The following is a 72,089-nucleotide window of genomic DNA, read 5'->3' on the forward strand; positions in this document are numbered from 1 at the left end:
CTCGGCCTTGTAGGATCGTCGATTCAATTCGGCTTCACCTACTTGCTGCTATTGGGTTAGAGGCTTAGTCCCCACATGGAACGAGAATGCGATCCACCCTACTTACATCTTTTTCCATTTCAGCATTATTGCTTCTCGGCCTTTTGACCATGATCAAGTGTCACATCGACTTTAGCCCTTAGGGGTGTCCCTCTTTCCCAGCTGGGACGTTGATAGGCATTTTGATCTACCCAAGCCACTTGGTCCCTGTGGGGTACCCTCTGCTCGGCCTTGTAGGATCGTCGATTCAATTCGGCTTCACCTACTTGCTGCTATTGGGTTAGAGGCTTAGGCCGCGTACACACGGGCGGACTGTTCGCCCAACCTTGTCCGCTGAACAGTGTTTGGGCGGACAGTCCGCTCGTGTGTGGGCTTTCAGCGGACAGTTTCAGCGGACAGTTTGACGAACAAGGTTTTTCGGAATTTCCGAAAAACTGTCCGCTGAAACCTTGTTTGAGCGAACAGTCCGCCCGTGTGTAGACTTGTTCGACAAACAAAGTTGCGCGCATGCTCAGAAAGGCTTAACACGCCGAAAGTTATAATGCAGTGTATAGGACGTCGTATTTTCGTCCCGTCGTACGTGCCGTTCACGTCATCGCGCACGGTTTCAGCAAACTGTTCGTTCGTCGTGTGTGGCCATGTCCGTCCATGCTAATTTTGAGCGGACTGTTTGCCGAAACTGTTTGACGAACAAAGTTGGGCGAACAGTCCGCCCGTGTGTACGCGGCCTAAGTCCCCATATGGAACGAGAATGCGATCCACCCTACTTACATCTTTTTCCATTTCAGCATTATTGCTTCTCGGCCTTTTGACCATGATCAAGTGTCACATCGACTTTAGCCCTGAGGGGTGTCCCTGTTTCCCAGCTGGGACGTTGATAGGCATTTTGATCTACCCAAGTCACTTGGTCCCTGTGGGGTACCCTCTGCTCGGCCTTGTAGGATCGTCGATTCAATTCGGCTTCACCTACTTGCTGCTATTGGGTTAGAGGCTTAGTCCCCACATGGAACGAGAATGCGATCCACCCTACTTAAATCTTTTTCCATTTCAGCATTATTGCTTCTCGGCCTTTTGACCATGATCAAGTGTCACATCGACTTTAGCCCTTAGGGGTGTCCCTGTTTCCCAGCTAGGACGTTGATAGACATTTTAATCTACCCAAGTCACTTGGTCCCTGTGGGGTACCCTCTGCTCGGCCTTGTAGGATCGTCGATTCAATTCGGCTTCACCTACTTGCTGCTATTGGGTTAGAGGCTTAGTCCCCACATGGAACGAGAATGCGATCCACCCTACTTACATATTTTTCCATTTCAGCATTATTGCTTCTCGGCCTTTTGACCATGATCAAGTGTCACATCGACTTTAGCCCTTAGGGGTGTCCCTGTTTCCCAGCTGGGACGTTGATAGGCATTTTGATCTACCCAAGTCACTTGGTCCCTGTGGGGTACCCTCTGTTCGGCCTTGTAGGATCGTCGATTCAATTCGGCTTCACCTACTTGCTGCTATTGGGTTAGAGGCTTAGTCCCCACATGGAACGAGAATGCGATCCACCCTACTTAAATCTTTTTCCATTTCAGCATTATTGCTTCTCGGCCTTTTGACCATGATCAAGTGTCACATCGACTTTAGCCCTTAGGGGTGTCCCTGTTTCCCAGCTGGGACGTTGATAGGCATTTTGATCTACCTAAGTCACTTGGTCCCTGTGGGGTACCCTCTGCTCGGCCTTGTAGGATCGTTGATTCAATTCGGCTTCACCTACTTGCTGCTATTGGGTTAGAGGCTTAGTCCCCACATGGAACGAGAATGCGATCCACCCTACTTAAATCTTTTTCCATTTCAGCATTATTGCTTCTCGGCCTTTTGACCATGATCAAGTGTCACATCGACTTTAGCCCTTAGGGGTGTCCCTGTTTCCCAGCTGGGACGTTGATAGGCATTTTGATCTACCCAAGCCACTTGGTCCCTGTGGGGTACCCTCTGCTCGGCCTTGTAGGATCGTCGATTCAATTCGGCTTCACCTACTTGCTGCTATTGGGTTAGAGGCTTAGTCCCCATATGGAACGAGAATGCGATCCACCCTACTTAAATCTTTTTCCATTTCAGCATTATTGCTTCTCGGCCTTTTGACCATGATCAAGTGTCACATCGACTTTAGCCCTTAGGGGTGTCCCTGTTTCCCAGCTGGGACGTTGATAGGCATTTTGATCTACCCAAGTCACTTGGTCCCTGTGGGGTACCCTCTGCTCGGCCTTGTAGGATCGTCGATTCAATTCGGCTTCACCTACTTGCTGCTATTGGGTTAGAGGCTTAGTCCCCATATGGAACGAGAATGCGATCCACCCTTCTTAAATCTTTTTCCATTTCAGCATTATTGCTTCTCGGCCTTTTGACCATGATCAAGTGTCACATCGACTTTAGCCCTTAGGGGTGTCCCTATTTCCCAGCTGGGACGTTGATAGGCATTTTGATCTACCCAAGTCACTTGGTCCCTGTGGGGTACCCTCTGCTCGGCCTTGTAGGATCGTCGATTCAATTCGGCTTCACCTACTTGCTGCTATTGGGTTAGAGGCTTAGTCCCCATATGGAACGAGAATGCAATCCACCCTACTTAAATCTTTTTCCATTTCAGCATTATTGCTTCTCGGCCTTTTGACCATGATCAAGTGTCACATCGACTTTAGCCCTTAGGGGTGTCCCTGTTTCCCAGCTGGGACGTTAATAGGCATTTTGATCTACCCAAGCCACTTGGTCCCTGTGGGGTACCCTCTGCTCGGCCTTGTAGGATTGTCGATTCAATTCGGCTTCACCTACTTGCTGCTATTGGGTTAGAGGCTTAGTCCCCATATGGAACGAGAATGCGATCCACCCTACTTAAATCTTTTTCCATTTCAGCATTATTGCTTCTCGGCCTTTTGACCATGATCAAGTGTCACATCGACTTTAGCCCTTAGGGGTGTCCCTGTTTCCCAGCTGGGACGTTGATAGGCATTTTGATCTACCCAAGCCACTTGGTCCCTGTGGGGTACCCTCTGCTCGGCCTTGTAGGATTGTCGATTCAATTCGGCTTCACCTACTTGCTGCTATTGGGTTAGAGGCTTAGTCCCCATATGGAACGAGAATGCGATCCACCCTACTTAAATCTTTTTCCATTTCAGCATTATTGCTTCTCGGCCTTTTGACCATGATCAAGTGTCACATCGACTTTAGCCCTTAGGGGTGTCCCTGTTTCCCAGCTGGGACGTTGATAGGCATTTTGATCTACCCAAGCCACTTGGTCCCTGTGGGGTACCCTCTGCTCGGCCTTGTAGGATCGTCGATTCAATTCGGCTTCACCTACTTGCTGCTATTGGGTTAGAGGCTTAGTCCCCACATGGAACGAGAATGCGATCCACCCTACTTAAATCTTTTTCCATTTCAGCATTATTGCTTCTCGGCCTTTTGACCATGATCAAGTGTCACATCGACTTTAGCCCTTAGGGGTGTCCCTGTTTCCCAGCTAGGACGTTGATAGACATTTTGATCTACCCAAGTCACTTGGTCCCTGTGGGGTAACCTCTGCTCGGCCTTGTAGGATCGTCGATTCAATTCGGCTTCACCTACTTGCTGCTATTGGGTTAGAGGCTTAGTCCCCACATGGAACGAGAATGCGATCCACCCTACTTACATATTTTTCCATTTCAGCATTATTGCTTCTCGGCCTTTTGACCATGATCAAGTGTCACATCGACTTTAGCCCTTAGGGGTGTCCCTGTTTCCCAGCTGGGACGTTGATAGGCATTTTGATCTACCCAAGTCACTTGGTCCCTTTGGGGTACCCTCTGCTCGGCCTTGTAGGATCGTCGATTCAATTCGGCTTCACCTACTTGCTGCTATTGGGTTAGAGGCTTAGTCCCCACATGGAACGAGAATGCGATCCACCCTACTTAAATCTTTTTCCATTTCAGCATTATTGCTTCTCGGCCTTTTGACCATGATCAAGTGTCACATCGACTTTAGCCCTTAGGGGTGTCCCTGTTTCCCAGCTGGGACGTTGATAGGCATTTTGATCTACCCAAGTCACTTGGTCCCTTTGGGGTACCCTCTGCTCGGCCTTGTAGGATCGTCGATTCAATTCGGCTTCACCTACTTGCTGCTATTGGGTTAGAGGCTTAGTCCCCACATGGAACGAGAATGCGATCCACCCTACTTACATCTTTTTCCATTTCAGCATTATTGCTTCTCGGCCTTTTGACCATGATCAAGTGTCACATCGACTTTAACCCTTAGGGGTGTCCCTGTTTCCCAGCTGGGACGTTGATAGGCATTTTGATCTACCCAAGTCACTTGGTCCCTGTGGGGTACCCTCTGCTCGGCCTTGTAGGATCATCGATTCAATTCGGCTTCACCTACTTGCTGCTATTGGGTTAGAGGCTTAGTCCCCATATGGAACGAGAATGCGATCCACCCTACTTAAATCTTTTTCCATTTCAGCATTATTGCTTCTCGGCCTTTTGACCATGATCAAGTGTCACATCGACTTTAGCCCTTAGGGGTGTCCCTGTTTCCCTGCTGGGACGTTGATAGGCATTTTGATCTACCCAAGCCACTTGGTCCCTGTGGGGTACCCTCTGCTCGGCCTTGTAGGATCGTCGATTCAATTCGGCTTCACCTACTTGCTGCTATTGGGTTAGAGGCTTAGTCCCCATATGGAACGAGAATGCGATCCACCCTACTTACATCTTTTTCCATTTCAGCATTATTGCTTCTCGGCCTTTTGACCATGATCAAGTGTCACATCGACTTTAGCCCTTAGGGGTGTCCCTGTTTCCCAGCTGGGACGTTGATAGGCATTTTGATCTACCCAAGTCACTTGGTCCCTGTGGGGTACCCTCTGCTCGGCCTTGTAGGATCGTCGATTCAATTCGGCTTCACCTACTTGCTGCTATTGGGTTAGAGGCTTAGTCCCCACATGGAACGAGAATGCGATCCACCCTACTTACATCTTTTTCCATTTCAGCATTATTGCTTCTCGGCCTTTTGACCATGATCAAGTGTCACATCGACTTTAGCCCTTAGGGGTGTCCCTCTTTCCCAGCTGGGACGTTGATAGGCATTTTGATCTACCCAAGCCACTTGGTCCCTGTGGGGTACCCTCTGCTCGGCCTTGTAGGATCGTCGATTCAATTCGGCTTCACCTACTTGCTGCTATTGGGTTAGAGGCTTAGTCCCCACATGGAACGAGAATGCGATCCACCCTACTTACATCTTTTTCCATTTCAGCATTATTGCTTCTCGGCCTTTTGACCATGATCAAGTGTCACATCGACTTTAGCCCTTAGGGGTGTCCCTCTTTCCCAGCTGGGACGTTGATAGGCATTTTGATCTACCCAAGCCACTTGGTCCCTGTGGGGTACCCTCTGCTCGGCCTTGTAGGATCGTCGATTCAATTCGGCTTCACCTACTTGCTGCTATTGGGTTAGAGGCTTAGTCCCCATATGGAACAAGAATGCAATCCACCCTACTTAAATCTTTTTCCATTTCAGCATTATTGCTTCTCTGCCTTTTGACCATGATCAAGTGTCACATCGACTTTAGCCCTTAGGGGTGTCCCTGTTTCCCAGCTGGGACGTTGATAGGCATTTTGATCTACCCAAGCCACTTGGTCCCTGTGGGGTACCCTCTGCTCGGCCATGTAGGATTGTCGATTCAATTCGGCTTCACCTACTTGCTGCTATTGGGTTAGAGGCTTAGTCCCCATATGGAACGAGAATGCGATCCACCCTACTTAAATCTTTTTCCATTTCAGCATTATTGCTTCTCGGCCTTTTGACCATGATCAAGTGTCACATCGACTTTAGCCCTTAGGGGTGTCCCTATTTCCCAGCTGGGACGTTGATAGGCATTTTGATCTCACAAGCCACTTGGTCCCTGTGGGGTACCCTCTGCTCGGCCTTGTAGGATCATCGATTCAATTCGGCTTCACCTACTTGCTGCTATTGGGTTAGAGGCTTAGTCCCCACATGGAACGAGAATGCGATCCACCCTACTTACATCTTTTTCCATTTCAGCATTATTGCTTCTCGGCCTTTTGACCATGATCAAGTGTCACATCGACTTTAGCCCTTAGGGGTGTCCCTGTTTCCCAGCTGGGACGTTGATAGGCATTTTGATCTACCCAAGTCACTTGGTCCCTGTGGGGTACCCTCTGCTCAGCCTTGTAGGATTGTCGATTCAATTCGGCTTCACCTACTTGCTGCTATTGGGTTAGAGGCTTAGTCCCCATATGGAACGAGAATGCGATCCACCCTACTTAAATCTTTTTCCATTTCAGCATTATTGCTTCTCGGCCTTTTGACCATGATCAAGTATCACATCGACTTTAGCCCTTCGGGGGTGTCCCTGTTTCCCAGCTGGGACGTTGATAGGCATTTTGATCTACCCAAGCCACTTGGTCCCTGTGGGGTACCCTCTGCTCGGCCTTGTAGGATCGTCGATTCAATTCGGCTTCACCTACTTGCTGCTATTGGGTTAGAGGCTTAGTCCCCATATGGAACGAGAATGCGATCCACCCTTCTTAAATCTTTTTCCATTTCAGCATTATTGCTTCTCGGCCTTTTGACCATGATCAAGTGTCACATCGACTTTAGCCCTTAGGGGTGTCCCTATTTCCCAGCTGGGACGTTGATAGGCATTTTGATCTACCCAAGTCACTTGGTCCCTGTGGGGTACCCTCTGCTCGGCCTTGTAGGATCGTCGATTCAATTTGGCTTCACCTACTTGCTGCTATTGGGTTAGAGGCTTAGTCCCCACATGGAATGAGAATGCGATCCACCCTACTTACATCTTTTTCCATTTCAGCATTATTGCTTCTCGGCCTTTTGACCATGATCAAGTGTCACATTGACTTTAGCCCTTAGGGGTGTCCCTGTTTCCCAGCTGGGACGTTGATAGGCATTTTGATCTACCCAAGTCACTTGGTCCCTGTGGGGTACCCTCTGCTCGGCCTTGTAGGATCGTCGATTCAATTCGGCTTCACCTACTTGCTGCTATTGGGTTAGAGGCTTAGTCCCCACATGGAACGAGAATGCGATCCACCCTACTTACATCTATTTCCATTTCAGCATTATTGCTTCTCGGCCTTTTGACCATGATCAAGTGTCACATCGACTTTAGCCCTTAGGGGTGTCCCTGTTTCTTGGCCTTTTGACCATGATCAAGTGTCACATCGACTTTAGCCCTTAGGGGTGTCCCTGTTTCCCAGCTGGGACGTTGATAGGCATTTTGATCTACCCAAGTCACTTGGTCCCTGTGGGGTACCCTCTGCTCGGCCTTGTAGGATCGTCAATTCAATTCGGCTTCACCTACTTGCTGCTATTGGGTTAGAGGCTTAGTCCCCACATGGAACGAGAATGCGATCCACCCTACTTACATCTTTTTCCATTTCAGCATTATTGCTTCTCGGCCTTTTGACCATGATCAAGTGTCACATCGACTTTAGCCCTTAGGGGTGTCCCTGTTTCCCAGCTGGGACGTTGATAGGCATTTTGATCTACCCAAGTCACTTGGTCCCTGTGGGGTACCCTCTGCTCGGCCTTGTAGGATCGTCGATTCAATACGGCTTCACCTACTTGCTGCTATTGGGTTAGAGGCTTAGTCCCCATATGGAACGAGAATGCGATCCACCCTACTTAAATCTTTTTCCATTTCAGCATTATTGCTTCTCGGCCTTTTGACCATGATCAAGTGTCACATCGACTTTAGCCCTTAGGGGTGTCCCTGTTTCCCAGCTGGGACGTTGATAGGCATTTTGATCTACCCAAGCCACTTGGTCCCTGTTGGGTACGCTCTGCTCGGCCTTGTAGGATCGTCGATTCAATTCGGCTTCACCTACTTGCTGCTATTGGGTTAGAGGCTTAGTCCCCACATGGAACGAGAATGCGATCCACCCTACTTACATCTTTTTCCATTTCAGCATTATTGCTTCTCGGCCTTTTGACCATGATCAAGTGTCACATCGACTTTAGCCCTTAGGGGTGTCCCTGTTTCCCAGCTGGGACGTTGATAGGCATTTTGATCTACCCAAGCCACTTGGTCCCTGTGGGGTACCCTCTGCTCGGCCTTGTAGGATTGTCGATTCAATTCGGCTTCACCTACTTGCTGCTATTGGGTTAGAGGCTTAGTCCCCATAGGGAACGAGAATGCGATCCACCCTACTTACATCTTTTTCCATTTCAGCATTATTGCTTCTCGGCCTTTTGACCATGATCAAGTGTCACATCGACTTTAGCCCTTAGGGGTGTCCCTGTTTCCCAGCTGGGACGTTGATAGGCATTTTGATCTACCCAAGCCACTTGGTCCCTGTGGGGTACCCTCTGCTCGGCCTTGTAGGATCGTCGATTCAATTCGACTTCACCTACTTGCTGCTATTGGGTTAGAGGCTTAGTCCCCATATGGAACGAGAATGCGATCCACCCTTCTTAAATCTTTTTCCATTTCAGCATTATTGCTTCTCGGCCTTTTGACCATGATCAAGTGTCACATCGACTTTAGCCCTTAGGGGTGTCCCTGTTTCCCATCTGTGACGTTGATAGGCATTTTGATCTACCCAAGTCACTTGGTCCCTGTGGGGTACCCTCTGCTCGGCCTTGTAGGATCGTCGATTCAATTCGGCTTCACCTACTTGCTGCTATTGGGTTAGAGGCTTAGTCCCCACATGGAACGAGGATGCGATCCACCCTACTTACATCTTTTTCCATTTCAGCATTATTGCTTCTCGGCCTTTTGACCATGATCAAGTGTCACATCGACTTTAGCCCTTAGGGGTGTCCCTCTTTCCCAGCTGGGACGTTGATAGGCATTTTGATCTACCCAAGCCACTTGGTCCCTGTGGGGTACCCTCTGCTCGGCCTTGTAGGATCGTCGATTCAATTCGGCTTCACCTACTTGCTGCTATTGGGTTAGAGGCTTAGTCCCCATATGGAACGAGAATGCAATCCACCCTACTTAAATCTTTTTCCATTTCAGCATTATTGCTTCTCGGCCTTTTGACCATGATCAAGTGTCACATCGACTTTAGCCCTTAGGGGTGTCCCTGTTTCCCAGCTAGGACGTTGATAGACATTTTGATCTACCCAAGTCACTTGGTCCCTGTGGGGTACCCTCTGCTCGGCCTTGTAGGATCGTCGATTCAATTCGGCTTCACCTACTTGCTGCTATTGGGTTAGAGGCTTAGTCCCCACATGGAACGAGAATGCGATCCACCCTACTTACATCTTTTTCCATTTCAGCATTATTGCTTCTCGGCCTTTTGACCATGATCAAGTGTCACATCGACTTTAGCCCTTAGGGGTGTCCCTATTTCCCAGCTGGGACGTTGATAGGCATTTTGATCTACCCAAGTCACTTGGTCCCTGTGGGGTACCCTCTGCTCGGCCTTGTAGGATCGTCGATTCAATTCGGCTTCACCTACTTGCTGCTATTGGGTTAGAGGCTTAGTCCCCTCATGGAACGAGAATGCGATCCACCCTACTTACATCTTTTTCCATTTCAGCATTATTGCTTCTCGGCCTTTTGACCATGATCAAGTGTCACATCGACTTTAGCCCTTAGGGGTGTCCCTGTTTCCCAGCTGGGATGTTGATAGGCATTTTGATCTACCCAAGCCACTTGGTCCCTGTGGGGTTCCCTCTGCTCGGCCTTGTAGGATCGTCGATTCAATTCGGCTTCACCTACTTGCTGCTATTGGGTTAGAGGCTTAGTCCCCATATGGAACGAGAATGCGATCCACCCTACTTAAATCTTTTTCCATTTCAGCATTATTGCTTCTCGGCCTTTTGACCATGATCAAGTGTCACATCGACTTTAGCCCTTAGGGGTGTCCCTATTTCCCAGCTGGGACGTTGATAGGCATTTTGATCTACCCAATTCACTTGGTCCCTGTGGGGTACCCTCTGCTCGGCCTTGTAGGATCGTCGATTCAATTCGGCTTCACCTACTTGCTGCTATTGGGTTAGAGGCTTAGTCCCCATATGGAACGAGAATGCGATCCACCCTACTTAAATCTTTTTCCATTTCAGCATTATTGCTTCTCGGCCTTTTGACCATGATCAAGTGTCACATCGACTTTAGCCCTTAGGGGTGTCCCTATTTCCCAGCTGGGACGTTGATAGGCATTTTGATCTACCCAAGTCACTTGGTCCCTGTGGGGTACCCTCTGCTCGGCCTTGTAGGATCGTCGATTCAATTCGGCTTCACCTACTTGCTGCTATTGGGTTAGAGGCTTAGTCCCCACATGGAACGAGAATGCAATCCACCCTACTTACATCTTTTTCCATTTCAGCATTATTGCTTCTCGGCCTTTTGACCATGATCAAGTGTCACATCGACTTTAGCCCTTAGGGGTGTCCCTGTTTCCCAGCTGGGACGTTGATAGGCATTTTGATCTACCCAAGTCACTTGGTCCCTGTGGGGTACCCTCTGCTCGACCTTGTAGGATCGTCGATTCAATTCGGCTTCACCTACTTGCTGCTATTGGGTTAGAGGCTTAGTCCCCACATGGAACGAGAATGCGATCCACCCTACTTACATCTTTTTCCATTTCAGCATTATTGCTTCTCGGCCTTTTGACCATGATCAAGTGTCACATCGACTTTAGCCCTGAGGGGTGTCCCTGTTTCCCAGCTGGGACGTTGATAGGCATTTTGATCTACCTAAGTCACTTGGTCCCTGTGGGGTACCCTCTGCTCGACCTTGTAGGATCGTTGATTCAATTCGGCTTCACCTACTTGCTGCTATTGGGTTAGAGGCTTAGTCCCCACATGGAACGAGAATGCGATCCACCCTACTTACATCTTTTTCCATTTCAGCATTATTGCTTCTCGGCCTTTTGACCATGATCAAGTGTCACATCGACTTTAGCCCTTAGGGGTGTCCCTGTTTCCCAGCTAGGACGTTGATAGACATTTTGATCTACCCAAGTCACTTGGTCCCTGTGGGGTACCCTCTGCTCGGCCTTGTAGGATCGTCGATTCAATTCGGCTTCACCTACTTGCTGCTATTGGGTTAGAGGCTTAGTCCCCACATGGAACGAGAATGCGATCCACCCTACTTACATCTTTTTCCATTTCAGCATTATTGCTTCTCGGCCTTTTGACCATGATCAAGTGTCACATCGACTTTAGCCCTTAGGGGTGTCCCTGTTTCCCAGCTGGGACGTTGATAGGCATTTTGATCTACCCAAGTCACTTGGTCCCTGTGGGGTACCCTCTGCTCGGCCTTGTAGGATCGTCGATTCAATTCGGCTTCACCTACTTGCTGCTATTGGGTTAGAGGCTTAGTCCCCACATGGAACGAGAATGCGATCCACCCTACTTACATCTTTTTCCATTTCAGCATTATTGCTTCTCGGCCTTTTGACCATGATCAAGTGTCACATCGACTTTAGCCCTGAGGGGTGTCCCTGTTTCCCAGCTGGGACGTTGATAGGCATTTTGATCTACCTAAGTCACTTGGTCCCTGTGGGGTACCCTCTGCTCGACCTTGTAGGATCGTCGATTCAATTCGGCTTCACCTACTTGCTGCTATTGGGTTAGAGGCTTAGTCCCCACATGGAACGAGAATGCGATCCACCCTACTTACATCTTTTTCCATTTCAGCATTATTGCTTCTCGGCCTTTTGACCATGATCAAGTGTCACATCGACTTTAGCCCTTAGGGGTGTCCCTCTTTCCCATCTGGGACGTTGATAGGCATTTTGATCTACCCAAGCCACTTGGTCCCTGTGGGGTACCCTCTGCTCGGCCTTGTAGGATCGTCGATTCATTTCGGCTTCACCTACTTGCTGCTATTGGGTTAGAGGCTTAGTCCCCACATGGAACGAGAATGCGATCCACCCTACTTAAATCTTTTTCCATTTCAGCATTATTGCTTCTCGGCCTTTTGACCATGATCAAGTGTCACATCGACTTTAGCCCTTAGGGGTGTCCCTGTTTCCCAGCTGGGACGTTGATAGGCATTTTGATCTACCCAAGCCACTTGGTCCCTGTGGGGTACCCTCTGCTCGGCCTTGTAGGATCGTCGATTCAATTCGGCTTCACCTACTTGCTGCTATTGGGTTAGAGGCTTAGTCCCCATATGGAACGAGAATGCGATCCACCCTACTTAAATCTTTTTCCATTTCAGCATTATTGCTTCTCGGCCTTTTGACCATGATCAAGTGTCACATCGACTTTAGCCCTTAGGGGTGTCCCTATTTCCCAGCTGGGACGTTGATAGGCATTTTGATCTACCCAAGTCACTTGGTCCCTGTGGGGTACCCTCTGCTCGGCCTTGTAGGATCGTTGATTCAATTCGGCTTCACCTACTTGCTGCTATTGGGTTAGAGGCTTAGTCCCCACATGGAACGAGAATGCGATCCACCCTACTTACATCTTTTTCCATTTCAGCATTATTGCTTCTCGGCCTTTTGACCATGATCAAGTGTCACATCGACTTTAGCCCTTAGGGGTGTCCCTGTTTCCCAGCTAGGACGTTGATAGACATTTTGATCTACCCAAGTCACTTGGTCCCTGTGGGGTACCCTCTGCTCGGCCTTGTAGGATCGTCGATTCAATTCGGCTTCACCTACTTGCTGCTATTGGGTTAGAGGCTTAGTCCCCACATGGAACGAGAATGCGATCCACCCTACTTACATCTTTTTCCATTTCAGCATTATTGCTTCTCGGCCTTTTGACCATGATCAAGTGTCACATCGACTTTAGCCCTTAGGGGTGTCCCTATTTCCCAGCTGGGACGTTGATAGGCATTTTGATCTACCCAAGTCACTTGGTCCCTGTGGGGTACCCTCTGCTCGGCCTTGTAGGATCGTCGATTCAATTCGGCTTCACCTACTTGCTGCTATTGGGTTAGAGGCTTAGTCCCCTCATGGAACGAGAATGCGATCCACCCTACTTACATCTTTTTCCATTTCAGCATTATTGCTTCTCGGCCTTTTGACCATGATCAAGTGTCACATCGACTTTAGCCCTTAGGGGTGTCCCTGTTTCCCAGCTGGGATGTTGATAGGCATTTTGATCTACCCAAGCCACTTGGTCCCTGTGGGGTTCCCTCTGCTCGGCCTTGTAGGATCGTCGATTCAATTCGGCTTCACCTACTTGCTGCTATTGGGTTAGAGGCTTAGTCCCCATATGGAACGAGAATGCGATCCACCCTACTTAAATCTTTTTCCATTTCAGCATTATTGCTTCTCGGCCTTTTGACCATGATCAAGTGTCACATCGACTTTAGCCCTTAGGGGTGTCCCTATTTCCCAGCTGGGACGTTGATAGGCATTTTGATCTACCCAATTCACTTGGTCCCTGTGGGGTACCCTCTGCTCGGCCTTGTAGGATCGTCGATTCAATTCGGCTTCACCTACTTGCTGCTATTGGGTTAGAGGCTTAGTCCCCATATGGAACGAGAATGCGATCCACCCTACTTAAATCTTTTTCCATTTCAGCATTATTGCTTCTCGGCCTTTTGACCATGATCAAGTGTCACATCGACTTTAGCCCTTAGGGGTGTCCCTATTTCCCAGCTGGGACGTTGATAGGCATTTTGATCTACCCAAGTCACTTGGTCCCTGTGGGGTACCCTCTGCTCGGCCTTGTAGGATCGTCGATTCAATTCGGCTTCACCTACTTGCTGCTATTGGGTTAGAGGCTTAGTCCCCACATGGAACGAGAATGCAATCCACCCTACTTACATCTTTTTCCATTTCAGCATTATTGCTTCTCGGCCTTTTGACCATGATCAAGTGTCACATCGACTTTAGCCCTTAGGGGTGTCCCTGTTTCCCAGCTGGGACGTTGATAGGCATTTTGATCTACCCAAGTCACTTGGTCCCTGTGGGGTACCCTCTGCTCGACCTTGTAGGATCGTCGATTCAATTCGGCTTCACCTACTTGCTGCTATTGGGTTAGAGGCTTAGTCCCCACATGGAACGAGAATGCGATCCACCCTACTTACATCTTTTTCCATTTCAGCATTATTGCTTCTCGGCCTTTTGACCATGATCAAGTGTCACATCGACTTTAGCCCTGAGGGGTGTCCCTGTTTCCCAGCTGGGACGTTGATAGGCATTTTGATCTACCTAAGTCACTTGGTCCCTGTGGGGTACCCTCTGCTCGACCTTGTAGGATCGTTGATTCAATTCGGCTTCACCTACTTGCTGCTATTGGGTTAGAGGCTTAGTCCCCACATGGAACGAGAATGCGATCCACCCTACTTACATCTTTTTCCATTTCAGCATTATTGCTTCTCGGCCTTTCGACCATGATCAAGTGTCACATCGACTTTAGCCCTTAGGGGTGTCCCTGTTTCCCAGCTAGGACGTTGATAGACATTTTGATCTACCCAAGTCACTTGGTCCCTGTGGGGTACCCTCTGCTCGGCCTTGTAGGATCGTCGATTCAATTCGGCTTCACCTACTTGCTGCTATTGGGTTAGAGGCTTAGTCCCCACATGGAACGAGAATGCGATCCACCCTACTTACATCTTTTTCCATTTCAGCATTATTGCTTCTCGGCCTTTTGACCATGATCAAGTGTCACATCGACTTTAGCCCTTAGGGGTGTCCCTGTTTCCCAGCTGGGACGTTGATAGGCATTTTGATCTACCCAAGTCACTTGGTCCCTGTGGGGTACCCTCTGCTCGGCCTTGTAGGATCGTCGATTCAATTCGGCTTCACCTACTTGCTGCTATTGGGTTAGAGGCTTAGTCCCCACATGGAACGAGAATGCGATCCACCCTACTTACATCTTTTTCCATTTCAGCATTATTGCTTCTCGGCCTTTTGACCATGATCAAGTGTCACATCGACTTTAGCCCTGAGGGGTGTCCCTGTTTCCCAGCTGGGACGTTGATAGGCATTTTGATCTACCTAAGTCACTTGGTCCCTGTGGGGTACCCTCTGCTCGACCTTGTAGGATCGTCGATTCAATTCGGCTTCACCTACTTGCTGCTATTGGGTTAGAGGCTTAGTCCCCACATGGAACGAGAATGCGATCCACCCTACTTACATCTTTTTCCATTTCAGCATTATTGCTTCTCGGCCTTTTGACCATGATCAAGTGTCACATCGACTTTAGCCCTTAGGGGTGTCCCTCTTTCCCATCTGGGACGTTGATAGGCATTTTGATCTACCCAAGCCACTTGGTCCCTGTGGGGTACCCTCTGCTCGGCCTTGTAGGATCGTCGATTCATTTCGGCTTCACCTACTTGCTGCTATTGGGTTAGAGGCTTAGTCCCCACATGGAACGAGAATGCGATCCACCCTACTTAAATCTTTTTCCATTTCAGCATTATTGCTTCTCGGCCTTTTGACCATGATCAAGTGTCACATCGACTTTAGCCCTTAGGGGTGTCCCTGTTTCCCAGCTGGGACGTTGATAGGCATTTTGATCTACCCAAGCCACTTGGTCCCTGTGGGGTACCCTCTGCTCGGCCTTGTAGGATCGTCGATTCAATTCGGCTTCACCTACTTGCTGCTATTGGGTTAGAGGCTTAGTCCCCATATGGAACGAGAATGCGATCCACCCTACTTAAATCTTTTTCCATTTCAGCATTATTGCTTCTCGGCCTTTTGACCATGATCAAGTGTCACATCGACTTTAGCCCTTAGGGGTGTCCCTATTTCCCAGCTGGGACGTTGATAGGCATTTTGATCTACCCAAGTCACTTGGTCCCTGTGGGGTACCCTCTGCTCGGCCTTGTAGGATCGTTGATTCAATTCGGCTTCACCTACTTGCTGCTATTGGGTTAGAGGCTTAGTCCCCACATGGAACGAGAATGCGATCCACCCTACTTACATCTTTTTCCATTTCAGCATTATTGCTTCTCGGCCTTTTGACCATGATCAAGTGTCACATTGACTTAAGCCCTTAGGGGTGTCCCTGTTTCCCAGCTGGGACGTTGATAGGCATTTTGATCTACCCAAGCCACTTGGTCCCTGTGGGGTACCCTCTGCTCGGCCTTGTAGGATCGTCGATTCAATTCGGCTTCACCTACTTGCTGCTATTGGGTTAGAGGCTTAGTCCCCACATGGAACGAGAATGCGATCCACCCTACTTACATCTTTTTCCATTTCAGCATTATTGCTTCTCGGCCTTTTGACCATGATCAAGTGTCACATCGACTTTAGCCCTTAGGGGTGTCCCTCTTTCCCATCTGGGACGTTGATAGGCATTTTGATCTACCCAAGCCACTTGGTCCCTGTGGGGTACCCTCTGCTCGGCCTTGTAGGATCGTCGATTCATTTCGGCTTCACCTACTTGCTGCTATTGGGTTAGAGGCTTAGTCCCCACATGGAACGAGAATGCGATCCACCCTACTTAAATCTTTTTCCATTTCAGCATTATTGCTTCTCGGCCTTTTGACCATGATCAAGTGTCACATCGACTTTAGCCCTTAGGGGTGTCCCTGTTTCCCAGCTGGGACGTTGATAGGCATTTTGATCTACCCAAGCCACTTGGTCCCTGTGGGGTACCCTCTGCTCGGCCTTGTAGGATCGTCGATTCAATTCGGCTTCACCTACTTGCTGCTATTGGGTTAGAGGCTTAGTCCCCATATGGAACGAGAATGCGATCCACCCTACTTAAATCTTTTTCCATTTCAGCATTATTGCTTCTCGGCCTTTTGACCATGATCAAGTGTCACATCGACTTTAGCCCTTAGGGGTGTCCCTATTTCCCAGCTGGGACGTTGATAGGCATTTTGATCTACCCAAGTCACTTGGTCCCTCTGGGGTACCCTCTGCTCGGCCTTGTAGGATCGTTGATTCAATTCGGCTTCACCTACTTGCTGCTATTGGGTTAGAGGCTTAGTCCCCACATGGAACGAGAATGCGATCCACCCTACTTACATCTTTTTCCATTTCAGCATTATTGCTTCTCGGCCTTTTGACCATGATCAAGTGTCACATTGACTTAAGCCCTTAGGGGTGTCCCTGTTTCCCAGCTGGGACGTTGATAGGCATTTTGATCTACCCAAGCCACTTGGTCCCTGTGGGGTACCCTCTGCTCGGCCTTGTAGGATCGTCGATTCAATTCGGCTTCACCTACTTGCTGCTATTGGGTTAGAGGCTTAGTCCCCACATGGAACGAGAATGCGATCCACCCTACTTACATCTTTTTCCATTTCAGCATTATTGCTTCTCGGCCTTTTGACCATGATCAATTCTCACATCGACTTTAGCCCTTAGGGGTGTCCCTCTTTCCCATCTGGGACGTTGATAGGCATTTTGATCTACCCAAGCCACTTGGTCCCTGTGGGGTACCCTCTGCTCGGCCTTGTAGGATCGTCGATTCAATTCGGCTTCACCTACTTGCTGCCATATGGTTAGAGGCTTAGTCCCCACATGGAACGAGAATGCGATCCACCCTACTTACATCTTTTTCCATTTCAGCATTATTGCTTCTCGGCCTTTTGACCATGATCAAGTGTCACATCGACTTTAGCCCTTAGGGGTGTTCCTGTTTCCCAGCTGGGACGTTGATAGGCATTTTGATCTACCCAAGTCACTTGGTCCCTGTGGGGTACCCTCTGCTCGGCCTTGTAGGATCGTCGATTCAATTCGGCTTCACCTACTTGCTGCTATTGGGTTAGAGGCTTAGTCCCCACATGGAACGAGAATGCGATCCACCCTACTTAAATCTTTTTCCATTTCAGCATTATTGCTTCTCGGCCTTTTGACCATGATCAAGTGTCACATCGACTTTAGCCCTTAGGGGTGTCCCTGTTTCCCAGCTGGGACGTTGATAGGCATTTTGATCTACCCAAGTCACTTGGTCCCTGTGGGGTACCCTCTGCTCGGCCTTGTAGGATCGTCGATTCAATTCGGCTTCACCTACTTGCTGCTATTGGGTTAGAGGCTTAGTCCCCACATGGAACGAAAATGCGATCCACCCTACTTACATCTTTTTCCATTTCAGCATTATTGCTTCTCGGCCTTTTGACCATGATCAAGTGTCACATCGACTTTAGCCCTTAGGGGTGTCCCTGTTTCCCAGCTGGGACGTTGATAGGCATTTTGATCTACCCAAGTCACTTGGTCCCTGTGGGGTACCCTCTGCTCGGCCTTGTAGGATCGTCGATTCAATTCGGCTTCACCTACTTGCTGCTATTGGGTTAGAGGCTTAGTCCCCATATGGAACGAGAATGCGATCCACCCTACTTAAATCTTTTTCCATTTCAGCATTATTGCTTCTCGGCCTTTTGACCATGATCAAGTGTCACATCGACTTTAGCCCTTAGGGGTGTCCCTGTTTCCCAGCTGGGACGTTGAAAGGCATTTTGATCTACCCAAGCCACTTGGTCCCTGTGGGGTACCCTCTGCTCGGCCTTGTAGGATCGTCGATTCAATTCGGCTTCACCTACTTGCTGCTATTGGGTTAGAGGCTTAGTCCCCATATGGAACGAGAATGCGATCCACCCTACTTAAATCTTTTTCCATTTCAGCATTATTGCTTCTCGGCCTTTTGACCATGATCAAGTGTCACATCGACTTTAGCCCTTAGGGGTGTCCTTATTTCCCAGCTGGGACGTTGATAGGCATTTTAATCTACCCAAGTCACTTGGTCCTTGTGGGGTACCCTCTGCTCGGCCTTGTAGGATCGTCGATTCAATTCGGCTTCACCTACTTGCTGCTATTGGGTTAGAGGCTTAGTCCCCACATGGAACGAGAATGCGATCCACCCTACTTACATCTTTTTCCATTTCAGCATTATTGCTTCTCGGCCTTTTGACCATGATCAAGTGTCACATCGACTTTAGCCCTTAGGGGTGTCCCTGTTTCCCAGCTGGGACGTTGATAGGCATTTTGATCTACCCAAGCCACTTGGTCCCTATGGGGTACCCTCTGCTCGGCCTTGTAGGATCGTCGATTCAATTCGGCTTCACCTACTTGCTGCTATTGGGTTAGAGGCTTAGTCCCCATATGGAACGAGAATGCGATCCACCCTACTTAAATCTTTTTCCATTTCAGCATTATTGCTTCTCGGCCTTTTGACCATGATCAAGTGTCACATCGACTTTAGCCCTTAGGGGTGTCCCTATTTCCCAGCTGGGACGTTGATAGGCATTTTGATCTACCCAAGTCACTTGGTCCTTGTGGGGTACCCTCTGCTCGGCCTTGTAGGATCGTCGATTCAATTCGGCTTCACCTACTTGCTGCTATTGGGTTAGAGGCTTAGTCCCCACATGGAACGAGAATGCGATCCACCCTACTTACATCTTTTTCCATTTCAGCATTATTGCTTCTCGGCCTTTTGACCATGATCAAGTGTCACATCGACTTTAGCCCTTAGGGGTGTCCCTATTTCCCAGCTGGGACGTTGATAGGCATTTTGATCTACCCAAGCCACTTGGTCCCTGTGGGGTACCCTCTGCTCGGCCTTGTAGGATCGTCGATTCAATTCGGCTTCACCTACTTGCTGCTATTGGGTTAGAGGCTTAGTCCCCTCATGGAACGAGAATGCGATCCACCCTACTTACATCTTTTTCCATTTCAGCATTATTGCTTCTCGGCCTTTTGACCATGATCAAGTGTCACATCGACTTTAGCCCTTAGGGGTGTCCCTCTTTCCCATCTGGGACGTTGATAGGCATTTTGATCTACCCAAGCCACTTGGTCCCTGTGGGGTACCCTCTGCTCGGCCTTGTAGGATCGTCGATTCAATTCGGCTTAACCTACTTGCTGCTATTGGGTTAGAGGCTTAGTCCCCATATGGAACGAGAATGCAATCCACCCTACTTAAATCTTTTTCCATTTCAGCATTATTGCTTCTCGGCCTTTTGACCATGATCAAGTGTCACATCGACTTTAGCCCTTAGGGGTGTCCCTGTTTCCCAGCTGGGACGTTGATAGGCATTTTGATCTACCCAAGCCACTTGGTCCCTGTGGGGTACCCTCTGCTCGGCCTTGTAGGATCGTCGATTCAATTCGGCTTCACCTACTTGCTGCTATTGGGTTAGAGGCTTAGTCCCCACATGGAACGAGAATGCGATCCACCCTACTTAAATCTTTTTCCATTTCAGCATTATTGCTTCTCGGCCTTTTGACCATGATCAAGTGTCACATCGACTTTAGCCCTTAGGGGTGTCCCTGTTTCCCAGCTGGGACGTTGATAGGCATTTTGATCTACCCAAGCCACTTGGTCCCTGTGGGGTACCCTCTGCTCGGCCTTGTAGGATCGTCGATTCAATTCGGCTTCACCTACTTGCTGCTATTGGGTTAGAGGCTTAGTCCCCATATGGAACGAGAATGCGATCCACCCTACTTAAATCTTTTTCCATTTCAGCATTATTGCTTCTCGGCCTTTTGACCATGATCAAGTGTCACATCGACTTTAGCCCTTAGGGGTGTCCCTATTTCCCAGCTGGGACGTTGATAGGCATTTTGATCTACCCAAGTCACTTGGTCCCTGTGGGGTACCCTCTGCTCGGCCTTGTAGGATCGTCGATTCAATTCGGCTTCACCTACTTACTGCTATTGGGTTAGAGGCTTAGTCCCCACATGGAACGAGAATGCGATCCACCCTACTTACATCTTTTTCCATTTCACCATTATTGCTTCTCGGCCTTTTGACCATGATCAAGTGTCACATCGACTTTAGCCCTTAGGGGTGTCCCTGTTTCCCAGCTGGGACGTTGATAGGCATTTTGATCTACCCAAGCCACTTGGTCCCTGTTGGGTACCCTCTGCTCGGCCTTGTAGGATCGTCGATTCAATTCGGCTTCACCTACTTGCTGCTATTGGGTTAGAGGCTTAGTCCCCTCATGGAACGAGAATGCGATCCACCCTACTTACATCTTTTTCCATTTCAGCATTATTGCTTCTCGGCCTTTTGACCATGATCAAGTGTCACATCGACTTTAGCCCTTAGGGGTGTCCCTCTTTCCCATCTGGGACGTTGATAGGCATTTTGATCTACCCAAGCCACTTGGTCCCTGTGGGGTACCCTCTGCTCGGCCTTGTAGGATCGTCGATTCAATTCGGCTTCACCTACTTGCTGCTATTGGGTTAGAGCAGTGTTTCTCAAATCCAGTCCTCAGGCCCCCCCAACAGGTCATGTTTTCAGGATTTCCCTCAGATGAAACGGCTGTGGTAATTGCTAAGGCAGTGAAACTGATCAAATCACCTGTGAAAAGTAATGGAAAACCTGAAAACATGACCTGTTGGGGGGGCCTGAGGACTGGATTTGAGAAACACTGGGTTAGAGGCTTAGTCCCCATATGGAACGAGAATGCAATCCACCCTACTTAAATCTTTTTCCATTTCAGCATTATTGCTTCTCGGCCTTTTGACCATGATCAAGTGTCACATCGACTTTAGCCCTTAGGGGTGTCCCTGTTTCCCAGCTGGGACGTTGATAGGCATTTTGATCTACCCAAGCCACTTGGTCCCTGTGGGGTACCCTCTGCTCGGCCTTGTAGGATCGTCGATTCAATTCGGCTTCACCTACTTGCTGCTATTGGGTTAGAGGCTTAGTCCCCACATGGAACGAGAATGCGATCCCCCCTACTTAAATCTTTTTCCATTTCAGCATTATTGCTTCTCGGCCTTTTGACCATGATCAAGTGTCACATCGACTTTAGCCCTTAGGGGTGTCCCTGTTTCCCAGCTGGGACGTTGATAGGCATTTTGATCTACCCAAGTCACTTGGTCCCTGTGGGGTACCCTCTGCTCGGCCTTGTAGGATTGTCGATTCAATTCGGCTTCACCTACTTGCTGCTATTGGGTTAGAGGCTTAGTCCCCATATGGAACGAGAATGCGATCCACCATACTTAAATCTTTTTCCATTTCAGCATTATTGCTTCTCGGCCTTTTGACCATGATCAAGTGTCACATCGACTTTAGCCCTTAGGGGTGTCCCTGTTTCCCAGCTGGGACGTTGATAGGCATTTTGATCTACCCAAGCCACTTGGTCCCTGTGGGGTACCCTCTGCTCGGCCTTGTAGGATCGTCGATTCAATTCGGCTTCACCTACTTGCTGCTATTGGGTTAGAGGCTTAGTCCCCACATGGAACGAGAATGCGATCCACCCTACTTACATCTTTTTCCATTTCAGCATTATTGCTTCTCGGCCTTTTGACCATGATCAAGTGTCACATCGACTTTAGCCCTTAGGGGTGTCCCTCTTTCCCATCTGGGACGTTGATAGGCATTTTGATCTACCCAAGCCACTTGGTCCCTGTGGGGTACCCTCTGCTCGGCCTTGTAGGATCGTCGATTCAATTCGGCTTCACCTACTTGCTGCTATTGGGGTAGAGGCTTAGTCCCCATATGGAACGAGAATGCAATCCACCCTACTTAAATCTTTTTCCATTTCAGCATTATTGCTTCTCGGCCTTTTGACCATGATCAAGTGTCACATCGACTTTAGCCCTTAGGGGTGTCCCTGTTTCCCAGCTGGGACGTTGATAGGCATTTTGATCTACCCAAGTCACTTGGTCCCTGTGGGGTACCCTCTGCTCGGCCTTGTAGGATTGTCGATTCAATTCGGCTTCACCTACTTGCTGCTATTGGGTTAGAGGCTTAGTCCCCATATGGAACGAGAATGCGATCCACCCTACTTAAATCTTTTTCCATTTCAGCATTATTGCTTCTCGGCCTTTTGACCATGATCAAGTGTCACATCGACTTTAGCCCTTAGGGGTGTCCCTGTTTCCCAGCTGGGACGTTGATAGGCATTTTGATCTACCCAAGCCACTTGGTCCCTGTGGGGTACCCTCTGCTCGGCCTTGTAGGATCGTTGATTCAATTCGGCTTCACCTACTTGCTGCTATTGGGTTAGAGGCTTAGTCCCCATATGGAACGAGAATGCGATCCACCCTACTTAAATCTTTTTCCATTTCAGCATTATTGCTTCTCGGCCTTTTGACCATGATCAAGTGTCACATCGACTTTAGCCCTTAGGGGTGTCCCTATTTCCCAGCTGGGACGTTGATAGGCATTTTGATCTACCCAAGTCACTTGGTCCCTGTGGGGTACCCTCTGCTCGGCCTTGTAGGATCGTCGATTCAATTCGGCTTCACCTACTTGCTAATATTGGGTTAGAGGCTTAGTCCCCATATGGAACGAGAATGCGATCCACCCTACTTAAATCTTTTTCCATTTCAGCATTATTGCTTCTCGGCCTTTTGACCATGATCAAGTGTCACATCGACTTAAGCCCTTAGGGGTGTCCCTATTTCCCAGCTGGGACGTTGATAGGCATTTTGATCTACCCAAGTCACTTGGTCCCTGTGGGGTACCCTCTGCTCGGCCTTGTAGAATCGTCGATTCAATTCGGCTTCACCTACTTGCTGCTATTGGGTTAGAGGCTTAGTCCCCACATGGAACGAGAATGCGATCCACCCTACTTACATCTTTTTCCATTTCAGCATTATTGCTTCTCGGCCTTTTGACCATGATCAAGTGTCACATCGACTTTAGCCCTTAGGGTTGTCCCTGTTTCCCAGCTGGGACGTTGATAGGCATTTTGATCTACCCAAGTCACTTGGTCCCTCTGGGGTACCCTCTGCTCGGCCTTGTAGGATCGTCGATTCAATTCGGCTTCACCTACTTGCTGCTATTGGGTTAGAGGCTTAGTCCCCACATGGAACGAGAATGCGATCCACCCTACTTACATCTTTTTCCATTTCAGCATTATTGCTTCTCGGCCTTTTGACCATGATCAAGTGTCACATCGACTTTAGCCCTGAGGGGTGTCCCTGTTTCCCAGCTGGGACGTTGATAGGCATTTTGATCTACGCAAGTCACTTGGTCCCTGTGGGGTACCCTCTGCTCAGCCTTGTAGGATCGTCGATTCAATTCGGCTTAACCTACTTGCTGTTATTGGGTTAGAGGCTTAGTCCCCACATGGAACGAGAATGCGATCCACCCTACTTAAATCTTTTTCCATTTCAGCATTATTGCTTCTCGGCCTTTTGACCATGATCAAGTGTCACATCGACTTTAGCCCTTAGGGGTTTCCTTGTTTCCCAGCTAGGACGTTGATAGACATTTTGATCTACCCAAGTCACTTGGTCCCTGTGGGGTACCCTCTGCTCGGCCTTGTAGGATCGTCGATTCAATTCGGCTTAACCTACTTGCTGCTATTGGGTTAGAGGCTTAGTCCCCACATGGAACGAGAATGCGATCCACCCTACTTACATCTTTTTCCATTTCAGCATTATTGCTTCTCGGCCTTTTGACCATGATCAAGTGTCACATCGACTTTAGCCCTTAGGGGTGTCCCTCTTTCCCAGCTGGGACGTTGATAGGCATTTTGATCTACCCAAGCCACTTGGTCCCTGTGGGGTACCCTCTGCTCGGCCTTGTAGGATCGTCGATTCATTTCGGCTTCACCTACTTGCTGCTATTGGGTTAGAGGCTTAGTCCCCACATGGAACGAGAATGCGATCCACCCTACTTAAATCTTTTTCCATTTCAGCATTATTGCTTCTCGGCCTTTTGACCATGATCAAGTGTCACATCGACTTTAGCCCTTAGGGGTGTCCCTATTTCCCAGCTGGGACGTTGATAGGCATTTTGATCTACCCAAGTCACTTGGTCCCTGTGGGGTACCCTCTGCTCGGCCTTGTAGGATCGTCGATTCAATTCGGCTTCACCTACTTGCTGCTATTGGGTTAGAGGCTTAGTCCCCACATGGAACGAGAATGCGATCCACCCTACTTACATCTTTTTCCATTTCAGCATTATTGCTTCTCGGCCTTTTGACCATGATCAAGTGTCACATCGACTTAAGCCCTTAGGGGTGTCCCTGTTTCCCAGCTGGGAAGTTGATAGGCATTTTGATCTACCCAAGCCACTTGGTCCCTGTGGGGTACCCTCTGCTCGGCCTTGTAGGATCGTCGATTCAATTCGGCTTCACCTACTTGCTGCTATTGGGTTAGAGGCTTAGTCCCCACATGGAACGAGAATGCGATCCACCCTACTTAAATCTTTTTCCATTTCAGCATTATTGCTTCTCGGCCTTTTGACAATGATCAAGTGTCACATCGACTTTAGCCCTTAGGGGTGTCCCTGTTTCCCAGCTGGGACGTTGATAGGCATTTTGATCTACCCAAGTCACTTGGTCCCTGTGGGGTACCCTCTGCTCGGCCTTGTAGGATCGTCGATTCAATTCGGCTTCACCTACTTGCTGCTATTGGGTTAGAGGCTTAGTCCCCACATGGAACGAGAATGCGATCCACCCTACTTACATCTTTTTCCATTTCAGCATTATTGCTTCTCGGCCTTTTGACCATGATCAAGTGTCACATCGACTTTAGCCCTTAGGGTTGTCCCTGTTTCCCAGCTGGGACGTTGATAGGCATTTTGATCTACCCAAGTCACTTGGTCCCTCTGGGGTACCCTCTGCTCGGCCTTGTAGGATCGTCGATTCAATTCGGCTTCACCTACTTGCTGCTATTGGGTTAGAGGCTTAGTCCCCACATGGAACGAGAATGCGATCCCCCCTACTTACATCTTTTTCCATTTCAGCATTATTGCTTCTCGGCCTTTTGACCATGATCAAGTGTCACATCGACTTTAGCCCTGAGGGGTGTCCCTGTTTCCCAGCTGGGACGTTGATAGGCATTTTGATCTACGCAAGTCACTTGGTCCCTGTGGGGTACCCTCTGCTCAGCCTTGTAGGATCGTCGATTCAATTCGGCTTAACCTACTTGCTGTTATTGGGTTAGAGGCTTAGTCCCCACATGGAACGAGAATGCGATCCACCCTACTTAAATCTTTTTCCATTTCAGCATTATTGCTTCTCGGCCTTTTGACCATGATCAAGTGTCACATCGACTTTAGCCCTTAGGGGTTTCCTTGTTTCCCAGCTAGGACGTTGATAGACATTTTGATCTACCCAAGTCACTTGGTCCCTGTGGGGTACCCTCTGCTCGGCCTTGTAGGATCGTCGATTCAATTCGGCTTAACCTACTTGCTGCTATTGGGTTAGAGGCTTAGTCCCCACATGGAACGAGAATGCGATCCACCCTACTTACATCTTTTTCCATTTCAGCATTATTGCTTCTCGGCCTTTTGACCATGATCAAGTGTCACATCGACTTTAGCCCTTAGGGGTGTCCCTCTTTCCCAGCTGGGACGTTGATAGGCATTTTGATCTACCCAAGCCACTTGGTCCCTGTGGGGTACCCTCTGCTCGGCCTTGTAGGATCGTCGATTCATTTCGGCTTCACCTACTTGCTGCTATTGGGTTAGAGGCTTAGTCCCCACATGGAACGAGAATGCGATCCACCCTACTTAAATCTTTTTCCATTTCAGCATTATTGCTTCTCGGCCTTTTGACCATGATCAAGTGTCACATCGACTTTAGCCCTTAGGGGTGTCCCTATTTCCCAGCTGGGACGTTGATAGGCATTTTGATCTACCCAAGTCACTTGGTCCCTGTGGGGTACCCTCTGCTCGGCCTTGTAGGATCGTCGATTCAATTCGGCTTCACCTACTTGCTGCTATTGGGTTAGAGGCTTAGTCCCCACATGGAACGAGAATGCGATCCACCCTACTTACATCTTTTTCCATTTCAGCATTATTGCTTCTCGGCCTTTTGACCATGATCAAGTGTCACATCGACTTAAGCCCTTAGGGGTGTCCCTGTTTCCCAGCTGGGAAGTTGATAGGCATTTTGATCTACCCAAGCCACTTGGTCCCTGTGGGGTACCCTCTGCTCGGCCTTGTAGGATCGTCGATTCAATTCGGCTTCACCTACTTGCTGCTATTGGGTTAGAGGCTTAGTCCCCATATGGAACGAGAATGCAATCCACCCTACTTAAATCTTTTTCCATTTCAGAATTATTGCTTCTCGGCCTTTTGACCATGATCAAGTGTCACATCGACTTTAGCCCTTAGGGGTGTCCCTATTTCCCAGCTGGGACGTTGATAGGCATTTTGATCTACCCAAGTCACTTGGTCCCTGTGGGGTACCCTCTGCTCGGCCTTGTAGGATCGTCGATTCAATTCGGCTTCACCTACTTGCTGCTATTGGGTTAGAGGCTTAGTCCCCATATGGAACGAGAATGCAATCCACCCTACTTAAATCTTTTTCCATTTCAGAATTATTGCTTCTCGGCCTTTTGACCATGATCAAGTGTCACATCGACTTTAGCCCTTAGGGGTGTCCCTATTTCCCAGCTGGGACGTTGATAGGCATTTTGATCTACCCAAGTCACTTGGTCCCTGTGGGGTACCCTCTGCTCGGCCTTGTAGGATCGTCGATTCAATTCGGCTTCACCTACTTACTGCTATTGGGTTAGAGGCTTAGTCCCCACATGGAACGAGAATGCGATCCACCCTACTTACATCTTTTTCCATTTCAGCATTATTGCTTCTCGGCCTTTTGACCATGATCAAGTGTCACATCGACTTTAGCCCTTAGGGGTGTCCCTGTGTCCCAGCTGGGACGTTGATAGGCATTTTGATCTACCCAAGCCACTTGGTCCCTGTGGGGTACCCTCTGCTCGGCCTTGTAGGATCGTTGATTCAATTCGGCTTCACCTACTTGCTGCTATTGGGTTAGAGGCTTAGTCCCCATATGGAACGAGAATGCGATCCACCCTACTTAAATCTTTTTCCATTTCAGCATTATTGCTTCTCGGCCTTTTGACCATGATCAAGTGTCACATCGACTTTAGCCCTTAGGGGTGTCCCTATTTCCCAGCTGGGACGTTGATAGGCATTTTGATCTACCCAAGTCACTTGGTCCCTGTGGGGTACCCTCTGCTCGGCCTTGTAGGATCGTCGATTCAATTCGGCTTCACCTACTTGCTGCTATTGGGTTAGAGGCTTAGTCCCCATATGGAACGAGAATGCAATCCACCCTACTTAAATCTTTTTCCATTTCAGAATTATTGCTTCTCGGCCTTTTGACCATGATCAAGTGTCACATCGACTTTAGCCCTTAGGGGTGTCCCTATTTCCCAGCTGGGACGTTGATAGGCATTTTGATCTACCCAAGTCACTTGGTCCCTGTGGGGTACCCTCTGCTCGGCCTTGTAGGATCGTCGATTCAATTCGGCTTCACCTACTTACTGCTATTGGGTTAGAGGCTTAGTCCCCACATGGAACGAGAATGCGATCCACCCTACTTACATCTTTTTCCATTTCAGCATTATTGCTTCTCGGCCTTTTGACCATGATCAAGTGTCACATCGACTTTAGCCCTTAGGGTTGTCCCTGTTTCCCAGCTGGGACGTTGATAGGCATTTTGATCTACCCAAGTCACTTGGTCCCTCTGGGGTACCCTCTGCTCGGCCTTGTAGGATCGTCGATTCAATTCGGCTTCACCTACTTGCTGCTATTGGGTTAGAGGCTTAGTCCCCATATGGAACGAGAATGCAATCCACCCTACTTAAATCTTTTTCCATTTCAGAATTATTGCTTCTCAGCCTTTTGACCATGATCAAGTGTCACATCGACTTTAGCCCTTAGGGGTGTCCCTATTTCCCAGCTGGGACGTTGATAGGCATTTTGATCTACCCAAGTCACTTGGTCCCTGTGGGGTACCCTCTGCTCTGCCTTGTAGGATCGTCGATTCAATTCGGCTTAACCTACTTGCTGCTATTGGGTTAGAGGCTTAGTCCCCACATGGAACGAGAATGCGATCCACCCTACTTAAATCTTTTTCCATTTCAGCATTATTGCTTCTTGGCCTTTTGACCATGATCAAGTGTCACATCGACTTTAGCCCTTAGGGGTGTCCTTGTTTCCCAGCTAGGACGTTGATAGACATTTTGATCTACCCAAGTCACTTGGTCCCTGTGGGGTACCCTCTGCTCGGCCTTGTAGGATCGTCGATTCAATTCGGCTTAACCTACTTGCTGCTATTGGGTTAGAGGCTTAGTCCCCACATGGAACGAGAATGCGATCCACCCTACTTACATCTTTTTCCATTTCAGCATTATTGCTTCTCGGCCTTTTGACCATGATCAAGTGTCACATCGACTTTAGCCCTTAGGGGTGTCCCTCTTTCCCATCTGGGACGTTGATAGGCATTTTGATCTACCCAAGCCACTTGGTCCCTGTGGGGTACCCTCAGCTCGGCCTTGTAGGATCGTCGATTCAATTCGGCTTCACCTACTTGCTGCTATTGGGTTAGAGGCTTAGTCCCCATATGGAACGAGAATGCAATCCACCCTACTTAAATCTTTTTCCATTTCAGCATTATTGCTTCTCGGCCTTTTGACCATGATCAAGTGTCACATCGACTTTAGCCCTTAGGGGTGTCCCTGTTTCCCAGCTGGGACGTTGATAGGCATTTTGATCTACCCAAGCCACTTGGTCCCTGTGGGGTACCCTCTGCTCGGCCTTGTAGGATCGTCGATTCAATTCGGCTTCACCTACTTGCTGCTATTGGGTTAGAGGCTTAGTCCCCACATGGAACGAGAATGCGATCCACCCTACTTAAATCTTTTTCCATTTCAGCATTATTGCTTCTCGGCCTTTTGACCATAATCAAGTGTCACATCGACTTTAGCCCTTAGGGGTGTCCTTGTTTCCCAGCTGGGACGTTGATAGGCATTTTGATCTACCCAAGTCACTTGGTCCCTGTGGGGTACCCTCTGCTCGGCCTTGTAGGATTGTCGATTCAATTCGGCTTCACCTACTTGCTGCTATTGGGTTAGAGGCTTAGTCCCCATATGGAACGAGAATGCGATCCACCCTACTTAAATCTTTTTCCATTTCAGCATTATTGCTTCTCGGCCTTTTGACCATGATCAAGTGTCACATCGACTTTAGCCCTTAGGGGTGTCCCTATTTCCCAGCTGGGACGTTGATAGGCATTTTGATCTACCCAAGTCACTTGGTCCCTGTGGGGTACCCTCTGCTCGGCCTTGTAGGATCGTCGATTCAATTCGGCTTCACCTACTTGCTGCTATTGGGTTAGAGGCTAAGTCCCTATATGGAACGAGAATGCGATCCACCCTACTTAAATCTTTTTCCATTTCAGCATTATTGCTTCTCGGCCTTTTGACCATGATCAAGTGTCACATCGACTTTAGCCCTTAGGGGTGTCCCTATTTCCCAGCTGGGACGTTGATAGGCATTTTGATCTACCCAAGTCACTTGGTCCCTGTGGGGTACCCTCTGCTCGGCCTTGTAGGATCGTCGATTCAATTTGGCTTCACCTACTTGCTGCTATTGGGTTAGAGGCTTAGTCCCCACATGGAACGAGAATGCGATCCACCCTACTTACATCTTTTTCCATTTCAGCATTATTGCTTCTCGGCCTTTTGACCATGATCAAGTGTCACATCGACTTTAGCCCTTAGGGTTGTCCCTGTTTCCCAGCTGGGACGTTGATAGGCATTTTGATCTACCCAAGTCACTTGGTCCCTCTGGGGTACCCTCTGCTCGGCCTTGTAGGATCGTCGATTCAATTCGGCTTCACCTACTTGCTGCTATTGGGTTAGAGGCTTAGTCCCCACATGGAACGAGAATGCGATCCACCCTACTTACATCTTTTTCCATTTCAGCATTATTGCTTCTCGGCCTTTTGACCATGATCAAGTGTCACATCGACTTTAGCCCTGAGGGGTGTCCCTGTTTCCCAGCTGGGACGTTGATAGGCATTTTGATCTACGCAAGTCACTTGGTCCCTGTGGGGTACCCTCTGCTCTGCCTTGTAGGATCGTTGATTCAATTCGACTTCACCTACTTGCTGCTATTGGGTTAGAGGCTTAGTCCCCATATGGAACGAGAATGCGATCCACCCTACTTAAATCTTTTTCCATTTCAGCATTATTGCTTCTCGGCCTTTTGACCATGATCAAGTGTCACGTCGACTTTAGCCCTTAGGGGTGTCCCTATTTCCCAGCTGGGACGTTGATAGGCATTTTGATCTACCCAAGCCACTTGGTCCCTGTGGGGTACCCTCTGCTCGGCCTTGTAGGATCGTCGATTCAATTCGGCTTCACCTACTTGCTGCTATTGGGTTAGAGGCTTAGTCCCCATATGGAACGAGAATGCAATCCACCCTACTTAAATCTTTTTCCATTTCAGCATTATTGCTTCTCGGCCTTTTGACCATGATCCAGTGTCACATCGACTTTAGCCCTTAGGGGTGTCCCTGTTTCCCAGCTGGGACGTTGATAGGCATTTTGATCTACCCAAGCCACTTGGTCCCTGTGGGGTACCCTCTGCTCGGCCTTGTAGGATCGTCGATTCAATTCGGCTTCACCTACTTGCTGCTATTGGGTTAGAGGCTTAGTCCCCACATGGAACGAGAATGCGATCCACCCTACTTAAATCTTTTTCCATTTCAGCATTATTGCTTCTCGGCCTTTTGACCATAATCAAGTGTCACATCGACTTTAGCCCTTAGGGGTGTCCCTGTTTCCCAGCTGGGACGTTGATAGGCATTTTGATCTACCCAAGTCACTTGGTCCCTGTGGGGTACCCTCTGCTCGGCCTTGTAGGATTGTCGATTCAATTCGGCTTCACCTACTTGCTGCTATTGGGTTAGAGGCTTAGTCCCCATATGGAACGAGAATGCGATCCACCCTACTTAAATCTTTTTCCATTGCAGCATTATTTCTTCTCGGCCTTTTGACCATGATCAAGTGTCACATCGACTTTAGCCCTTAGGGGTGTCCCTGTGTCCCAGCTGGGACGTTGATAGGCATTTTGATCTACCCAAGCCACTTGGTCCCTGTGGGGTACCCTCTGCTCGGCCTTGTAGGATCGTTGATTCAATTCGGCTTCACCTACTTGCTGCTATTGGGTTAGAGGCTTAGTCCCCATATGGAACGAGAATGCGATCCACCCTACTTAAATCTTTTTCCATTTCAGCATTATTGCTTCTCGGCCTTTTGACCATGATCAAGTGTCACATCGACTTTAGCCCTTAGGGGTGTCCCTATTTCCCAGCTGGGACGTTGATAGGCATTTTGATCTACCCAAGTCACTTGGTCCCTGTGGGGTACCCTCTGCTCGGCCTTGTAGGATCGTCGATTCAATTCGGCTTCACCTACTTGCTGCTATTGGGTTAGAGGCTTAGTCCCCATATGGAACGAGAATGCGATCCACCCTACTTAAATCTTTTTCCATTTCAGCATTATTGCTTCTCGGCCTTTTGACCATGATCAAGTGTCACATCGACTTTAGCCCTTAGGGGTGTCCCTATTTCCCAGCTGGGACGTTGATAGGCATTTTGATCTACCCAAGTCACTTGGTCCCTGTGGGGTACCCTCTGCTCGGCCTTGTAGGGTCGTCGATTCAATTCGGCTTCGCCTACTTGCTGCTATTGGGTTAGAGGCTTAGTCCCCACATGGAACGAGAATGCGATCCACCCTACTTACATCTTTTTCCATTTCAGCATTATTGCTTCTCGGCCTTTTGACCATGATCAAGTGTCACATCGACTTTAGCCCTTAGGGTTGTCCCTGTTTCCCAGCTGGGACGTTGATAGGCATTTTGATCTACCCAAGTCACTTGGTCCCTGTGGGGTACCCTCTGCTCGGCCTTGTAGGATCGTCGATTCAATTCGGCTTCACCTACTTGCTGCTATTGGGTTAGAGGCTTAGTCCCCACATGGAACGAGAATGCGATCCACCCTACTTACATCTTTTTCCATTTCAGCATTATTGCTTCTCGGCCTTTTGACCATGATCAAGTGTCACATCGACTTTAGCCCTGAGGGGTGTCCCTGTTTCCCAGCTGGGACGTTGATAGGCATTTTGATCTACGCAAGTCACTTGGTCCCTGTGGGGTACCCTCTGCTCTGCCTTGTAGGATCGTCGATTCAATTCGGCTTAACCTACTTGCTGCTATTGGGTTAGAGGCTTAGTCCCCACATGGAACGAGAATGCGATCCACCCTACTTAAATCTTTTTCCATTTCAGCATTTTTGCTTCTTGGCCTTTTGACCATGATCAAGTGTCACATCGACTTTAGCCCTTAGGGGTGTCCTTGTTTCCCAGCTAGGACGTTGATAGACATTTTGATCTACCCAAGTCACTTGGTCCCTGTGGGGTACCCTCTGCTCGGCCTTTTAGGATCGTCGATTCAATTCGGCTTAACCTACTTGCTGCTATTGGGTTAGAGGCTTAGTCCCCACATGGAACGAGAATGCGATCCACCCTACTTACATCTTTTTCCATTTCAGCATTATTGCTTCTCTGCCTTTTGACCATGATTAAGTGTCACATCGACTTTAGCCCTTAGGGGTGTCCCTGTTTCCCATCTGGGACGTTGATAGGCATTTTGATCTACCCAAGTCACTTGGTCCCTGTGGGGTACCCTCTGCTCGGCCTTGTAGGATCGTCGATTCATTTCGGCTTCACCTACTTGCTGCTATTGGGTTAGAGGCTTAGTCCCCACATGGAACGAGAATGCGATCCACCCTACTTAAATCTTTTTCCATTTCAGCATTATTGCTTCTCGGCCTTTTGACCATGATCAAGTGTCACATCGACTTTAGCCCTTAGGGGTGTCCCTGTTTCCCAGCTGGGACGTTGATAGGCATTTTGATCTACCCAAGTCACTTGGTCCCTGTGGGGTACCCTCTGCTCGGCCTTGTAGGATCGTCGATTCAATTCGGCTTCACCTACTTGCTGCTATTGGGCTAGAGGCTTAGTCCCCACATGGAACGAGAATGCGATCCACCCTACTTACATCTTTTTCCATTTCAGCATTATTGCTTCTCGGCCTTTTGACCATGATCAAGTGTCACATCGACTTTAGCCCTTAGGGGTGTCCCTGTTTCCCAGCTGGGACGTTGATAGGCATTTTGATCTACCCAAGCCACTTGGTCCCTGTGGGGTACCCTCTGCTCGGCCTTGTAGGATCGTCGATTCAATTCGGCTTAACCTACTTGCTGCTATTGGGTTAGAAGCTTAGTCCCCACATGGAACGAGAATGCGATCCACCCTACTTACATCTTTTTCCATTTCAGCATTATTGCTTCTCGGCCTTTTGACCATGATCAAGTGTCACATCGACTTTAGCCCTTAGGGGTGTTCCTGTTTCCCAGCTGGGACGTTGATAGGCATTTTGATCTACCCAAGTCACTTGGTCCCTGTGGGGTACCCTCTGCTCGGCCTTGTAGGATCGTTGATTCAATTCGGCTTCACCTACTTGCTGCTATTGGGTTAGAGGCTTAGTCCCCACATGGAACGAGAATGCGATCCACCCTACTTAAATCTTTTTCCATTTCAGCATTATTGCTTCTTGGCCTTTTGACCATGATCAAGTGTCACATCGACTTTAGCCCTTAGGGGTGTCCCTGTTTCCCAGCTGGGACGTTGATAGGCATTTTGATCTACCCAAGTCACTTGGTCCCTGTGGGGTACCCTCTGCTCGGCCTTGTAGGATCGTCGATTCAATTCGGCTTCACCTACTTGCTGCTATTGGGTTAGAGGCTTAGTCCCCACATGGAACGAGAATGCGATCCACCCTACTTAAATCTTTTTCCATTTCAGCATTATTGCTTCTCGGCCTTTTGACCATGATCAAGTGTCACATCGACTTTAGCCCTTAGGGGTGTCCCTGTTTCCCAGCTGGGACGTTGATAGGCATTTTGATCTACCCAAGCCACTTGGTCCCTGTGGGGTACCCTCTGCTCGGCCTTGTAGGATCGTCGATTCATTTCGGCTTCACCTACTTGCTGCTATTGGGTTAGAGGCTTAGTCCCCACATGGAACGAGAATGCGATCCACCCTACTTAAATCTTTTTCCATTTCAGCATTATTGCTTCTCGGCCTTTTGACCATGATCAAGTGTCACATCGACTTTAGCCCTGAGGGGTGTCCCTGTTTCCCAGCTGGGACGTTGATAGGCATTTTGATCTACGCAAGTCACTTGGTCCCTGTGGGGTACCCTCTGCTCTGCCTTGTAGGATCGTCGATTCAATTCGGCTTAACCTACTTGCTGCTATTGGGTTAGAGGCTTAGTCCCCACATGGAACGAGAATGCGATCCACCCTACTTAAATCTTTTTCCATTTCAGCATTTTTGCTTCTTGGCCTTTTGACCATGATCAAGTGTCACATCGACTTTAGCCCTTAGGGGTGTCCTTGTTTCCCAGCTAGGACGTTGATAGACATTTTGATCTACCCAAGTCACTTGGTCCCTGTGGGGTACCCTCTGCTCGGCCTTGTAGGATCGTCGATTCATTTCGGCTTCACCTACTTGCTGCTATTGGGTTAGAGGCTTAGTCCCCACATGGAACGAGAATGCGATCCACCCTACTTAAATCTTTTTCCATTTCAGCATTATTGCTTCTCGGCCTTTTGACCATGATCAAGTGTCACATCGACTTTAGCCCTTAGGGGTGTCCCTGTTTCCCAGCTGGGACGTTGATAGGCATTTTGATCTACCCAAGTCACTTGGTCCCTGTGGGGTACCCTCTGCTCGGCCTTGTAGGATCGTCGATTCATTTCGGCTTCACCTACTTGCTGCTATTGGGTTAGAGGCTTAGTCCCCACATGGAACGAGAATGCGATCCACCCTACTTAAATCTTTTTCCATTTCAGCATTATTGCTTCTCGGCCTTTTGACCATGATCAAGTGTCACATCGACTTTAGCCCTTAGGGGTGTCCCTGTTTCCCAGCTGGGACGTTGATAGGCATTTTGATCTACCCAAGTCACTTGGTCCCTGTGGGGTACCCTCTGCTCGGCCTTGTAGGATCGTCGATTCAATTCGGCTTCACCTACTTGCTGCTATTGGGCTAGAGGCTTAGTCCCCACATGGAACGAGAATGCGATCCACCCTACTTACATCTTTTTCCATTTCAGCATTATTGCTTCTCGGCCTTTTGACCATGATCAAGTGTCACATCGACTTTAGCCCTTAGGGGTGTCCCTGTTTCCCAGCTGGGACGTTGATAGGCATTTTGATCTACCCAAGCCACTTGGTCCCTGTGGGGTACCCTCTGCTCGGCCTTGTAGGATCGTCGATTCAATTCGGCTTCACCTACTTGCTGCTATTGGGTTAGAAGCTTAGTCCCCACATGGAACGAGAATGCGATCCACCCTACTTACATCTTTTTCCATTTCAGCATTATTGCTTCTCGGCCTTTTGACCATGATCAAGTGTCACATCGACTTTAGCCCTTAGGGGTGTTCCTGTTTCCCAGCTGGGACGTTGATAGGCATTTTGATCTACCCAAGTCACTTGGTCCCTGTGGGGTACCCTCTGCTCGGCCTTGTAGGATCGTTGATTCAATTCGGCTTCACCTACTTGCTGCTATTGGGTTAGAGGCTTAGTCCCCACATGGAACGAGAATGCGATCCACCCTACTTAAATCTTTTTCCATTTCAGCATTATTGCTTCTTGGCCTTTTGACCATGATCAAGTGTCACATCGACTTTAGCCCTTAGGGGTGTCCCTGTTTCCCAGCTGGGACGTTGATAGGCATTTTGATCTACCCAAGTCACTTGGTCCCTGTGGGGTACCCTCTGCTCGGCCTTGTAGGATCGTCGATTCAATTCGGCTTCACCTACTTGCTGCTATTGGGCTAGAGGCTTAGTCCCCACATGGAACGAGAATGCGATCCACCCTACTTACATCTTTTTCCATTTCAGCATTATTGCTTCTCGGCCTTTTGACCATGATCAAGTGTCACATCGACTTTAGCCCTTAGGGGTGTCCCTGTTTCCCAGCTGGGACGTTGATAGGCATTTTGATCTACCCAAGCCACTTGGTCCCTGTGGGGTACCCTCTGCTCGGCCTTGTAGGATCGTCGATTCAATTCGGCTTCACCTACTTGCTGCTATTGGGTTAGAAGCTTAGTCCCCACATGGAACGAGAATGCGATCCACCCTACTTACATCTTTTTCCATTTCAGCATTATTGCTTCTCGGCCTTTTGACCATGATCAAGTGTCACATCGACTTTAGCCCTTAGGGGTGTTCCTGTTTCCCAGCTGGGACGTTGATAGGCATTTTGATCTACCCAAGTCACTTGGTCCCTGTGGGGTACCCTCTGCTCGGCCTTGTAGGATCGTTGATTCAATTCGGCTTCACCTACTTGCTGCTATTGGGTTAGAGGCTTAGTCCCCACATGGAACGAGAATGCGATCCACCCTACTTAAATCTTTTTCCATTTCAGCATTATTGCTTCTTGGCCTTTTGACCATGATCAAGTGTCACATCGACTTTAGCCCTTAGGGGTGTCCCTGTTTCCCAGCTGGGACGTTGATAGGCATTTTGATCTACCCAAGTCACTTGGTCCCTGTGGGGTACCCTCTGCTCGGCCTTGTAGGATCGTCGATTCAATTCGGCTTCACCTACTTGCTGCTATTGGGTTAGAGGCTTAGTCCCCACATGGAACGAGAATGCGATCCACCCTACTTAAATCTTTTTCCATTTCAGCATTATTGCTTCTCGGCCTTTTGACCATGATCAAGTGTCACATCGACTTTAGCCCTTAGGGGTGTCCCTGTTTCCCAGCTGGGACGTTGATAGGCATTTTGATCTACCCAAGCCACTTGGTCCCTGTGGGGTACCCTCTGCTCGGCCTTGTAGGATCGTCGATTCAATTCGGCTTCACCTACTTGCTGCTATTGGGTTAGAGGCTTAGTCCCCATATGGAACGAGAATGCGATCCACCCTACTTAAATCTTTTTCCATTTCAGCATTATTGCTTCTCGGCCTTTTGACCATGATCAAGTGTCACATCGACTTTAGCCCTTAGGGGTGTCCCTATTTCCCAGCTGGGACGTTGATAGGCATTTTGATCTACCCAAGTCACTTGGTCCCTGTGGGGTACCCTCTGCTCGGCCTTGTAGGATCGTCGATTCAATTCGGCTTCACCTACTTGCTGCTATTGGGTTAGAGGCTTAGTCCCCATATGGAACGAGAATGCGATCCACCCTACTTAAATCTTTTTCCATTTCAGCATTATTGCTTCTCGGCCTTTTGACCATGATCAAGTGTCACATCGACTTTAGCCCTTAGGGGTGTCCCTGTTTCCCAGCTGGGACGTTGATAGGCATTTTGATCTACCCAAGCCACTTGGTCCCTGTGGGGTACCCTCTGCTCGGCCTTGTAGGATCGTCGATTCAATTCGGCTTCACCTACTTGCTGCTATTGGGTTAGAGGCTTAGTCCCCATATGGAACGAGAATGCGATCCACCCTACTTAAATCTTTTTCCATTTCAGCATTATTGCTTCTCGGCCTTTTGACCATGATCAAGTGTCACATCGACTTTAGCCCTTAGGGGTGTCCCTATTTCCCAGCTGGGACGTTGATAGGCATTTTGATCTACCCAAGTCACTTGGTCCCTGTGGGGTACCCTCTGCTCGGCCTTGTAGGATCGTCGATTCAATTCGGCTTCACCTACTTGCTGCTATTGGGTTAGAGGCTTAGTCCCCATATGGAACGAGAATGCGATCCACCCTACTTAATTCTTTTTCCATTTCAGCATTATTGCTTCTCGGCCTTTTGACCATGATCAAGTGTCACATCGACTTTAGCCCTTAGGGGTGTCCCTATTTCCCAGCTGGGACGTTGATAGGCATTTTGATCTACCCAAGTCACTTGGTCCCTGTGGGGTACCCTCTGCTCGGCCTTGTAGGATCGTCGATTCAATTCGGCTTCACCTACTTGCTGCTATTGGGTTAGAGGCTTAGTCCCCACATGGAACGAGAATGCGATCCACCCTACTTACATCTTTTTCCATTTCAGCATTATTGCTTCTCGGCCTTTTGACCATGATCAAGTGTCACATCGACTTTAGCCCTTAGGGTTGTCCCTGTTTCCCAGCTGGGACATTGATAGGCATTTTGATCTACCCAAGTCACTTGGTCCCTCTGGGGTACCCTCTGCTCGGCCTTGTAGGATCGTCGATTCAATTCGGCTTCACCTACTTGCTGCTATTGGGTTAGAGGCTTAGTCCCCACATGGAACGAGAATGCGATCCACCCTACTTACATCTTTTTCCATTTCAGCATTATTGCTTCTCGGCCTTTTGACCATGATCAAGTGTCACATCGACTTTAGCCCTGAGGGGTGTCCCTGTTTCCCAGCTGGGACGTTGATAGGCATTTTGATCTACGCAAGTCACTTGGTCCCTGTGGGGTACCCTCTGCTCTGCCTTGTAGGATCGTCGATTCAATTCGGCTTAACCTACTTGCTGCTATTGGGTTAGAGGCTTAGTCCCCACATGGAACGAGAATGCGATCCACCCTACTTAAATCTTTTTCCATTTCAGCATTATTGCTTCTTGGCCTTTTGACCATGATCAAGTGTCACATCGACTTTAGCCCTTAGGGGTGTCCTTGTTTCCCAGCTAGGACGTTGATAGACATTTTGATCTACCCAAGTCACTTGGTCCCTGTGGGGTACCCTCTGCTCGGCCTTGTAGGATCGTCGATTCAATTCGGCTTAACCTACTTGCTGCTATTGGGTTAGAGGCTTAGTCCCCACATGGAACGAGAATGCGATCCACCCTACTTACATCTTTTTCCATTTCAGCATTATTGCTTCTCTGCCTTTTGACCATGATTAAGTGTCACATCGACTTTAGCCCTTAGGGGTGTCCCTGTTTCCCATCTGGGACGTTGATAGGCATTTTGATCTACCCAAGTCACTTGGTCCCTGTGGGGTACCCTCTGCTCGGCCTTGTAGGATCGTCGATTCATTTCGGCTTCACCTACTTGCTGCTATTGGGTTAGAGGCTTAGTCCCCACATGGAACGAGAATGCGATCCACCCTACTTAAATCTTTTTCCATTTCAGCATTATTGCTTCTCGGCCTTTTGACCATGATCAAGTGTCACATCGACTTTAGCCCTTAGGGGTGTCCCTGTTTCCCAGCTGGGACGTTGATAGGCATTTTGATCTACCCAAGTCACTTGGTCCCTGTGGGGTACCCTCTGCTCGGCCTTGTAGGATCGTCGATTCAATTCGGCTTCACCTACTTGCTGCTATTGGGCTAGAGGCTTAGTCCCCACATGGAACGAGAATGCGATCCACCCTACTTACATCTTTTTCCATTTCAGCATTATTGCTTCTCGGCCTTTTGACCATGATCAAGTGTCACATCGACTTTAGCCCTTAGGGGTGTCCCTGTTTCCCAGCTGGGACGTTGATAGGCATTTTGATCTACCCAAGCCACTTGGTCCCTGTGGGGTACCCTCTGCTCGGCCTTGTAGGATCGTCGATTCAATTCGGCTTCACCTACTTGCTGCTATTGGGTTAGAAGCTTAGTCCCCACATGGAACGAGAATGCGATCCACCCTACTTACATCTTTTTCCATTTCAGCATTATTGCTTCTCGGCCTTTTGACCATGATCAAGTGTCACATCGACTTTAGCCCTTAGGGGTGTTCCTGTTTCCCAGCTGGGACGTTGATAGGCATTTTGATCTACCCAAGTCACTTGGTCCCTGTGGGGTACCCTCTGCTCGGCCTTGTAGGATCGTTGATTCAATTCGGCTTCACCTACTTGCTGCTATTGGGTTAGAGGCTTAGTCCCCACATGGAACGAGAATGCGATCCACCCTACTTAAATCTTTTTCCATTTCAGCATTATTGCTTCTTGGCCTTTTGACCATGATCAAGTGTCACATCGACTTTAGCCCTTAGGGGTGTCCCTGTTTCCCAGCTGGGACGTTGATAGGCATTTTGATCTACCCAAGTCACTTGGTCCCTGTGGGGTACCCTCTGCTCGGCCTTGTAGGATCGTCGATTCAATTCGGCTTCACCTACTTGCTCCTATTGGGTTAGAGGCTTAGTCCCCACATGGAACAAGAATGCGATCCACCCTACTTACATCTTTTTCCATTTCAGCATTATTGCTTCTCGGCCTTTTGACCATGATCAAGTGTCACATCGACTTTAGCCCTTAGGGGTGTCCCTGTTTCCCAGCTGGGACGTTGATAGGCATTTTGATCTACTCAAGCCACTTGGTCCCTGTGGGGTACCCTCTGCTCGGCCTTGTAGGATCGTTGATTCAATTCGACTTCACCTACTTGCTGCTATTGGGTTAGAGGCTTAGTCCCCATATGGAACGAGAATGCGATCCACCCTACTTAAATCTTTTTCCATTTCAGCATTATTGCTTCTCGGCCTTTTGACCATGATCAAGTGTCACGTCGACTTTAGCCCTTAGGGGTGTCCCTATTTCCCAGCTGGGACGTTGATAGGCATTTTGATCTACCCAAGTCACTTGGTCCCTGTGGGGTACCCTCTGCTCGGCCTTGTAGGATCGTCGATTCAATTCGGCTTCACCTACTTGCTGCTATTGGGTTAGAGGCTTAGTCCCCATATGGAACGAGAATGCGATCCACCCTATTTAAATCTTTTTCCATTTCAGCATTATTGCTTCTCGGCCTTTTGACCATGATCAAGTGTCACATCGACTTTAGCCCTTAGGGGTGTCCCTATTTCCCAGCTGGGACGTTGATAGGCATTTTGATCTACCCAAGTCACTTGGTCCCTGTGGGGTACCCTCTGCTCGGCCTTGTAGGATCGTCGATTCAATTCAGCTTCACCTACTTGCTGCTATTGGGTTAGAGGCTTAGTCCCCACATGGAACGAGAATGCGATCCACCCTACTTACATCTTTTTCCATTTCAGCATTATTGCTTCTCGGCCTTTTGACCATGATCAAGTGTCACATCGACTTTAGCCCTTAGTGTTGTCCCTGTTTCCCAGCTGGGACGTTGATAGGCATTTTGATCTACCCAAGTCACTTGGTCCCTGTGGGGTACCCTCTGCTCGGCCTTGTAGGATCGTCGATTCAATTCGGCTTCACCTACTTGCTGCTATTGGGTTAGAGGCTTAGTCCCCACATGGAACGAGAATGCGATCCACCCTACTTACATCTTTTTCCATTTCAGCATTATTGCTTCTCGGCCTTTTGACCATGATCAAGTGTCACATCGACTTTAGCCCTGAGGGGTGTCCCTGTTTCCCAGCTGGGACGTTGATAGGCATTTTGATATACGCAAGTCACTTGGTCCCTGTGGGGTACCCTCTGCTCAGCCTTGTAGGATCGTCGATTCAATTCGGCTTAACCTACTTGCTGCTATTGGGTTAGAGGCTTAGTCCCCACATGGAACGAGAATGCGATCCACCCTACTTAAATCTTTTTCCATTTCAGCATTATTGCTTCTCGGCCTTTTGACCATGATCAAGTGTCACATCGACTTTAGCCCTTAGGGGTGTCCCTGTTTCCCAGCTAGGACGTTGATAGACATTTTGATCTACCCAAGTCACTTGGTCCCTGTGGGGTACCCTCTGCTCGGCCTTGTAGGATCGTCGATTCAATTCGGCTTCACCTACTTGCTGCTATTGGGTTAGAGGCTTAGTCCCACATGGAACGAGAATGCGATCCACCCTACTTACATCTTTTTCCATTTCAGCATTATTGCTTCTCGGCCTTTTGACCATGATCAAGTGTCACATCGACTTTAGCCCTTAGGGGTGTCCCTGTTTCCCATCTGGGACGTTGATAGGCATTTTGATCTACCCAAGTCACTTGGTCCCTGTGGGGTACCCTCTGCTCGGCCTTGTAGGATCGTCGATTCAATTCGGCTTCACCTACTTGCTGCTATTGGGTTAGAGGCTTAGTCCCCACATGGAACGAGAATGCGATCCACCCTACTTAAATCTTTTTCCATTTCAGCATTATTGCTTCTCGGCCTTTTGACCATGATCAAGTGTCACATCGACTTTAGCCCTTAGGGGTGTCCCTGTTTCCCAGCTGGGACGTTGATAGGCATTTTGATCTACCCAAGTCACTTGGTCCCTGTGGGGTACCCTCTGCTCGGCCTTGTAGGATCGTCGATTCATTTCGGCTTCACCTACTTGCTGCTATTGGGTTAGAGGCTTAGTCCCCACATGGAACGAGAATGCGATCCACCCTACTTAAATCTTTTTCCATTTCAGCATTATTGCTTCTCGGCCTTTTGACCATGATCAAGTGTCACATCGACTTTAGCCCTTAGGGGTGTCCCTGTTTCCCAGCTGGGACGTTGATAGGCATTTTGATCTACCCAAGTCACTTGGTCCCTGTGGGGTACCCTCTGCTCGGCCTTGTAGGATCGTCGATTCAATTCGGCTTCACCTACTTGCTGCTATTGGGTTAGAGGCTTAGTCCCCATATGGAACGAGAATGCGATCCACCCTACTTAAATCTTTTTTCATTTCAGCATTATTGCTTCTCGGCCTTTTGACCATGATCAAGTGTCACATCAACTTTAGCCCTTAGGGGTGTCCCTATTTCCCAGCTGGGACGTTGATAGGCATTTTGATCTACCCAAGCCACTTGGTCCCTGTGGGGTACCCTCTGCTCGGCCTTGTAGGATCGTCGATTCAATTCGGCTTCACCTACTTGCTGCTATTGGGTTAGAGGCTTAGTCCCCACATGGAACGAGAATGCGATCCACCCTACTTAAATCTTTTTCCATTTCAGCATTATTGCTTCTCGGCCTTTTGACCATGATCAAGTGTCACATCGACTTTAGCCCTTAGGGGTGTCCCTGTTTCCCAGCTAGGACGTTGATAGACATTTTGATCTACCCAAGTCACTTGGTCCCTGTGGGGTACCCTCTGCTCGGCCTTGTAGGATCGTCGATTCAATTCGGCTTCACCTACTTGCTGCTATTGGGTTAGAAGCTTAGTCCCCATATGGAACGAGAATGCGATCCACCCTACTTACATCTTTTTCCATTTCAGCATTATTGCTTCTCGGCCTTTTGACCATGATCAAGTGTCACATCGACTTTAGCCCTTAGGGGTGTTCCTGTTTCCCAGCTGGGACGTTGATAGGCATTTTGATCTACCCAAGTCACTTGGTCCCTGTGGGGTACCCTCTGCTCGGCCTTGTAGGATCGTCGATTCAATTCGGCTTCACCTACTTGCTGCTATTGGGTTAGAGGCTTAGTCCCCACATGGAACGAGAATGCGATCCACCCTACTTAAATCTTTTTCCATTTCAGCATTATTGCTTCTCGGCCTTTTGACCATGATCAAGTGTCACATCGACTTTAGCCCTTAGGGGTGTCCCTGTTTCCCAGCTGGGACGTTGATAGGCATTTTGATCTACCCAAGCCACTTGGTCCCTGTGGGGTACCCTCTGCTCGGCCTTGTAGGATCGTCGATTCAATTCGGCTTCACCTACTTGCTGCTATTGGGTTAGAGGCTTAGTCCCCACATGGAACGAGAATGCGATCCACCCTACTTACATCTTTTTCCATTTCAGCATTATTGCTTCTCGGCCTTTTGACCATGATCAAGTGTCACATCGACTTTAGCCCTTAGGGGTGTCCCTGTTTCCCAGCTGGGACGTTGATAGGCATTTTGATCTACCCAAGTCACTTGGTCCCTGTGGGGTACCCTCTGCTTGGCCTTGTAGGATCGTCGATTCAATTCGGCTTCACCTACTTGCTGCTATTGGGTTAGAGGCTTAGTCCTCGCATGGAACGAGAATGCGATCCACCCTACTTAAATCTTTTTCCATTTCAGCATTATTGCTTCTCGGCCTTTTGACCATGATCAAGTGTCACATCGACTTTAGCCCTTAGGGGTGTCCCTATTTCCCAGATGGGGCGTTGATAGGCATTTTGATCTACCCAAGTCACTTGGTCCCTGTGGGGTACCCTCTGCTCGGCCTTGTAGGATCGTCGATTCAATTCGGCTTCACCTACTTGCTGCTATTGGGTTAGAGGCTTAGTCCCCACATGGAACGAGAATGCGATCCACCCTACTTACATCTTTTTCCATTTCAGCATTATTGCTTCTCGGCCTTTTGACCATGATCTAGTGTCACATCGACTTTAGCCCTTAGGGGTGTCCCTGTTTCCCAGCTGGGACGTTGATAGGCATTTTGATCTACCCAAGCCACTTGGTCCCTGTGGGGTACCCTCTGCTTGGCCTTGTAGGATCGTTGATTCAATTCGGCTTCATCTACTTGCTGCTATTGGGTTAGAGGCTTAGTCCCCACATGGAACGAGAATGCGATCCACCCTACTTACATCTTTTTCCATTTCAGCATTATTGCTTCTCGGCCTTTTGACCATGATCAAGTGTCACATCGACTTTAGCCCTTAGGGGTGTCCCTCTTTCCCATCTGGGACGTTGATAGGCATTTTGATCTACCCAAGCCACTTGGTCCCTGTGGGGTACACTCTGCTCGGCGTTGTAGGATCGTCGATTCAATTCGGCTTCACCTACTTGCTGCTATTGGGTTAGAGGCTTAGTCCCCATATGGAACGAGAATGCAATCCACCCTACTTAAATCTTTTTCCATTTCAGCATTATTGCTTCTCTGCCTTTTGACCATGATCAAGTGTCACATCGACTTTAGCCCTTAGGGGTGTCCCTCTTTCCCATCTGGGACGTTGATAGGCATTTTGATCTACCCAAGCCACTTGGTCCCTGTGGGGTACACTCTGCTCGGCGTTGTAGGATCGTCGATTCAATTCGGCTTCACCTACTTGCTGCTATTGGGTTAGAGGCTTAGTCCCCATATGGAACGAGAATGCAATTCACCCTACTTAAATCTTTTTCCATTTCAGCATTATTGCTTCTCTGCCTTTTGACCATGATCAAGTGTCACATCGACTTTAGCCCTTAGGGGTGTCCCTGTTTCCCAGCTGGGACGTTGATAGGCATTTTGATCTACCCAAGTCACTTGGTCCCTGTGGGGTACCCTCTGCACGGCCTTGTAGGATCGTCGATTCAATTCGGCTTCACCTACTTGCTGCTATTGGGTTAGAAGCTTAGTCCCCACATGGAACGAGAATGCGATCCACCCTACTTACATCATTTTCCATTTCAGCATTATTGCTTCTCGGCCTTTTGACCATGATCAAGTGTCACATCGACTTTAGCCCTTAGGGGTGTTCCTGTTTCCCAGCTGGGACGTTGATAGGCATTTTGAACTACCCAAGTCACTTGGTCCCTGTGGGGTACCCTCTGCTCGGCCTTGTAGGATCGTCGATTCAATTCGGCTTCACCTACTTGCTGCTATTGGGTTAGAGGCTTAGTCCCCACATGGAACGAGAATGCGATCCACCCTACTTAAATCTTTTTCCATTTCAGCATCATTGCTTCTCGGCCTTTTGACCATGATCAAGTGTCACATCGACTTTAGCCCTTAGGGGTGTCCCTGTTTCCCAGCTGGGACGTTGATAGGCATTTTGATCTACCCAAGTCACTTGGTCCCTGTCGGGTACCCTCTGCTCGGCCTTGTAGGATCGTCGATTCAATTCGGCTTCACCTACTTGCTGCTATTGGGTTAGAGGCTTAGTCCCCACATGGAACGAGAATGCGATCCACCCTACTTACATCTTTTTCCATTTCAGCATTATTGCTTCTCGGCCTTTTGACCATGATCAAGTGTCACATCGACTTTAGCCCTTAGGGGTGTCCCTGTTTCCCAGCTGGGACGTTGATAGGCATTTTGATCTACCCAAGTCATTGGTCCCTGTGGGGTACCCTCTGCTCGGCCTTGTAGGATCGTCGATTCAATTCGGCTTCACCTACTTGCTGCTATTGGGTTAGAGGCTTAGTCCCCATATGGAACGAGAATGCGATCCACCCTACTTAAATCTTTTTCCATTTCAGCATTATTGCTTCTCGGCCTTTTGACCATGATCAAGTGTCACATCGACTTTAGCCCTTAGGGGTGTCCCTGTTTCCCAGCTGGGACGTTGATAGGCATTTTGATCTACCCAAGCCACTTGGTCCCTGTGGGGTACCCTCTGCTCGGCCTTGTAGGATCGTCGATTCAATTCGGCTTCACCTACTTGCTGCTATTGGGTTAGAGGCTTAGTCCCCATATGGAATGAGAATGCAATCCACCCTACTTAAATCTTTTTCCATTTCAGCATTATTGCTTCTCGGCCTTTTGACCATGATCAAGTGTCACATCGACTTTAGCCCTTAGGGGTGTCCCTGTTTCCCATCTGGGACGTTGATAGGCATTTTGATCTACCCAAGTCACTTGGTCCCTGTGGGATACCCTCTGCTCGGCCTTGTAGGATCGTCGATTCATTTCGGCTTCACCTACTTGCTGCTATTGGGTTAGAGGCTTAGTCCCCACATGGAACGAGAATGCGATCCACCCTACCTAAATCTTTTTCCATTTCAGCATTATTGCTTCTCGGCCTTTTGACCATGATCAAGTGTCACATCGACTTTAGCCCTTAGGGGTGTCCCTGTTTCCCATCTGGGACGTTGATAGGCATTTTGATCTACCCAAGTCACTTGGTCCCTGTGGGGTACCCTCTGCTCGGCCTTATGGGATCGTCGATTCAATTCGGCTTCACCTACTTGCTGCTATTGGGTTAGAGGCTTAGTCCCCACATGGAACGAGAATGCGATCCACCCTACTTAAATCTTTTTCCATTTCAGCATTATTGCTTCTCGGCCTTTTGACCATGATCAAGTGTCACCTCGACTTTAACCCTTAGGGGTGTCCCTGTTTCCCAGCTGGGACGTTGATAGGCATTTTGATCTAACCAAGTCACTTGGTCCCTGTGGGGTACCCTCTGCTCGGCCTTATGCGATCGTCGATTCAATTCGGCTTCACCTACTTGCTGCTATTGGGTTAGAGGCTTAGTCCCCACATGGAACGAGAATGCGATCCACCCTACTTAAATCTTTTTCCATTTCAGCATTATTGCTTCTCGGCCTTTTGACCATGATCAAGTGTCACATCGACTTTAGCCCTTAGGGGTGTCCCTGTTTGCCATCTGGGACGTTGATAGGCATTTTGATCTACCCAAGTCACTTGGTCCCTGTGGGGTACCCTCTGCTCGGCCTTGTAGGATCGTCGATTCAATTCGGCTTCACCTACTTGCTGCTATTGGGTTAGAGGCTTAGTCCCCACATGGAACGAGAATGCGATCCACCCTACTTACATCTTTTTCCATTTCAGCATTATTGCTTCTCGGCCTTTTGACCATGATCAAGTGTCACATCGACTTTAGCCCTTAGGGGTGTCCCTGTTTCCCAGCTGGGACGTTGATAGGCATTTTGATCTACCCAAGTCACTTGGTCCCTGTGGGGTACCCTCTGCTTGGCCTTGTAGGATCGTCGATTCAACTCGGCTTCACCTACTTGCTGCTATTGGGTTAGAGGCTTAGTCCTCGCATGGAACGAGAATGCGATCCACCCTACTTAAATCTTTTTCCATTTCAGCATTATTGCTTCTCGGCCTTTTGACCATGATCAAGTGTCACATCGACTTTAGCCCTTAGGGGTGTCCCTATTTCCCAGATGGGGCGTTGATAGGCATTTTGATCTACCCAAGTCACTTGGTCCCTGTGGGGTACCCTCTGCTCGGCCTTGTAGGATCGTCGATTCAATTCGGCTTCACCTACTTGCTGCTATTGGGTTAGAGGCTTAGTCCCCACATGGAACGAGAATGCGATCCACCCTACTTACATCTTTTTCCATTTCAGCATTATTGCTTCTCGGCCTTTTGACCATGATCAAGTGTCACATCGACTTTAGCCCTTAGGGGTGTCCCTGTTTCCCAGCTGGGACGTTGATAGGCATTTTGATCTACCCAAGCCACTTGGTCCCTGTGGGGTACCCTCTGCTTGGCCTTGTAGGATCGTTGATTCAATTCGGCTTCATCTACTTGCTGCTATTGGGTTAGAGGCTTAGTCCCCACATGGAACGAGAATGCGATCCACCCTACTTACATCTTTTTCCATTTCAGCATTATTGCTTCTCGGCCTTTTGACCATGATCAAGTGTCACATCGACTTTAGCCCTTAGGGGTGTCCCTCTTTCCCATCTGGGACGTTGATAGGCATTTTGATCTACCCAAGCCACTTGGTCCCTGTGGGGTACACTCTGCTCGGCGTTGTAGGATCGTCGATTCAATTCGGCTTCACCTACTTGCTGCTATTGGGTTAGAGGCTTAGTCCCCATATGGAACGAGAATGCAATCCACCCTACTTAAATCTTTTTCCATTTCAGCATTATTGCTTCTCTGCCTTTTGACCATGATCAAGTGTCACATCGACTTTAGCCCTTAGGGGTGTCCCTCTTTCCCATCTGGGACGTTGATAGGCATTTTGATCTACCCAAGCCACTTGGTCCCTGTGGGGTACACTCTGCTCGGCGTTGTAGGATCGTCGATTCAATTCGGCTTCACCTACTTGCTGCTATTGGGTTAGAGGCTTAGTCCCCATATGGAACGAGAATGCAATCCACCCTACTTAAATCTTTTTCCATTTCAGCATTATTGCTTCTCTGCCTTTTGACCATGATCAAGTGTCACATCGACTTTAGCCCTTAGGGGTGTCCCTGTTTCCCAGCTGGGACGTTGATAGGCATTTTGATCTACCCAAGTCACTTGGTCCCTGTGGGGTACCCTCTGCACGGCCTTGTAGGATCGTCGATTCAATTCGGCTTCACCTACTTGCTGCTATTGGGTTAGAAGCTTAGTCCCCACATGGAACGAGAATGCGATCCACCCTACTTACATCATTTTCCATTTCAGCATTATTGCTTCTCGGCCTTTTGACCATGATCAAGTGTCACATCGACTTTAGCCCTTAGGGGTGTTCCTGTTTCCCAGCTGGGACGTTGATAGGCATTTTGATCTACCCAAGTCACTTGGTCCCTGTGGGGTACCCTCTGCTCGGCCTTGTAGGATCGTCGATTCAATTCGGCTTCACCTACTTGCTGCTATTGGGTTAGAGGCTTAGTCCCCACATGGAACGAGAATGCGATCCACCCTACTTAAATCTTTTTCCATTTCAGCATCATTGCTTCTCGGCCTTTTGACCATGATCAAGTGTCACATCGACTTTAGCCCTTAGGGGTGTCCCTGTTTCCCAGCTGGGACGTTGATAGGCATTTTGATCTACCCAAGTCACTTGGTCCCTGTCGGGTACCCTCTGCTCGGCCTTGTAGGATCGTCGATTCAATTCGGCTTCACCTACTTGCTGCTATTGGGTTAGAGGCTTAGTCCCCACATGGAACGAGAATGCGATCCACCCTACTTACATCTTTTTCCATTTCAGCATTTTTGCTTCTCGGCCTTTTGACCATGATCAAGTGTCACATCGACTTTAGCCCTTAGGGGTGTCCCTGTTTCCCAGCTGGGACGTTGATAGGCATTTTGATCTACCCAAGTCATTGGTCCCTGTGGGGTACCCTCTGCTCGGCCTTGTAGGATCGTCGATTCAATTCGGCTTCACCTACTTGCTGCTATTGGGTTAGAGGCTTAGTCCCCATATGGAACGAGAATGCGATCCACCCTACTTAAATCTTTTTCCATTTCAGCATTATTGCTTCTCGGCCTTTTGACCATGATCAAGTGTCACATCGACTTTAGCCCTTAGGGGTGTCCCTGTTTCCCAGCTGGGACGTTGATAGGCATTTTGATCTACCCAAGCCACTTGGTCCCTGTGGGGTACCCTCTGCTCGGCCTTGTAGGATCGTCGATTCAATTCGGCTTCACCTACTTGCTGCTATTGGGTTAGAGGCTTAGTCCCCACATGGAACGAGAATGCGATCCACCCTACTTAAATCTTTTTCCATTTCAGCATTATTGCTTCTCGGCCTTTTGACCATGATCAAGTGTCACCTCGACTTTAACCCTTAGGGGTGTCCCTGTTTCCCAGCTGGGACGTTGATAGGCATTTTGATCTAACCAAGTCACTTGGTCCCTGTGGGGTACCCTCTGCTCGGCCTTATGCGATCGTCGATTCAATTCGGCTTCACCTACTTGCTGCTATTGGGTTAGAGGCTTAGTCCCCACATGGAACGAGAATGCGATCCACCCTACTTAAATCTTTTTCCATTTCAGCATTATTGCTTCTCGGCCTTTTGACCATGATCAAGTGTCACATCGACTTTAGCCCTTAGGGGTGTCCCTGTTTGCCATCTGGGACGTTGATAGGCATTTTGATCTACCCAAGTCACTTGGTCCCTGTGGGGTACCCTCTGCTCGGCCTTGTAGGATCGTCGATTCAATTCGGCTTCACCTACTTGCTGCTATTGGGTTAGAGGCTTAGTCCCCATATGGAACGAGAATGCAATCCACCCTACTTAAATCTTTTTCCATTTCAGCATTATTGCTTCTCGGCCTTTTGACCATGATCAAGTGTCACATCGACTTTAGCCCTTAGGGGTGTCCCTGTTTCCCAGCTGGGACGTTGATAGGCATTTTGATCTACCCAAGTCACTTGGTCCCTGTGGGGTACCCTCTGCTTGGCCTTATGGGATCGTCGATTCAATTCGGCTTCACCTACTTGCTGCTATTGGGTTAGAGGCTTAGTCCCCACATGGAACGAGAATGCGATCCACCCTACTTAAATCTTTTTCTATTTCAGCATTATTGCTTCTCGGCCTTTTGACCATGATCAAGTGTCACCTCCACTTTAACCCTTAGGGGTGTCCCTGTTTCCCAGCTGGGACGTTGATAGGCATTTTGATCTAACCAAGTCACTTGGTCCCTGTGGGGTACCCTCTGCTCGGCCTTATGCGATCGTCGATTCAATTTGGCTTCACCTACTTGCTGCTATTGGGTTAGAGGCTTAGTCCCCACATGGAACGAGAATGCGATCCACCCTACTTAAATCTTTTTCCATTTCAGCATTATTGCTTCTCGGCCTTTTGACCATGATCAAGTGTCACATCGACTTTAACCCTTAGGGGTGTCCCTGTTTCCCAGCTGGGACGTTGATAGGCATTTTGATCTAACCAAGTCCCTTGGTCCCTGTGGGGTACCCTCTGCTCGGCCTTATGCGATCGTCGATTCAATTCGGCTTCACCTACTTGCTGCTATTGGGTTAGAGGCTTAGTCCCCACATGGAACGAGAATGCGATCCACCCTACTTAAATCTTTTTCCATTTCAGCATTATTGCTTCTCGGCCTTTTGACCATGATCAAGTGTCACATCGACTTTAGCCCTTAGGGCTGTCCCTGTTTCCCATCTGGGACGTTGATAGGCATTTTGATCTACCCAAGTCACTTGGTCCCTGTGGGGTACCCTCTGCTCGGCCTTGTAGGATCGTCGATTCATTTCGGCTTCACCTACTTGCTGCTATTGGGTTAGAGGCTTAGTCCCCACATGGAACGAGAATGCGATCCAACCTACTTAAATCTTTTTCCATTTCAGCATTATTGCTTCTCGGCCTTTTGACCATGATCAAGTGTCACATCGACTTTAGCCCTAGGGGTGTCCCTGTTTCCCAGCTGGGACGTTGATAGGCATTTTGATCTACTCAAGCCACTTGGTCCCTGTGGGGTACCCTCTGCTCGGCCTTGTAGGATCGTTGATTCAATTCGACTTCACCTACTTGCTGCTATTGGGTTAGAGGCTTAGTCCCCATATGGAACGAGAATGCGATCCACCCTACTTAAATCTTTTTCCATTTCAGCATTATTGCTTCTCGGCCTTTTGACCATGATCAAGTGTCACGTCGACTTTAGCCCTTAGGGGTGTCCCTATTTCCCAGCTGGGACGTTGATAGGCATTTTGATCTACCCAAGTCACTTGGTCCCTGTGGGGTACCCTCTGCTCGGCCTTGTAGGATCGTCGATTCAATTCGGCTTCACCTACTTGCTGCTATTGGGTTAGAGGCTTAGTCCCCATATGGAACGAGAATGCGATCCACCCTATTTAAATCTTTTTCCATTTCAGCATTATTGCTTCTCGGCCTTTTGACCATGATCAAGTGTCACATCGACTTTAGCCCTTAGGGGTGTCCCTATTTCCCAGCTGGGACGTTGATAGGCATTTTGATCTACCCAAGTCACTTGGTCCCTGTGGGGTACCCTCTGCTCGGCCTTGTAGGATCGTCGATTCAATTCAGCTTCACCTACTTGCTGCTATTGGGTTAGAGGCTTAGTCCCCACATGGAACGAGAATGCGATCCACCCTACTTACATCTTTTTCCATTTCAGCATTATTGCTTCTCGGCCTTTTGACCATGATCAAGTGTCACATCGACTTTAGCCCTTAGGGTTGTCCCTGTTTCCCAGCTGGGACGTTGATAGGCATTTTGATCTACCCAAGTCACTTGGTCCCTGTGGGGTACCCTCTGCTCGGCCTTGTAGGATCGTCGATTCAATTCGGCTTCACCTACTTGCTGCTATTGGGTTAGAGGCTTAGTCCCCACATGGAACGAGAATGCGATCCACCCTACTTACATCTTTTTCCATTTCAGCATTATTGCTTCTCGGCCTTTTGACCATGATCAAGTGTCACATCGACTTTAGCCCTGAGGGGTGTCCCTGTTTCCCAGCTGGGACGTTGATAGGCATTTTGATCTACGCAAGTCACTTGGTCCCTGTGGGGTACCCTCTGCTCAGCCTTGTAGGATCGTCGATTCAATTCGGCTTAACCTACTTGCTGCTATTGGATTAGAGGCTTAGTCCCCACATGGAACGAGAATGCGATCCACCCTACTTAAATCTTTTTCCATTTCAGCATTATTGCTTCTCGGCCTTTTGACCATGATCAAGTGTCACATCGACTTTAGCCCTTAGGGGTGTCCCTGTTTCCCAGCTAGGACGTTGATAGACATTTTGATCTACCCAAGTCACTTGGTCCCTGTGGGGTACCCTCTGCTCGGCCTTGTAGGATCGTCGATTCAATTCGGCTTCACCTACTTGCTGCTATTGGGTTAGAGGCTTAGTCCCACATGGAACGAGAATGCGATCCACCCTACTTACATCTTTTTCCATTTCAGCATTATTGCTTCTCGGCCTTTTGACCATGATCAAGTGTCACATCGACTTTAGCCCTTAGGGGTGTCCCTGTTTCCCATCTGGGACGTTGATAGGCATTTTGATCTACCCAAGTCACTTGGTCCCTGTGGGGTACCCTCTGCTCGGCCTTGTAGGATCGTCGATTCAATTCGGCTTCACCTACTTGCTGCTATTGGGTTAGAGGCTTAGTCCCCACATGGAACGAGAATGCGATCCACCCTACTTAAATCTTTTTCCATTTCAGCATTATTGCTTCTCGGCCTTTTGACCATGATCAAGTGTCACATCGACTTTAGCCCTTAGGGGTGTCCCTGTTTCCCAGCTGGGACGTTGATAGGCATTTTGATCTACCCAAGTCACTTGGTCCCTGTGGGGTACCCTCTGCTCGGCCTTGTAGGATCGTCGATTCATTTCGGCTTCACCTACTTGCTGCTATTGGGTTAGAGGCTTAGTCCCCACATGGAACGAGAATGCGATCCACCCTACTTAAATCTTTTTCCATTTCAGCATTATTGCTTCTCGGCCTTTTGACCATGATCAAGTGTCACATCGACTTTAGCCCTTAGGGGTGTCCCTGTTTCCCAGCTGGGACGTTGATAGGCATTTTGATCTACCCAAGTCACTTGGTCCCTGTGGGGTACCCTCTGCTCGGCCTTGTAGGATCGTCGATTCAATTCGGCTTCACCTACTTGCTGCTATTGGGTTAGAGGCTTAGTCCCCATATGGAACGAGAATGCGATCCACCCTACTTAAATCTTTTTTCATTTCAGCATTATTGCTTCTCGGCCTTTTGACCATGATCAAGTGTCACATCAACTTTAGCCCTTAGGGGTGTCCCTATTTCCCAGCTGGGACGTTGATAGGCATTTTGATCTACCCAAGCCACTTGGTCCCTGTGGGGTACCCTCTGCTCGGCCTTGTAGGATCGTCGATTCAATTCGGCTTCACCTACTTGCTGCTATTGGGTTAGAGGCTTAGTCCCCACATGGAACGAGAATGCGATCCACCCTACTTAAATCTTTTTCCATTTCAGCATTATTGCTTCTCGGCCTTTTGACCATGATCAAGTGTCACATCGACTTTAGCCCTTAGGGGTGTCCCTGTTTCCCAGCTAGGACGTTGATAGACATTTTGATCTACCCAAGTCACTTGGTCCCTGTGGGGTACCCTCTGCTCGGCCTTGTAGGATCGTCGATTCAATTCGGCTTCACCTACTTGCTGCTATTGGGTTAGAAGCTTAGTCCCCATATGGAACGAGAATGCGATCCACCCTACTTACATCTTTTTCCATTTCAGCATTATTGCTTCTCGGCCTTTTGACCATGATCAAGTGTCACATCGACTTTAGCCCTTAGGGGTGTTCCTGTTTCCCAGCTGGGACGTTGATAGGCATTTTGATCTACCCAAGTCACTTGGTCCCTGTGGGGTACCCTCTGCTCGGCCTTGTAGGATCGTCGATTCAATTCGGCTTCACCTACTTGCTGCTATTGGGTTAGAGGCTTAGTCCCCACATGGAACGAGAATGCGATCCACCCTACTTAAATCTTTTTCCATTTCAGCATTATTGCTTCTCGGCCTTTTGACCATGATCAAGTGTCACATCGACTTTAGCCCTTAGGGGTGTCCCTATTTCCCAGCTGGGACGTTGATAGGCATTTTGATCTACCCAAGTCACTTGGTCCCTGTGGGGTACCCTCTGCTCGGCCTTGTAGGATCGTCGATTCAATTCGGCTTCACCTACTTGCTGCTATTGGGTTAGAGGCTTAGTCCCCATATGGAACGAGAATGCAATCCACCCTACTTAAATCTTTTTCCATTTCAGCATTATTGCTTCTCGGCCTTTTGACCATGATCAAGTGTCACATCGACTTTAGCCCTTAGGGGTGTCCCTGTTTCCCATCTGGGACGTTGATAGGCATTTTGATCTACCCAAGTCACTTGGTCCCTGTGGGATACCCTCTGCTCGGCCTTGTAGGATCGTCGATTCATTTCGGCTTCACCTACTTGCTGCTATTGGGTTAGAGGCTTAGTCCCCACATGGAATAAGAATGCGATCCACCCTACCTAAATCTTTTTCCATTTCAGCATTATTGCTTCTCGGCCTTTTGACCATGATCAAGTGTCACATCGACTTTAGCCCTTAGGGGTGTCCCTGTTTCCCAGCTGGGACGTTGATAGGCATTTTGATCTACCCAAGTCACTTGGTCCCTGTGGGGTACCCTCTGCTTGGCCTTATGGGATCGTCGATTCAATTCGGCTTCACCTACTTGCTGCTATTGGGTTAGAGGCTTAGTCCCCACATGGAACGAGAATGCGATCCACCCTACTTAAATCTTTTTCTATTTCAGCATTATTGCTTCTCGGCCTTTTGACCATGATCAAGTGTCACCTCCACTTTAACCCTTAGGGGTGTCCCTGTTTCCCAGCTGGGTACGTTGATAGGCATTTTGATCTAACCAAGTCACTTGGTCCCTGTGGGGTACACTCTGCTCGGCGTTGTAGGATCGTCGATTCAATTCGGCTTCACCTACTTGCTGCTATTGGGTTAGAGGCTTAGTCCCCATATGGAACGAGAATGCAATCCACCCTACTTAAATCTTTTTCCATTTCAGCATTATTGCTTCTCTGCCTTTTGACCATGATCAAGTGTCACATCGACTTTAGCCCTTAGGGGTGTCCCTCTTTCCCATCTGGGACGTTGATAGGCATTTTGATCTACCCAAGCCACTTGGTCCCTGTGGGGTACACTCTGCTCGGCGTTGTAGGATCGTCGATTCAATTCGGCTTCACCTACTTGCTGCTATTGGGTTAGAGGCTTAGTCCCCATATGGAACGAGAATGCAATTCACCCTACTTAAATCTTTTTCCATTTCAGCATTATTGCTTCTCTGCCTTTTGACCATGATCAAGTGTCACATCGACTTTAGCCCTTAGGGGTGTCCCTGTTTCCCAGCTGGGACGTTGATAGGCATTTTGATCTACCCAAGTCACTTGGTCCCTGTGGGGTACCCTCTGCACGGCCTTGTAGGATCGTCGATTCAATTCGGCTTCACCTACTTGCTGCTATTGGGTTAGAAGCTTAGTCCCCACATGGAACGAGAATGCGATCCACCCTACTTACATCATTTTCCATTTCAGCATTATTGCTTCTCGGCCTTTTGACCATGATCAAGTGTCACATCGACTTTAGCCCTTAGGGGTGTTCCTGTTTCCCAGCTGGGACGTTGATAGGCATTTTGATCTACCCAAGTCACTTGGTCCCTGTGGGGTACCCTCTGCTCGGCCTTGTAGGATCGTCGATTCAATTCGGCTTCACCTACTTGCTGCTATTGGGTTAGAGGCTTAGTCCCCACATGGAACGAGAATGCGATCCACCCTACTTAAATCTTTTTCCATTTCAGCATCATTGCTTCTCGGCCTTTTGACCATGATCAAGTGTCACATCGACTTTAGCCCTTAGGGGTGTCCCTGTTTCCCAGCTGGGACGTTGATAGGCATTTTGATCTACCCAAGTCACTTGGTCCCTGTCGGGTACCCTCTGCTCGGCCTTGTAGGATCGTCGATTCAATTCGGCTTCACCTACTTGCTGCTATTGGGTTAGAGGCTTAGTCCCCACATGGAACGAGAATGCGATCCACCCTACTTACATCTTTTTCCATTTCAGCATTATTGCTTCTCTGCCTTTTGACCATGATCAAGTGTCACATCGACTTTAGCCCTTAGGGGTGTCCCTGTTTCCCAGCTGGGACGTTGATAGGCATTTTGATCTACCCAAGTCATTGGTCCCTGTGGGGTACCCTCTGCTCGGCCTTGTAGGATCGTCGATTCAATTCGGCTTCACCTACTTGCTGCTATTGGGTTAGAGGCTTAGTCCCCATATGGAACGAGAATGCGATCCACCCTACTTAAATCTTTTTCCATTTCAGCATTATTGCTTCTCGGCCTTTTGACCATGATCAAGTGTCACATCGACTTTAGCCCTTAGGGGTGTCCCTGTTTCCCAGCTGGGACGTTGATAGGCATTTTGATCTACCCAAGCCACTTGGTCCCTGTGGGGTACCCTCTGCTCGGCCTTGTAGGATCGTCGATTCAATTCGGCTTCACCTACTTGCTGCTATTGGATTAGAGGCTTAGTCCCCATATGGAATGAGAATGCAATCCACCCTACTTAAATCTTTTTCCATTTCAGCATTATTGCTTCTCGGCCTTTTGACCATGATCAAGTGTCACATCGACTTTAGCCCTTAGGGGTGTCCCTGTTTCCCATCTGGGACGTTGATAGGCATTTTGATCTACCCAAGTCACTTGGTCCCTGTGGGATACCCTCTGCTCGGCCTTGTAGGATCGTCGATTCATTTCGGCTTCACCTACTTGCTGCTATTGGGTTAGAGGCTTAGTCCCCACATGGAATGAGAATGCGATCCACCCTACCTAAATCTTTTTCCATTTCAGCATTATTGCTTCTCGGCCTTTTGACCATGATCAAGTGTCACATCGACTTCAGCCCTTAGGGGTGTCCCTGTTTCCCAGCTGGGACGTTGATAGGCATTTTGATCTACCCAAGTCACTTGGTCCCTGTGGGGTACCCTCTGCTCGGCCTTATGGGATCGTCGATTCAATTCGGCTTCACCTACTTGCTGCTATTGGGTTAGAGGCTTAGTCCCCACATGGAACGAGAATGCGATCCACCCTACTTAAATCTTTTTCCATTTCAGCATTATTGCTTCTCGGCCTTTTGACCATGATCAAGTGTCACCTCGACTTTAACCCTTAGGGGTGTCCCTGTTTCCCAGCTGGGACGTTGATAGGCATTTTGATCTAACCAAGTCACTTGGTCCCTGTGGGGTACCCTCTGCTCGGCCTTATGCGATCGTCGATTCAATTCGGCTTCACCTACTTGCTGCTATTGGGTTAGAGGCTTAGTCCCCACATGGAACGAGAATGCGATCCACCCTACTTAAATCTTTTTCCATTTCAGCATTATTGCTTCTCGGCCTTTTGACCATGATCAAGTGTCACATCGACTTTAGCCCTTAGGGGTGTCCCTGTTTGCCATCTGGGACGTTGATAGGCATTTTGATCTACCCAAGTCACTTGGTCCCTGTGGGGTACCCTCTGCTCGGCCTTGTAGGATCGTCGATTCAATTCGGCTTCACCTACTTGCTGCTATTGGGTTAGAGGCTTAGTCCCCACATGGAACGAGAATGCGATCCACCCTACTTACATCTTTTTCCATTTCAGCATTATTGCTTCTCGGCCTTTTGACCATGATCAAGTGTCACATCGACTTTAGCCCTTAGGGGTGTCCCTGTTTCCCAGCTGGGACGTTGATAGGCATTTTGATCTACCCAAGTCACTTGGTCCCTGTGGGGTACCCTCTGCTCGGCCTTGTAGGATCGTCGATTCAATTCGGCTTCACCTACTTGCTGCTATTGGGTTAGAAGCTTAGTCCCCATATGGAACGAGAATGCGATCCACCCTACTTACATCTTTTTCCATTTCAGCATTATTGCTTCTCGGCCTTTTGACCATGATCAAGTGTCACATCGACTTTAGCCCTTAGGGGTGTTCCTGTTTCCCAGCTGGGACGTTGATAGGCATTTTGATCTACCCAAGTCACTTGGTCCCTGTGGGGTACCCTCTGCTCGGCCTTGTAGGATCGTCGATTCAATTCGGCTTCACCTACTTGCTGCTATTGGGTTAGAGGCTTAGTCCCCACATGGAACGAGAATGCGATCCACCCTACTTAAATCTTTTTCCATTTCAGCATTATTGCTTCTCGGCCTTTTGACCATGATCAAGTGTCACATCGACTTTAGCCCTTAGGGGTGTCCCTGTTTCCCAGCTGGGACGTTGATAGGCATTTTGATCTACCCAAGCCACTTGGTCCCTGTGGGGTACCCTCTGCTCGGCCTTGTAGGATCGTCGATTCAATTCGGCTTCACCTACTTGCTGCTATTGGGTTAGAGGCTTAGTCCCCACATGGAACGAGAATGCGATCCACCCTACTTACATCTTTTTCCATTTCAGCATTATTGCTTCTCGGCCTTTTGACCATGATCAAGTGTCACATCGACTTTAGCCCTTAGGGGTGTCCCTGTTTCCCATCTGGGACGTTGATAGGCATTTTGATCTACCCAAGTCACTTGGTCCCTGTGGGGTACCCTCTGCTTGGCCTTGTAGGATCGTCGATTCAATTCGGCTTCACCTACTTGCTGCTATTGGGTTAGAGGCTTAGTCCTCGCATGGAACGAGAATGCGATCCACCCTACTTAAATCTTTTTCCATTTCAGCATTATTGCTTCTCGGCCTTTTGACCATGATCAAGTGTCACATCGACTTTAGCCCTTAGGGGTGTCCCTATTTCCCAGATGGGGCGTTGATAGGCATTTTGATCTACCCAAGTCACTTGGTCCCTGTGGGGTACCCTCTGCTCGGCCTTGTAGGATCGTCGATTCAATTCGGCTTCACCTACTTGCTGCTATTGGGTTAGAGGCTTAGTCCCCACATGGAACGAGAATGCGATCCACCCTACTTACATCTTTTTCCATTTCAGCATTATTGCTTCTCGGCCTTTTGACCATGATCAAGTGTCACATCGACTTTAGCCCTTAGGGGTGTCCCTGTTTCCCAGCTGGGACGTTGATAGGCATTTTGATCTACCCAAGCCACTTGGTCCCTGTGGGGTACCCTCTGCTTGGCCTTGTAGGATCGTTGATTCAATTCGGCTTCATCTACTTGCTGCTATTGGGTTAGAGGCTTAGTCCCCACATGGAACGAGAATGCGATCCACCCTACTTACATCTTTTTCCATTTCAGCATTATTGCTTCTCGGCCTTTTGACCATGATCAAGTGTCACATCGACTTTAGCCCTTAGGGGTGTCCCTCTTTCCCATCTGGGACGTTGATAGGCATTTTGATCTACCCAAGCCACTTGGTCCCTGTGGGGTACACTCTGCTCGGCGTTGTAGGATCGTCGATTCAATTCGGCTTCACCTACTTGCTGCTATTGGGTTAGAGGCTTAGTCCCCATATGGAACGAGAATGCAATCCACCCTACTTAAATCTTTTTCCATTTCAGCATTATTGCTTCTCTGCCTTTTGACCATGATCAAGTGTCACATCGACTTTAGCCCTTAGGGGTGTCCCTCTTTCCCATCTGGGACGTTGATAGGCATTTTGATCTACCCAAGCCACTTGGTCCCTGTGGGGTACACTCTGCTCGGCGTTGTAGGATCGTCGATTCAATTCGGCTTCACCTACTTGCTGCTATTGGGTTAGAGGCTTAGTCCCCATATGGAACGAGAATGCAATTCACCCTACTTAAATCTTTTTCCATTTCAGCATTATTGCTTCTCTGCCTTTTGACCATGATCAAGTGTCACATCGACTTTAGCCCTTAGGGGTGTCCCTGTTTCCCAGCTGGGACGTTGATAGGCATTTTGATCTACCCAAGTCACTTGGTCCCTGTGGGGTACCCTCTGCACGGCCTTGTAGGATCGTCGATTCAATTCGGCTTCACCTACTTGCTGCTATTGGGTTAGAAGCTTAGTCCCCACATGGAACGAGAATGCGATCCACCCTACTTACATCATTTTCCATTTCAGCATTATTGCTTCTCGGCCTTTTGACCATGATCAAGTGTCACATCGACTTTAGCCCTTAGGGGTGTTCCTGTTTCCCAGCTGGGACGTTGATAGGCATTTTGATCTACCCAAGTCACTTGGTCCCTGTGGGGTACCCTCTGCTCGGCCTTGTAGGATCGTCGATTCAATTCGGCTTCACCTACTTGCTGCTATTGGGTTAGAGGCTTAGTCCCCACATGGAACGAGAATGCGATCCACCCTACTTAAATCTTTTTCCATTTCAGCATCATTGCTTCTCGGCCTTTTGACCATGATCAAGTGTCACATCGACTTTAGCCCTTAGGGGTGTCCCTGTTTCCCAGCTGGGACGTTGATAGGCATTTTGATCTACCCAAGTCACTTGGTCCCTGTCGGGTACCCTCTGCTCGGCCTTGTAGGATCGTCGATTCAATTCGGCTTCACCTACTTGCTGCTATTGGGTTAGAGGCTTAGTCCCCACATGGAACGAGAATGCGATCCACCCTACTTACATCTTTTTCCATTTCAGCATTATTGCTTCTCGGCCTTTTGACCATGATCAAGTGTCACATCGACTTTAGCCCTTAGGGGTGTCCCTGTTTCCCAGCTGGGACGTTGATAGGCATTTTGATCTACCCAAGTCATTGGTCCCTGTGGGGTACCCTCTGCTCGGCCTTGTAGGATCGTCGATTCAATTCGGCTTCACCTACTTGCTGCTATTGGGTTAGAGGCTTAGTCCCCATATGGAACGAGAATGCGATCCACCCTACTTAAATCTTTTTCCATTTCAGCATTATTGCTTCTCGGCCTTTTGACCATGATCAAGTGTCACATCGACTTTAGCCCTTAGGGGTGTCCCTGTTTCCCAGCTGGGACGTTGATAGGCATTTTGATCTACCCAAGCCACTTGGTCCCTGTGGGGTACCCTCTGCTCGGCCTTGTAGGATCGTCGATTCAATTCGGCTTCACCTACTTGCTGCTATTGGGTTAGAGGCTTAGTCCCCATATGGAATGAGAATGCAATCCACCCTACTTAAATCTTTTTCCATTTCAGCATTATTGCTTCTCGGCCTTTTGACCATGATCAAGTGTCACATCGACTTTAGCCCTTAGGGGTGTCCCTGTTTCCCATCTGGGACGTTGATAGGCATTTTGATCTACCCAAGTCACTTGGTCCCTGTGGGATACCCTCTGCTCGGCCTTGTAGGATCGTCGATTCATTTCGGCTTCACCTACTTGCTGCTATTGGGTTAGAGGTTTAGTCCCCACATGGAACGAGAATGCGATCCACCCTACCTAAATCTTTTTCCATTTCAGCATTATTGCTTCTCGGCCTTTTGACCATGATCAAGTGTCACATCGACTTTAGCCCTTAGGGGTGTCCCTGTTTCCCAGCTGGGACGTTGATAGGCATTTTGATCTACCCAAGTCACTTGGTCCCTGTGGGGTACCCTCTGCTCGGCCTTATGGGATCGTCGATTCAATTCGGCTTCACCTACTTGCTGCTATTGGGTTAGAGGCTTAGTCCCCACATGGAACGAGAATGCGATCCACCCTACTTACATCTTTTTCCATTTCAGCATTATTGCTTCTCGGCCTTTTGACCATAATCAAGTGTCACCTCGACTTTAACCCTTAGGGGTGTCCCTGTTTCCCAGCTGGGACGTTGATAGGCATTTTGATCTAACCAAGTCACTTGGTCCCTGTGGGGTACCCTCTGCTCGGCCTTATGCGATCGTCGATTCAATTCGGCTTCACCTACTTGCTGCTATTGGGTTAGAGGCTTAGTCCCCACATGGAACGAGAATGCGATCCACCCTACTTAAATCTTTTTCCATTTCAGCATTATTGCTTCTCGGCCTTTTGACCATGATCAAGTGTCACATCGACTTTAGCCCTTAGGGGTGTCCCTGTTTGCCATCTGGGACGTTGATAGGCATTTTGATCTACCCAAGTCACTTGGTCCCTGTGGGGTACCCTCTGCTCGGCCTTGTAGGATCGTCGATTCAATTCGGCTTCACCTACTTGCTGCTATTGGGTTAGAGGCTTAGTCCCCACATGGAACGAGAATGCGATCCACCCTACTTACATCTTTTTCCATTTCAGCATTATTGCTTCTCGGCCTTTTGACCATGATCAAGTGTCACATCGACTTTAGCCCTTAGGGGTGTCCCTGTTTCCCAGCTGGGACGTTGATAGGCATTTTGATCTACCCAAGTCACTTGGTCCCTGTGGGGTACCCTCTGCTTGGCCTTGTAGGATCGTCGATTCAACTCGGCTTCACCTACTTGCTGCTATTGGGTTAGAGGCTTAGTCCTCGCATGGAACGAGAATGCGATCCACCCTACTTAAATCTTTTTCCATTTCAGCATTATTGCTTCTCGGCCTTTTGACCATGATCAAGTGTCACATCGACTTTAGCCCTTAGGGGTGTCCCTATTTCCCAGATGGGGCGTTGATAGGCATTTTGATCTACCCAAGCCACTTGGTCCCTGTGGGGTACCCTCTGCTCGGCCTTGTAGGATCGTCGATTCAATTCGGCTTCACCTACTTGCTGCTATTGGGTTAGAGGCTTAGTCCCCACATGGAACGAGAATGTGATCCACCCTACTTACATCTTTTTCCATTTCAGCATTATTGCTTCTCGGCCTTTTGACCATGATCAAGTGTCACATCGACTTTAGCCCTTAGGGGTGTCCCTGTTTCCCAGCTGGGACGTTGATAGGCATTTTGATCTACCCAAGCCACTTGGTCCCTGTGGGGTACCCTCTGCTTGGCCTTGTAGGATCGTTGATTCAATTCGGCTTCATCTACTTGCTGCTATTGGGTTAGAGGCTTAGTCCCCACATGGAACGAGAATGCGATCCACCCTACTTACATCTTTTTCCATTTCAGCATTATTGCTTCTCGGCCTTTTGACCATGATCAAGTGTCACATCGACTTTAGCCCTTAGGGGTGTCCCTCTTTCCCATCTGGGACGTTGATAGGCATTTTGATCTACCCAAGCCACTTGGTCCCTGTGGGGTACACTCTGCTCGGCGTTGTAGGATCGTCGATTCAATTCGGCTTCACCTACTTGCTGCTATTGGGTTAGAGGCTTAGTCCCCATATGGAACGAGAATGCAATCCACCCTACTTAAATCTTTTTCCATTTCAGCATTATTGCTTCTCTGCCTTTTGACCATGATCAAGTGTCACATCGACTTTAGCCCTTAGGGGTGTCCCTCTTTCCCATCTGGGACGTTGATAGGCATTTTGATCTACCCAAGCCACTTGGTCCCTGTGGGGTACACTCTGCTCGGCGTTGTAGGATCGTCGATTCAATTCGGCTTCACCTACTTGCTGCTATTGGGTTAGAGGCTTAGTCCCCATATGGAACGAGAATGCAATCCACCCTACTTAAATCTTTTTCCATTTCAGCATTATTGCTTCTCTGCCTTTTGACCATGATCAAGTGTCACATCGACTTTAGCCCTTAGGGGTGTCCCTGTTTCCCAGCTGGGACGTTGATAGGCATTTTGATCTACCCAAGTCACTTGGTCCCTGTGGGGTACCCTCTGCACGACCTTGTAGGATCGTCGATTCAATTCGGCTTCACCTACTTGCTGCTATTGGGTTAGAAGCTTAGTCCTCACATGGAACGAGAATGCGATCCACCCTACTTACATCATTTTCCATTTCAGCATTATTGCTTCTCGGCCTTTTGACCATGATCAAGTGTCACATCGACTTTAGCCCTTAGGGGTGTCCCTGTTTCCCATCTGGGACGTTGATAGGCATTTTGATCTACCCAAGTCACTTGGTCCCTGTGGGATACCCTCTGCTCGGCCTTGTAGGATCGTCGATTCATTTCGGCTTCACCTACTTGCTGCTATTGGGTTAGAGGCTTAGTCCCCACATGGAACGAGAATGCGATCCACCCTACCTAAATCTTTTTCCATTTAAGCATTATTGCTTCTCGGCCTTTTGACCATGATCAAGTGTCACATCGACTTTAGCCCTTAGGGGTGTCCCTGTTTCCCAGCTGGGACGTTGATAGGCATTTTGATCTACCCAAGTCACTTGGTCCCTGTGGGGTACCCTCTGCTCGGCCTTATGGGATCGTCGATTCAATTCGGCTTCACCTACTTGCTGCTATTGGGTTAGAGGCTTAGTCCCCACATGGAACGAGAATGCGATCCACCCTACTTAAATCTTTTTCCATTTCAGCATTATTGCTTCTCGGCCTTTTGACCATGATCAAGTGTCACCTCGACTTTAACCCTTAGGGGTGTCCCTGTTTCCCAGCTGGGACGTTGATAGGCATTTTGATCTAACCAAGTCACTTGGTCCCTGTGGGGTACCCTCTGCTCGGCCTTATGCGATCGTCGATTCAATTCGGCTTCACCTACTTGCTGCTATTGGGTTAGAGGCTTAGTCCCCACATGGAACGAGAATGCGATCCACCCTACTTAAATCTTTTTCCATTTCAGCATTATTGCTTCTCGGCCTTTTGACCATGATCAAGTGTCACATCGACTTTAGCCCTTAGGGGTGTCCCTGTTTGCCATCTGGGACGTTGATAGGCATTTTGATCTACCCAAGTCACTTGGTCCCTGTGGGGTACCCTCTGCTCGGCCTTGTAGGATCGTCGATTCAATTCGGCTTCACCTACTTGCTGCTATTGGGTTAGAGGCTTAGTCCCCATATGGAACGAGAATGCAATCCACCCTACTTAAATCTTTTTCCATTTCAGCATTATTGCTTCTCGGCCTTTTGACCATGATCAAGTGTCACATCGACTTTAGCCCTTAGGGGTGTCCCTGTTTCCCATCTGGGACGTTGATAGGCATTTTGATCTACCCAAGTCACTTGGTCCCTGTGGGATACCCTCTGCTCGGCCTTGTAGGATCGTCGATTCATTTCGGCTTCACCTACTTGCTGCTATTGGGTTAGAGGCTTAGTCCCCACATGGAATAAGAATGCGATCCACCCTACCTAAATCTTTTTCCATTTCAGCATTATTGCTTCTCGGCCTTTTGACCATGATCAAGTGTCACATCGACTTTAGCCCTTAGGGGTGTCCCTGTTTCCCAGCTGGGACGTTGATAGGCATTTTGATCTACCCAAGTCACTTGGTCCCTGTGGGGTACCCTCTGCTTGGCCTTATGGGATCGTCGATTCAACTCGGCTTCACCTACTTGCTGCTATTGGGTTAGAGGCTTAGTCCCCACATGGAACGAGAATGCGATCCACCCTACTTAAATCTTTTTCTATTTCAGCATTATTGCTTCTCGGCCTTTTGACCATGATCAAGTGTCACCTCCACTTTAACCCTTAGGGGTGTCCCTGTTTCCCAGCTGGGACGTTGATAGGCATTTTGATCTAACCAAGTCACTTGGTCCCTGTGGGGTACCCTCTGCTCGGCCTTATGCGATCGTCGATTCAATTTGGCTTCACCTACTTGCTGCTATTGGGTTAGAGGCTTAGTCCTCACATGGAACGAGAATGCGATCCACCCTACTTAAATATTTTTCCATTTCAGCATTATTGCTTCTCGGCCTTTTGACCATGATCAAGTGTCACATCGACTTTAGCCCTTAGGGGTGTCCCTGTTTGCCATCTGGGACGTTGATAGGCATTTTGATCTACCCAAGTCACTTGGTCCCTGTGGGGTACCCTCTGCTCGGCCTTGTAGGATCGTCGATTCAATTTGGCTTCACCTACTTGCTGCTATTGGGTTAGAGGCTTAGTCAACATATGGAACGAGAATGCAATCCACCCTACTTAAATCTTTTTCCATTTCAGCATTATTGCTTCTCGGCCTTTTGACCATGATCAAGTGTCACATCGACTTTAGCCCTTAGGGGTGTCCCTGTTTCCCATCTGGGACGTTGATAGACATTTTGATCTACCCAAGTCACTTGGTCCCTGTGGGGTACCCTCTGCTCGGCCTTGTAGGATCGTCGATTCATTTCGGCTTCACCTACTTGCTGCTATTGGGTTAGAGGCTTAGTCCTCACATGGAACGAGAATGCGATCCATCCTACTTAAATCTTTTTCCATTTCAGCATTATTGCTTCTCGGCCTTTTGACCATGATCAAGTGTCACATCGACTTTAGCCCTTAGGGGTGTCCCTGTTTCCCAGCTGGGACGTTGATAGGCATTTTGATCTACCCAAGTCACTTGGTCCCTGTGGGGTACCCTCTGCTCGGCCTTATGGGATCGTCGATTCAATTCGGCTTCACCTACTTGCTGCTATTGGGTTAGAGGCTTAGTCCCCACATGGAACGAGAATGCGATCCACCCTACTTAAATCTTTTTCCATTTCAGCATTATTGCTTCTCGGCCTTTTGACCATGATCAAGTGTCACATCGACTTTAACCCTTAGGGGTGTCCCTGTTTCCCAGCTGGGACGTTGATAGGCATTTTGATCTAACCAAGTCCCTTGGTCCCTGTGGGGTACCCTCTGCTCGGCCTTATGCGATCGTCGATTCAATTCGGCTTCACCTACTTGCTGCTATTGGGTTAGAGGCTTAGTCCCCACATGGAACGAGAATGCGATCCACCCTACTTAAACCTTTTTCCATTTCAGCATTATTGCTTCTCGGCCTTTTGACCATGATCAAGTGTCACATCGACTTTAGCCCTTAGGGCTGTCCCTGTTTCCCATCTGGGACGTTGATAGGCATTTTGATCTACCCAAGTCACTTGGTCCCTGTGGGGTACCCTCTGCTCGGCCTTGTAGGATCGTCGATTCATTTCGGCTTCACCTACTTGCTGCTATTGGGTTAGAGGCTTAGTCCCCACATGGAACGAGAATGCGATCCAACCTACTTAAATCTTTTTCCATTTCAGCATTATTGCTTCTCGGCCTTTTGACCATGATCAAGTGTCACATCGACTTTAGCCCTTAGGTGTGTCCCTGTTTCCCAGCTGGGACGTTGATAGGCATTTTGATCTACTCAAGTCACTTGGTCCCTGTGGGGTACCCTCTGCTCGGCCTTGTAGGATCGTCGATTCATTTCGGCTTCACCTACTTGCTGCTATTGGGTTAGAGGCTTAGTCCCCACATGGAACGAGAATGCGATCCACCCTACTTAAATCTTTTTCCATTTCAGCATTATTGCTTCTCGGCCTTTTGACCATGATCAAGTGTCACATCGACTTTAGCCCTTAGGGGTGTCCCTGTTTCCCAGCTGGGACGTTGATAGGCATTTTGATCTACCCAAGTCACTTGGTCCCTGTGGGGTACCCTCTGCTCGGCCTTGTAGGATCGTCGATTCAATTCGGCTTCACCTACTTGCTGCTATTGGGCTAGAGGCTTAGTCCCCACATGGAACGAGAATGCGATCCACCCTACTTACATCTTTTTCCATTTCAGCATTATTGCTTCTCGGCCTTTTGACCATGATCAAGTGTCACATCGACTTTAGCCCTTAGGGGTGTCCCTGTTTCCCAGCTGGGACGTTGATAGGCATTTTGATCTACCCAAGTCACTTGGTCCCTGTGGGGTACCCTCTGCTCGGCCTTGTAGGATCGTCGATTCAATTCGGCTTCACCTACTTGCTGCTATTGGGTTAGAGGCTTAGTCCCCATATGGAACGAGAATGCGATCCACCCTACTTAAATCTTTTTCCATTTCAGCATTATTGCTTCTCGGCCTTTTGACCATGATCAAGTGTCACATCGACTTTAGCCCTTAGGGGTGTCCCTGTTTCCCAGCTGGGACGTTGATAGGCATTTTGATCTACCCAAGCCACTTGGTCCCTGTGGGGTACCCTCTGCTCGGCCTTGTAGGATCGTCGATTCAATTCGGCTTCACCTACTTGCTGCTATTGGGTTAGAAGCTTAGTCCCCACATGGAACGAGAATGCGATCCACCCTACTTACATCTTTTTCCATTTCAGCATTATTGCTTCTCGGCCTTTTGACCATGATCAAGTGTCACATCGACTTTAGCCCTTAGGGGTGTTCCTGTTTCCCAGCTGGGACGTTGATAGGCATTTTGATCTACCCAAGTCACTTGGTCCCTGTGGGGTACCCTCTGCTCGGCCTTGTAGGATCGTTGATTCAATTCGGCTTCACCTACTTGCTGCTATTGGGTTAGAGGCTTAGTCCCCACATGGAACGAGAATGCGATCCACCCTACTTAAATCTTTTTCCATTTCAGCATTATTGCTTCTCGGCCTTTGGACCATGATCAAGTGTCACATCGACTTTAGCCCTTAGGGGTGTCCCTGTTTCCCAGCTGGGACGTTGATAGGCATTTTGATCTACCCAAGTCACTTGGTCCCTGTGGGGTACCCTCTGCTCGGCCTTGTAGGATCGTCGATTCAATTCGGCTTCACCTACTTGCTCCTATTGGGTTAGAGGCTTAGTCCCCACATGGAACAAGAATGCGATCCACCCTACTTACATCTTTTTCCATTTCAGCATTATTGCTTCTCGGCCTTTTGACCATGATCAAGTGTCACATCGACTTTAGCCCTTAGGGGTGTCCCTGTTTCCCAGCTGGGACGTTGATAGGCATTTTGATCTACTCAAGCCACTTGGTCCCTGTGGGGTACCCTCTGCTCGGCCTTGTAGGATCGTTGATTCAATTCGACTTCACCTACTTGCTGCTATTGGGTTAGAGGCTTAGTCCCCATATGGAACGAGAATGCGATCCACCCTACTTAAATCTTTTTCCATTTCAGCATTATTGCTTCTCGGCCTTTTGACCATGATCAAGTGTCACGTCGACTTTAGCCCTTAGGGGTGTCCCTATTTCCCAGCTGGGACGTTGATAGGCATTTTGATCTACCCAAGTCACTTGGTCCCTGTGGGGTACCCTCTGCTCGGCCTTGTAGGATCGTCGATTCAATTCGGCTTCACCTACTTGCTGCTATTGGGCTAGAGGATTAGTCCCCACATGGAACGAGAATGTGATCCACCCTACTTACATCTTTTTCCATTTCAGCATTATTGCTTCTCGGCCTTTTGACCATGATCAAGTGTCACATCGACTTTAGCCCTGAGGGGTGTCCCTGTTTCCCAGCTGGGACGTTGATAGGCATTTTGATCTACGCAAGTCACTTGGTCCCTGTGGGGTACCCTCTGCTCAGCCTTGTAGGATCGTCGATTCAATTCGGCTTAACCTACTTGCTGCTATTGGGTTAGAGGCTTAGTCCCCACATGGAACGAGAATGCGATCCACCCTACTTAAATCTTTTTCCATTTCAGCATTATTGCTTCTCGGCCTTTTGACCATGATCAAGTGTCACATCGACTTTAGCCCTTAGGGGTGTCCCTGTTTCCCAGCTAGGACGTTGATAGACATTTTGATCTACCCAAGTCACTTGGTCCCTGTGGGGTACCCTCTGCTCGGCCTTGTAGGATCGTCGATTCAATTCGGCTTCACCTACTTGCTGCTATTGGGTTAGAGGCTTAGTCCCACATGGAACGAGAATGCGATCCACCCTACTTACATCTTTTTCCATTTCAGCATTATTGCTTCTCGGCCTTTTGACCATGATCAAGTGTCACATCGACTTTAGCCCTTAGGGGTGTCCCTGTTTCCCATCTGGGACGTTGATAGGCATTTTGATCTACCCAAGTCACTTGGTCCCTGTGGGGTACCCTCTGCTCGGCCTTGTAGGATCGTCGATTCAATTCGGCTTCACCTACTTGCTGCTATTGGGTTAGAGGCTTAGTCCCCACATGGAACGAGAATGCGATCCACCCTACTTAAATCTTTTTCCATTTCAGCATTATTGCTTCTCGGCCTTTTGACCATGATCAAGTGTCACATCGACTTTAGCCCTTAGGGGTGTCCCTGTTTCCCAGCTGGGACGTTGATAGGCATTTTGATCTACCCAAGTCACTTGGTCCCTATGGGGTACCCTCTGCTCGGCCTTGTAGGATCGTCGATTCATTTCGGCTTCACCTACTTGCTGCTATTGGGTTAGAGGCTTAGTCCCCATATGGAACGAGAATGCGATCCACCCTACTTAAATCTTTTTTCATTTCAGCATTATTGCTTCTCGGCCTTTTGACCATGATCAAGTGTCACATCAACTTTAGCCCTTAGGGGTGTCCCTATTTCCCAGCTGGGACGTTGATAGGCATTTTGATCTACCCAAGCCACTTGGTCCCTGTGGGGTACCCTCTGCTCGGCCTTGTAGGATCGTCGATTCAATTCGGCTTCACCTACTTGCTGCTATTGGGTTAGAGGCTTAGTCCCCACATGGAACGAGAATGCGATCCACCCTACTTAAATCTTTTTCCATTTCAGCATTATTGCTTCTCGGCCTTTTGACCATGATCAAGTGTCACATCGACTTTAGCCCTTAGGGGTGTCCCTGTTTCCCAGCTAGGACGTTGATAGACATTTTGATCTACCCAAGTCACTTGGTCCCTGTGGGGTACCCTCTGCTCGGCCTTGTAGGATCGTCGATTCAATTCGGCTTCACCTACTTGCTGCTATTGGGTTAGAAGCTTAGTCCCCATATGGAACGAGAATGCGATCCACCCTACTTACATCTTTTTCCATTTCAGCATTATTGCTTCTCGGCCTTTTGACCATGATCAAGTGTCACATCGACTTTAGCCCTTAGGGGTGTTCCTGTTTCCCAGCTGGGACGTTGATAGGCATTTTGATCTACCCAAGTCACTTGGTCCCTGTGGGGTACCCTCTGCTCGGCCTTGTAGGATCGTCGATTCAATTCGGCTTCACCTACTTGCTGCTATTGGGTTAGAGGCTTAGTCCCCACATGGAACGAGAATGCGATCCACCCTACTTAAATCTTTTTCCATTTCAGCATT

Source organism: Lithobates pipiens, unplaced genomic scaffold (genome assembly GCF_037356315.1).
Source record: "Lithobates pipiens isolate NorthernLeopardFrog02 unplaced genomic scaffold, aLitPip1_a1.2 Scaffold_8, whole genome shotgun sequence".
Classification (NCBI taxonomy): domain Eukaryota; kingdom Metazoa; phylum Chordata; class Amphibia; order Anura; family Ranidae; genus Lithobates; species Lithobates pipiens.